The sequence below is a fragment of the Parasteatoda tepidariorum genome, chromosome 2, assembly GCF_982258835.1.
Source record: "Parasteatoda tepidariorum strain Cologne lab strain chromosome 2, Ptep-v5.0, whole genome shotgun sequence".
NCBI lineage: Eukaryota > Metazoa > Arthropoda > Arachnida > Araneae > Theridiidae > Parasteatoda > Parasteatoda tepidariorum.
In genome coordinates, this window is record NC_141756.1 from 79,845,274 (window position 1) to 79,917,362 (window position 72,089).

General features: G+C 30.5%; 4 protein-coding genes across 8 annotated transcripts; 2 read left to right on the forward strand and 2 right to left on the reverse strand.

Annotated features, from left to right (window-relative positions):
- Positions 1–2,551: 2,551 nt before the first annotated feature.
- On the forward strand, positions 2,552–11,174 carry LOC107442280 (dehydrogenase/reductase SDR family member 9). The gene is made up of 5 exons (XM_087157599.1): positions 2,552–2,846; positions 6,177–6,389; positions 8,379–8,561; positions 9,853–9,985; positions 10,771–11,174. Exons 1-5 carry the CDS (start codon positions 2,618–2,620, stop codon positions 11,123–11,125), a joined length of 1,113 nt encoding a protein of 370 aa, XP_087013725.1. The 5' UTR covers positions 2,552–2,617; the 3' UTR covers positions 11,126–11,174.
- A 746-nt stretch (positions 11,175–11,920) lies between these two features.
- LOC107442277 (short-chain dehydrogenase/reductase family 9C member 7) lies at positions 11,921–18,791 on the forward strand. The gene is made up of 6 exons (XM_016055801.4): positions 11,921–12,038; positions 13,920–13,997; positions 15,067–15,279; positions 16,500–16,682; positions 17,678–17,810; positions 18,281–18,791. Exons 1-6 carry the CDS (start codon positions 11,921–11,923, stop codon positions 18,687–18,689), a joined length of 1,134 nt encoding a protein of 377 aa, XP_015911287.4. The 3' UTR covers positions 18,690–18,791.
- Positions 18,792–21,961: 3,170 nt separating this feature from the next.
- On the reverse strand, positions 21,962–40,631 carry LOC107442284 (substance-K receptor). Of its 3 annotated transcripts, XR_011636176.1 has the most exons (8): positions 40,278–40,617; positions 38,481–38,634; positions 31,432–31,637; positions 29,002–29,184; positions 26,692–26,793; positions 26,338–26,562; positions 23,431–23,992; positions 22,820–23,195 (listed from the first exon to the last, which is right to left on the reverse strand). XR_011636176.1 is itself a non-coding variant. In XM_016055814.4 (7 exons), exons 1-7 carry the CDS (start codon positions 40,503–40,505, stop codon positions 23,888–23,890), a joined length of 1,203 nt encoding a protein of 400 aa, XP_015911300.1. In that variant the 5' UTR covers positions 40,506–40,628; the 3' UTR covers positions 21,962–23,887. The 3 variants fall into 3 exon arrangements, 2 of the variants coding, with proteins under 2 accessions (XP_015911300.1, XP_042900586.1); XM_016055814.4 differs by having other exon boundaries at positions 21,962–23,992; positions 40,278–40,628; XM_043044652.3 differs by lacking the exons at positions 22,820–23,195; positions 26,338–26,562 and having other exon boundaries at positions 23,754–23,992; positions 40,278–40,631.
- A 7,646-nt stretch (positions 40,632–48,277) lies between these two features.
- Positions 48,278–59,686, reverse strand: bwa (alkaline ceramidase). 3 transcript variants are annotated; one of them, XM_043044653.3, is made up of 7 exons: positions 59,455–59,665; positions 59,255–59,330; positions 57,168–57,286; positions 54,869–55,122; positions 53,349–53,486; positions 51,299–51,550; positions 48,278–48,619 (listed from the first exon to the last, which is right to left on the reverse strand). In XM_043044653.3, the coding sequence occupies exons 3-7, from the start codon at positions 57,264–57,266 to the stop codon at positions 48,556–48,558; spliced, it is 807 nt and encodes a 268-aa protein (XP_042900587.1). In that variant the 5' UTR covers positions 57,267–57,286; positions 59,255–59,330; positions 59,455–59,665; the 3' UTR covers positions 48,278–48,555. The 3 variants fall into 3 exon arrangements, with proteins under 3 accessions (XP_042900587.1, XP_015911297.1, XP_071033836.1); XM_016055811.4 differs by lacking the exon at positions 59,255–59,330 and having other exon boundaries at positions 59,455–59,686; XM_071177735.2 differs by having other exon boundaries at positions 59,255–59,686.
- Positions 59,687–72,089: the final 12,403 nt, after the last annotated feature.

The following is a 72,089-nucleotide window of genomic DNA, read 5'->3' on the forward strand; positions in this document are numbered from 1 at the left end:
CTGTTGTGATGGAGAGAATTTTACCGTCATAGAAGTTAAATTTATGCCGAACGTTTGAAACGATGTGCGACAATTTATCATTTATCGAATTCTTGGTAACGAATTTTAGAGCGAGTTTGGTTTATCTGAAGTAGTCAAACTTGCATTGGCATGTGGCAAATGTTAAAGCGGTTAGTAATACATATGGGATTTTAAGAAACTTAAAATAAAATTTTGTTCACTGGCCTGAAATTAATTTTAAAACTAAAACAGGATATTAGCACATTTATGGAAGGAGTAACAAGTTCATTGTAATAATTAATGGAGGGGCGTTTGGATACAAGTTAAGCAAGAGCGGGATCAACTATAGAAGGGTTAAATCTTCGCCTATAGTTCGTTCATCAGGAGTTGGCACTTGGCTCCACCTCCTCTGACGCAGAGTTCATTTCAGCGGGGGAGTTAGAAGAGAAACATTTCCACCCTTGAAATTGAGACAACCCTTAATGCGCGCCAAACACAAATAGTGGCTTCTTTTTCAGTCACTTACTTCGCTTTATCATCTGCTATTATACCTTTCGTTTCTCTAGCTAATTAAATATATTTTAAATTTAAAAACTGCTGTTTTCCCATCAAAATGTCTCAAAAAGGACAAACTATTCTCTCAAAAGAGAGAAATGCATAAAAATTGGTTCGAAATATCAAATTTATGAAATATTCAATGTTAAAAAAATGCAGATAAAGTTTGTGAAATGAATATTTTTTGTCATATGATCGCCAAATAGCAAACTTGTTCAGGATTGCTCACAATCTTCTCCCAGAAATAGCGAAATAGTATCGTCGCATACCACGTGAGGAAGGCGGAGCCAAGTGCCAACTCCTGGTGAACGCGCTATAGCAGCAAGTCCGGCATTTAAATAGGAAAAGTCAGAGCAGAGGTTAAGTGCGCGGAAAACCTTAGTAACAATTAGGGTTATTGGAATTAACATGGAAAGGAGAAGAAGCGGCTAAATTGCGATAAACAGAGGTTTGAAAATTAGTTGATGTGAATGCTGATTCTCCAATTAACGACGCGTTCCTCACAGCCTGTCTACACCGCTTGCAAACTGCGAGGATCATCTGGGGTTGAATTGCTGCACGATTTTGCACGCCCTCAAAGCTCACTAGATTTTTTGCGCTGATTCAAACAGGATATGATCACCCCTTCTACAGATCGGATCTCATTCCATCTGATTACGATCTGTTCACTAGCTGTTATGAACAAGTAGATTAGGACTAAGCTCTTTATCGACGATGTGCAGTTTCTAGCCGCTATGTGCCATGTTAGTCGAAATGGCCACGAATGCAGAAGTGATTAGTTTGTTAGTTATGTATTAAAATATAGAAGGCAGCTTTAAGCTGCAAAAAGGAAAAAAAAAATGTTCCTAAGCGTATTCTTTTTAAAAATTTGCCCCAAAATGGAGAGGTTACTTTCAGAATTTCCTGTCGTATCAGTTTATTACTATAATTTATTATCTGTAATATTATAACCATTATATTTTTGGGGAAATTTCAATGTAAAACAAATTTATTACAGATAGTTAATCCATGCATTTTCTTGCTTCTAACTTAGTGAAGCAATTCAAAATGCTCTAAAGCTATTAAAATCTAAAATTCTGTAAAATTAATATATATATGTCATGGCGAAAGACCGAAATCGGTGATTGTTGACTTTCACAGGTGTATGTCGACAATCACAGATATGCTTTAGTGAATGTCCGAAATATTTATTACATTCGATTTGATATGAATTTATTCGATATTTTAACCCAACACTGATGTTTTTTTAAGGTTAAGTGCCACTGCCCGGTATACCCTACACTGATGTTTTTTTAAGGTTAAGTGCCACTGCCCGGTATACATTTGCCCGGTATAACCTACACTGATGTTTTTTAAGGTTAAGTGCCACTGCCCGGTATACATTTGCCCGGTATACCCTACACTGATGTTTTTTAAGGTCAAGTGCCTTTGCCCGATACTCCAAACACTGATGTTTCTTATAATCTATTGTCAGTAAGTATTAAAATATAGAATAAATATAAGTATATCAAATAAATATAATAATATTAACGAATAAATTAATATAAAATTGGACATAACAAATATTTCGGACATTCACCAAAGCGACTATGTGATTGTTGACATTCACCGGTGAGAATCAGAAATGAGGGTATTTAGCAAATATTTCGGACATACAAGAAGCGACTACGTGAATGCATTCACCGGTGAAGGTCGACATTCTCCAGATTTCGGTGTTTCACCGTAACATATATATCCTATTAACTTTCATTAAATTAATTTTTGCTTAGGCCCACAAAATATAGGACTATTTTCAAGAACAAAACAAAAGAAGATGAAATATTATGAACAAAACATAAAAATAGAGAAGAAAAATTCTTTTCTGGAGTGAATGGGAACAAGAGGAAATGTAGGCAAAGAAAACAATACTATTTCGCCAATCTTGAGATAAAATCGAGACCTAAAGAATATTTTTAATATCAATATCACGATGTTTATTCAGCATAACGCAGGTGCTAAATTGTAAAGAAAAGTCTGAAAGGTAAGTTTGGTAGTGGCGCAAAATTAAAGTTCTTAAAAAACAATGTTTCCTAAGGGCAGATTTCAATATATTTGCATCGCACATTTTATAGTTATTAAATTAATATTGCTAACATTACTCTATTTTTTTCCTAATTCAAGTAAAAGATTTTACATTGCAGTCGGCGAGTGTGTTTTATTCATTGCTTTTTCGATTTTGAGTTTTACTTGGGTGAAAAGAAAATTTCTAAGTGATAAAATAAGTCCTGGAGATAAAGCAGTTCTTATAACAGGTGAGAATTGATGCTTGCTTTTCACAAATTGTTTAAATATAAGTACCTGAAAGAGTAAACTTGAGTATAATTATTATTATTTAAGACATTTTAGGAAAATCATGTATGTACCGATCAAAAGTGAAAAAAAGTGAGGTAAATTAAAATTTAACCGAATTCTAACTCTTGATTGAGATGTTTCCAATGACGTATTTTGCTATTTTGTTCTATTAAAACTTCTACTCTTTTCTGAAGCAAGAATAAAAAATAATAAAAAATATATTTTATTCTTACATTGCTTGTCATTTTTTAAATAATTTATGATAGTTTTTAAACGAAAATATTAAAATGTTCTCTTTTATACAATATAAGTATTGCTAGAGGTTAAGTGCAGTTGCTTTAATTTAAAAATGTATTTAAAGTTGTTTTCATTAAAGATATGCGAAGTAAAGTAAAAATATTGTCCAAAACAGTAACATAAATCCTATACCTATGTATTTTATTTTTCTAAGCATTTTGTCCACAAGAAGCATTTACGCAGTTATCTGAACTGTTAGAATGAATATGTGTAAAAAGAAGAGGAGAAGGGCACCCGCGCAAAAAGTTTCTCTGAGTGGTGCAAAATTTAAATAGTATTAATTTTAATATTTATTGAAAATTTAAATTATGTATTTAAATATTTATTATAATATGTAAAAAAAAAATATGCATACAAATTTAAAAAAAAAATCTGTATAATGATTTTTAAAATTTTTTTTAACTAATTTATTCAATGCTTATTAATTTATTTAATGCCTCTTTTAGTCCAACTGAACTAAAAGTTGTTAGAATAAAAATTAAATTTTTAACATAGATTAAAAAAAAAATTCGTTAAAACTTATGCTTTATTTAAAATGAAACAGTGTATGAGCAGAAACAAAAAATGGTAGGTTTATTATTTTGTTAAATTTTATATTATTATTATTATTTGTGTGACACACGACGAATACACACTAGATAATCAATGCATAAAATTTAAAAATGGAGCTTTTGCACTAGTTTCTAACTATAGGAATTATAATTCAGTGTGGCACATTTTCACAAAAGAAAAATTTCAATAAATTAAAATAAAAAAATTATTAATATTTAAAAATTAATTTTTATTTATTAATTTAATTAATGCATCAAAATTAGTTTTTCTACATAAATTTTTATTTTACTAAATTTTCAAAGGGTGCAAGTGCTCGTGACTCATTTGCGTGAGCTCTTACGGAAAGCCTTGTTCAATAGTTAATCTGATTTAGGTAATTTTTAATAAAGTTAGGTAACTTTAAATACACTCTATAACAAAAAAATCGACGCACTAAGAAGCAATCATTCGATAGTCTAAGAAGTAATCATTCGATAGTATAGTCTTTAGCGACGAATCCCGCTTCCAACTGTATCCTGACGATCATCGAAGACGTGTTTGGAGACGCACAGGGCAGAGGGGAGATCCTGCCTTCACTATTGCACGCCCCACCGGCCCTCAACAAGGCATTATGGACTGGGGTGCCATTTCCTTTGACAGCCGGACCCCTTTGGTCGTCATTAGAGGTACACTTACTGCACAGCGGTACGTCGACGACATCCTAAGACCTGTTTTGCTACTGTTCCTTTTGCAGTGCCCTGGGCTGGTTTTTCAGCAGGACAATGGCAGACCACATACGGCACGTGTTGCTATGAACTGTCTGCAAGCTTGTCAAGCTCTTCCTTGGCCTGCCAGATCACCAGATCTCTCTCCCATCGAGCATGTCTGGGATATGATAGGAAGGCGATTGCATCTGGCACGGAATGTTGATGACCTCGTTCGATAATTGGATCGAATTTGGCAGGAAATACCGCAAGTGACCATCCGGGAGCTTTATCGGTCTATGCCACGCCGTGTGGCAGCTTGTATCCAGGCTAGAGGCGGGTCAACACCTTATTGAACTTGTTACTGTAACTCTGCAATAAATTATTAAATTGCTCTGAAATTTTAATCATTTACTATTCTGTACATTGTCTTCTTATCCACCAATTTTCGTTTCAATCGGACAACTCCTTCTTGGTGCGTCGATTTTTTTGTTATAGAGTGTATAAAGGTATATAAGGGAAAAAATAGTGTCACAAAATTTTTCCACCTTGAGGACAAGGAAGGTAAAGGTTTGTGGATGCGTAGGATGCAAAAGAGGACTTAAATGTATTGTGTAATATGGCAAAACTAAAGTTCAACGACAAATGCCCCTTCATCTTCAGTCATTTTTCAAAAAATGAAAGAAACAAATGTGCTATGTGCTATGTTAAATAAAGTGCTATGTTTTTTTAATTTAATAAAGATAAATCTGCAGGCATTTTAAGTACATATATTTGAAATATTCGCGAATTTTTTTCGCAATCTAGCTAACCACAACTCCAAGAATATGCACTGATAAAATAATTTGAAGTTATGAAGTTAGCATGTTTATGAAAATTAATGTTTTGAGAATCAAAACGAAAATTACCGTTTGAAAAAGGTATTTGCAAGTAGCCTACATAATATGAAAAGTACAGTTTTTGAGTTTTAAGGAGGCCTGAAATGAATTCTGAACCAGAGACCTTAAAACATGTGCACAGGTTTGCTTAAACAACTTTAAATGACTAAATTTAAATTTTTAATGAAATCGATTATTGAGTTTTCGGGAAAAGAAACTATTATTTTAAATTTTATAATGAATTCGTTTGATGTATTGTTGTTGACGTAAGCCTGTTTAGGCAGAGGGGGTGCGATTGTTCTTGTTTTTCCAGTGGCGCCATCTATCGACAAGAATTCGACTTCTCCCACACCGTACGTCACACCTGCTTATAGGGCGAACCCATTCATACATCCATTCATTCATCCATAGATCGTAATTTTGATCTGAATCAGAGAACGATCGATCTCCAATCCAGTACCCCCAGAGATATTGATTTGTTGGAGGACTTTTGCGACTCGACAGATTTAACGTGCATTAGTCACTTTACCACACGGGGAGTCTTCAGTCGGCGAGATTCGAACCCACGAACTCTAGGACATGGGTCCATCGTCCTACCTACCAGGCTATCCCGGCCGTTTGATGTATTGTTAAGCGTAATGCAACTGATTTCGTAGCTTAACCATTAGGCAGCATTAAAAATAGTACTCATATTTAGTAAGTTATTATTGGACCATTAAAAATACAAATTGATACGTGATAATCCGATTTTATTGAGTCAAAATGCCAGGGTTATTATTTTTTTCCCTTCAAAATATTAAAGAAGAAAAAAATAAATTGTAGCACTTTTTAAAATTTGACATCGTTCTTTGTTTTAAATTTATGATGCTTAATTTCAAAGGATGTGACACTGGATTTGGATTTCATCTGGCAAAATATCTGGATTCCAAAGGGTATCACGTATTTGCCAGTGTTTTGAATCCAATTGCTCCAGATATGTCAAGACTCAAGTCAGAGTGTTCTGAGCGACTACACATTTTAGAGCTCGATGTTACGAAGGAGGAAAGTGTGCAGAAAGCATTGGAATTTGTTACAAGCAAATTGTCATGGTTAAGTAAATATTTTTTTTCTTATTTTAATTGCATTGTCTGACATGGAGGTCCTTTATTCATTTAATGCATTGTTTTGTATTTAGTTATTTGCATTAATAAATAAAATATTTCACCTTATCGCATTAATTCTCTATGTAACATAAAATTTAATTCATCTGATTTTGCAATTGGATATCTGCAAGTGACGTCATCGTGGATAAATCGTGACATTTGTCGATTCAGAAGCCAGGCTTGACACTCACAAGCGTGACGTTGCTTACAGGTAACCAATTAAATCTGATTTAAACAACATGACATTTATTTATCATTATTAATATTTATTTACCCTACTTCTCAAAATTGTCTGTGCTTTATGTGACTTTCTGGTTTTAATTATAATTTTTTTTTGTAGATAAGAAATTTAAAATTAATTTCAAAAAAAAAATATTTGTGTGATATCACTTTAAAAGTATTGGGTAAAAGTGATATTTTATGGTTAGTATATTTAACGTTTCACAATTTCCAAACTGCTAAAAATTGCTTAAGAGAACGCCATACCACAGGAAATATTGCATAAGAGAACGCCATACCACAGGAAATATTGCTCATGAGAACGCCATACCACAGGAAATATTAGTAAATTAATTTAATAAAAAGCTTCAAAAATGGCCTTATCGCCATAATATTTTATTTAAACTTAATGGAACCTGGTAGCACTGAGCAGACATAACTATTGTAAGAAACAACAGTTTTTATTCTGTTACGGGTGAAAAACAGTTGAAATGTGTATAATATCTTTTTAACATTTGAATTGTTTACGTAATTTGTTTATGAAATATGATAATTAAAATATGAAAATGTACTCGAAACTTTGGTAAAATTAGATTAAAATTTAAAGCTTTTGTACCATACGAATGACTTATTTACTTATGTATTTCTGATTATGATGCATAAAATCACATCTTTGTCGACATTCTTCCCCAAAAAAGTAAATAAAATAAAAATAATAAAAGGAAAAAAAAGCTAAAATAAAAATAAATAAATAAATAAAACAAAATAATGCCTAATGCGTCTATGTAGTTGAGAAAAATGCTTTCAGAATTAGCGATTTTAATAGAATTAGTAATTTTAATAGTTTTAGCCGTTTACTTTGACCTATCACATATTATAAGCCTAATAATTGATTGTTTCTATGATGTATTGTAACAATAGATTATAATAATAATATTATTAATAACATTTATAATGAAATATTTATAATAAAATATTTATAATAAAATATTTATAATAAAATATTTATAATAAAATATTTATAATAAAATATTTATAATAAAATATTTATAATAAAATATTTATAATAAAATATTTATAATAGTGTTAAAAATGTATGTCAGTTAAATTTTTTTATGATTTTCATGTAGAAGTAATTTAAAACTACACGTATGGAACAAATCAAATTCATTTCAAACTCTATATCATTAGCTATATATGGCCATTTTATCAGCAATGCATGTACAACAAATATGAGCTAATTATATGTTTTAAGTCATACATAAATTGTTTTAAACAAGCCTATGGAATTATTCATTTTCTCCCCATCGATAGCTCTCTTGTTCTGATATCAGCTAATAGCTACAAAAAACTGTAATCCTGCATTTTAATGCTTCCGCTTAACTGTCATATGGAGTTTTATTTTACTGATAATTTATAGTGCAAGATGATGCATCTAAAGAAATAATTAATCAATTATTTAGATTAAATTGGCTATTTCATGGACATTATTAGAAATCAATGTACCAATTAACTATCTTTTGCAAAAAAAAAACATTAAATTTATGTGATTTTGCAATTTTCTATTGTTTTATGAACTGTGGGTAAATTTTAACACTTCCTTTGACAGGTTTTCCCTCTCATCAATTCTATATAATGATGAATGCGGTCATTCGATACAATATTTTTATGAACAAATCGCAAAGGAGATAATGCTGGCGATGTTTATTTTCGTTCTTTAGATTTCTGGGCTGTAGTCAACAATGCAGGAATTCTTAAGAATAAAAGAAGTGATTTCTCTACTATTCAAGATTACCAGGAATGTCTTGATGTAAATTGCTTAGGTATGATAAGAGTCACCAAGGCATTTTTACCACTTATCAGAAGGAGCAAAGGCCGAATCATCAATGTCACTAGTTTTTCGGGTAAGTATATAGGTATATAGTCTTTAATCTGCCTAGCGAAAAAAAAGCGATTGTATTAATAATTTATACACAGTCCAGTCACATTAATGTGACCACCTGTCAAAAGCATTAACCAGGCGTCTGTTGCGGAGGCCCATGCGCAGCAACGTTCGCTGAACCGTTGTTGAGGATTCACTCTTGGTAGCCCCTTGGTTCATCTGGGAGGTCAGTTGCATGTCTATTTGCCCTAACGCATCTTCGTAGCCTTCGTTCGCCTTTGTCATCTATAGCCCGTGGTGCACCACATGTGCCACACCGATGATTTTGGATAGTGCCATTTAGCCATGCACGGTATACTTTTACCACGGCGGCACGCGAACAGTTCACAAAATTAGCCGTTTCCGAAATGCTTCCACCCTTGGCCCGAAAGCTAATAATCATGCTCTTTTGGACGTCGGGTAAATCGCTACGTTTCTGCATTACGCCAACGGTTGAAATGCTTTCCGATGCTCTAGAACAGTGTTTCCCAAACATATGACTTTCGTGTACCCTTTCTAAATTTTTCGTAACGCTATGTACCACTAATACGAAATGAATGTATTTTTTACTGTAAAAAAATTGCCCAAAAGTTAAAAATCACAATTGGCTGTTGATACCCCTAACTATTAACTGTTAACTCTGCAATAAATAGCCAATAGAAAAATACGTAATAGTGCATTTTTATGGCTAGCTTTGCTTTTAAATAAAATTTTGTGAAATTTTCGTTTGTTGCAAGATATTTCGCATAAGAACACGTACCCCCGCTAAACTGTTCCCGTACCCCTGGGGGTACGCGTACCACACTTTGGGAAACACTGCCCTAGAACATCCTTTATATACACTCCACTGTAATGTGCTGCCACCTGCCTTCTGTGATTGCTTATTTCACGTTGAAGTCGAAAGTAGGTGGTGGTCACATTAATGTGACTGGACTGTGTATATTGTGATCTGAATACTTTTATGGACGCGCTAAGAACAATATTGCAATGACACGAAAGTAAAAGAAATGTATAGGGTTCGATTCCGGGTGGTGACATGGAGTACACCTAACTTTAGATCGATTGCAATCACTCCGCCTAGAAATTAAAAGCTGGTGGTGAGCAATGCTGATCACATTGCCAACGCTAGCCATGAAATTGGGGAGATTTAACCTTCCTGACCCTTGACCCCCCTTGGCCCTCAATGGGCTGTTGCGGGAAAGATTTATTTTATGTAACAATACCGAACGTTTAAGCAAGTTATAGTTGATCAATAACGTTGAATTATTTTTTAGGAAGAATAGCATTTCCAGGAATGTCCCCATATGTGACAAGCAAGTTTGCAGCTGTTGGATTCAATGATAGCTTAAGACACGAGCTTAATGTTTGGGAAGTCCCTGTAATTTCTATTGAACCAGACTTTTTTCGGTAAGTTTTTTCAGTTATCGCAAGTTGATAGTGCAAAATGTGATATATTTGTAAATATCATTTTTAAAAAAAGCATTATAGTACTGAAGTCTGCTGAGTTCAGCGATTCATGAAAACTTAAACGCGTTATCTGAAGAAAAGTGACAGAAAATCAACGTATCGAAGTGTTTTTAACTAAGTAAATACAATAGTAGCATGGAATAAGTTTCGGGCAAATACTAAGTTTAGCCAATGGCAAATTTCAGTAAGATTAACTTTATTTTTCGAAGTTATAATTCATTAAACATTTAAGCCTGAAATCTTCATCTATACATAATTTATTTTACAGAAAAGCTACTTTTTAGATTTCGAAATTTCTATATAACTGTTTCGAAAACTCAACAAATTCTTTCAAAACCAACTATTAATCACGGTACAAGTTTATAGGGTTCAACCAGAGCACGTGATTTTTGACATGAATTGGCGATTTCTTCTAGATTTATCTGTATTAAAACACTCAGAGTTAGGACCATATAAATTTATACATGCACATATTTTTTGAAAAGAAAATAACATATTAAAGTGGTAAAAATATATAATAAGTATTATTTAATAAAGTTATTGTATTTTTTTCTGTTTAAATGTTCAACTGTTGGATGCGTTTTGACAACATTTTAAATTTACAACTAACTTTATCTAATTTTCGTTCGTAAATAATGGTTTTTAATATCTAGTGAAATAAACTGTATACATGAAATGAGTTGCTGCTATGTTTGCTATTCAAAGCTTTTTCTTTTTCATTCTAGGACTAATTTGATAAATGCGGAGCATATCGATCGCTTAGTTGATATAATGGTTGGTTCATTAGATGCGGATATTTTAGAAGATTATGGGAAGGAATACTTTGAAGCCCACAAACAAGATATGAAAGTTCTTATGCAAAAGGCATCGACTGATATCCATCTGGTCATTGAGTGTATAGACTCAGCCATTAGTTCAGTGTATCCAGACGTGGTATACAGACCTTGCGGAACGTTCTGGAATAAAATTTTAATGCATGTGTATGAGGTACTTCCGCCGAATTATCAAAATGTTCTAATGAAGATTTTGATGAGTGGTGGTATAAAACCTAAACGTGTTAATGAAAGAGATGTAAAATGAAAGTGATTGTTAAAAATATTGTGCGTTTTAAAATAAATTTGGTAGAAAATAAGAGTTTGGTGTTTTTTTTTTTAATGTTTTGCATTATTAATTATGAATAACAAATTCATATTAAGCCGAATTTATATTAATATTCTCTCTCTGAATTCATATTAATATTTTCTCAGTATGTGTACGCTATGTGTATTTTTGATTTAAAAACTAATTTTATTTTAAATATTGCGTACATGCATCTCCTAAATTAATAATTCGTGCTTTATAGTATGTCATAAAAATAATTTTACTGACTCACTTGTGCATTATATCTTACTATAATCATAAATTTTAGTGTTAATGAATAATGAAAACAAAGGCGGCTACATTACACCAAGTAGTGTAAAAGAAAATTTCTGGTTTTCCACTCTACCAGGAACTCATCCTTGGCTCTTGGCATAGTGAATCACTTAGATCTAAGAGAGTTTTGATGTAAAGTAGTTGACACCATTTTTGGCGTTGAGATACACCAGTTTATTTTAGAGTATACTAACTAGCTATCACGAGAACTCCTCCAGATTGAAAATCTAAGATTTTCCACTGTCAAGGAAACAATAGAATAACCATTTTTAACAAGGGAGAATTGAAGTACTAATTCCTATTCGAATTAACTTATTTTCGTAACCACAGGGACTGCCAGCACGCGAGTCAGGCGCTGGAGGAGTTAGGGGGAAAAAACCCGCTTTGTAATGAATTCTTATTGGTGGAATTAATTTCATAAGGCTTAGATAAGCATGACTGAAATATTTTATTAACAGGGACATGAAACAATTACTTTATTTATACGTTGCCGAAGTTCGATTGATGTTTAAAACTAAAAATATGAATATTCAAAAATATTTAGCTTTGTTAAAAGCAGCGCATATGAAAGTTAAAGATGGTAATAAAATTTATCTATTTAAAGATTTATTTTGGATGCGAAATTTATTTTTTAACTTTCCTTATAATTAATACAATTTGTATTGCTATGTAACGAATTCTAAAAGATTTAAAGAAAATTCATTTGCTTGTTGTTCAACTTTGCATTTAGTTTCTAATTAAAATTATTCAACTATTTATTTCATCGGGAATGACATATAAAAGTATTTGTAAAAGTGTTCTAGTTACAATTTCACCAATTCCCCATTTTTGGCGAGCTAATCAGTTTCACCTATCAAAAATTTCTTAGTAAAAGATTTAGTAATACAATATAGCTCCAAGTTGAATAGCTACTTTATACAGATAAGTAATCATATTAAGAAAAATAAATAAAAAAAAAGTTACTTCGTAATAAACTTTTAAAGTGCTGCTTAAATAGTAAAAATTTTAGGTACTTACGTATTATCGCAACCAGGCCAAAATTCGCATAAATCGCCAAATTTGGCGACCCTACTTACGGCAACCCTACGTGTTATATGAATAAAATATTATAAAATATATTATTTTATTATAATATATTATAATATTATATTATATTGTATTATATTATATTATATTATATTATATTATATTATATTATATTATATTATATTATATTATATTATATTATATTATATTATATTATATTATATTATATTATATTATATTATATTATATTATATTATCATAATATATTATTATAACATAATAATATATTATGTTTTGTGAATAAAATAATGTAAGAAACTGTATTAAAAATTATCTGTAATTAATAAATGTACATTTTCTTTCTATTCATACTTTCTTACTCAAACTTACAAATCGCGCCAACCTGGTTGCGATAATACGTAAGTACCAAATTTTATAAGGAAGACAAGTGATTCCTTCAATAAAGCAAACAACTGGTTAGAATTTAAAATAAATTTAATATTATATGTAATTTAATTGCAATATATAATTTTGTTTACTTAAAATGAGTATAATATATAATAATGTAAACCCTTGCATGCAAATTTTTTATAACCTAGGCACAGAAGATAAGAAAATAAAGTTTTTTTTTATCTAGATAATTTGTATACCAATTTTAATTTGTATACCATTTACTTTAAAATAAATATACTTATTAAGAGAACATCACCCATCTGAATTTCAAAGCTAAGGCGAAAGATAATGCACAAATGAGAATTCTTATTTTTTTTTTACTTTATTTCTTTTTTCTTGAAAAGTATGGTAGATGGCAGGGTGTAATTTTTCACTGAATATATTTTGCATTAAAAATGCGTTAAAAAATTGTTTTAAAGCTAATTTTTAAATAATTAAGCGAGAATTTTGCATTTTCTCGCAAACCTAGCAGTATCGACTTAATTTAAAATGAATGGTGTTGCGCCTTTTAAACATAATTTTGACAGTTAAACAAGCAGATAAGCAAACAAAATCTTATTCTTTCTTTCGTTCGTTTTTTTTGTTGTTGTTGTTCCACGTTGCTAAAATATAATTCTTTCTCTTTTTTCTTTTCAATTAAAATGTAATTCTTACAGAGCTGAAACAATTTTTGACAGGAATTTAAGACATCGAAACTCTGTTTCGTGCTTCGAAAACCCTGCTAAGAAGATTTTGAGATGCTTCCAGTTTTATCATTTTTTATTCAATGATCAACTTTTTACCTAACGTCATTGATTTCTTTTTAAATTTAATAATTTCTTATTACAATTGTTTTGATTAAGGATGTTAAGCTTTTTATTTTATTTTATATCATTATGTATAGAAATCTTTCTCAATTTTATAGAAGTACTTTAAGTTTCCTTAATTTGTGAAGAAAAAGTGCATTAATTATATGCTATTTCCATCGTTATTACAAAATTAGGATCCCATTCTTTGCTGTTAAAATGGGGATATTCAGGTAGAAAAGTAGATCCCAGTGGCAAAGCTGTTTTAATTACAGGTAAGTTTTGTTTCAATGTAATAATTTTTTAAAAGCTCAGAGCAATCTTTCATAACTTACTTTTATTACAATTAAAAATGTGATTGAGCTTTTATATAAACCAAAATCCTTGGAATAGTCAAATTGCGAACCAAAGAATGAACAATCAAAGTTTCTTTCTTTCTCTTAAAAAAATAAAAAATAAAGATGGAATTTTTAATTACATTTAAATGAAGTTCATACAAATTAGAAGTTTTATTTAGGTAGAAAATAGAAATTTCATTATTTTTTTGTGTTTAAAATATTGGAAGGATTTTAGCATTTAAAACTTTTGGTTGACTAAGCGTAACTTCAAAATTTTAAAAAAAGTTTTTGTTACTTATTATAATTTTCGGAATATTAAGCATAGGCGTTGAGTCGCTATAGGAATGACGCGTAAATAAATTTTTTTAATCTGTTGATAGCAAAGTCACAACTAAAGTAAACGCTCATCACTTATATTTCTGGAGCCCTTTCCCTTTAAAAACTTCATTTTTGCGTGCTACAAAGTGTGTAAATATATCAAAATAGCTTTTTGTTTCAATGCGTATGGATATACTGTTCGATATTGAAATGTGTTAATTCGATTAACAATATTTTGTTTTGTAATATCACGGTATTTTTTAATGAAATTCTTCCATAAATGAGTAAAAAGAGTTTTTAGCCTATGAATGATTCACAAGGAGCATTGGCCTAATTAAATCTATTGAGTTCGCTATTAATTGAGCCATTAAAGAAAATTTAAAATCTTATTGCGTTAAGATAACTATAAATTATGTTTGGCTTAAAGATTTGGTTAAACAATGGCTTTTAACAAATTTAAATTTTGAATAAAATAAATTCTGTTTGCATGTATTTACTCAGAGCTAAAATTTTTCGATAGTATTTACTTTTTAAAGTGCGTTAATAACCATTCTTTTACAACTTAAAAATTTCAAATCGAGTAATTTTTCGCATTTTATGGGATAAAATTAAATATTTTATTTGTTAAAAATGTCCTCTTTATTCTTCACTAATTTTGAATACTTTATGGCGATTTCTTGTTTCTAAGGCTGTGACAAAGGACTCGGAAACATTCTTGCAAGAAATCTAGCCACTCAAGGTTTCAAAGTTTTTGCAAGCTGTTTACATCCATCTGGGACGGGCGCAACGGAACTCAACAAAGATACTTCAAAGAATTTGCAAGTTTTCAAGTTGGATGTCAGGCAAGAAGAAAGCGTAAAAGAAGCATTGGATTTTGTTCTTAAAAACTTGGGGAAAACAAGTAATGTTTCGCATCAGTTATAATACTCGCGTTGCAATTATTTGAAACGTTTTTCCAACAGTTATACAACTGTCCAAATAAACCACCCTGTATTACGTTCAATAACATTTTACCAGGGCCTTAAAAATAGTTAAATATATTTCGAATATATTATATACTATAATCGAGCCTACTAAGGTATATTTCGAGGAATCACTTTCCAGGAAAACTATGCAATGAATTTTTTCTCTACGATGTTGACAAGAACTGACATATTTTTTTATTATTTTGAAACCCATCTCTGAATCATCATTTACCAAAATTTATTTTTAAAAAAAATGATCGCGAGTCAAATGCTTCAAATTCAGATTAAAGAAGGAGAATACGTACTTAACATAAAAACATTAAAAAATTTCATGCAACAACAACAAATTTTTAATACATGAAGATATATAGTTATCCTTCCCGATAAATAAATAAATTGTGCTCAAATTTCGTGTAACTTAACATTCCAAGGATATTTTGTCAGCCAGTTTTGAAAATGCGGTTGTGGGATTTTTGTGTTTTATTTTAAATAAGTGGATTTATTTTAATATTGCATAATATTTCCCATAAATTGGTTCACTGGTTCACAGGATTTTGTTTGAGCCAGTTTGGAATACGTGATTTTGAGATGTTTTGTTCAAAGTTTTTAGGTAATGGTTTCTTCTAGCACCAGATGATGATCATAACCGACGATATATTGTTCTGTGAGTGATTAAATATTACATTCTTTTGAAATATACAAAAATAAATAAATTAATACCAAATGTTTAAAATGTTTATACTTAAATAAATTTTAATATAATAATTTTTTTTTATAAATTTTAACATTACATAAATTCTTTCTAATATATATATTTATCTTATATATTTACCTCACATAAATTTAAAATTGAATTCATACTTCTAAATCTACAAGAAAAGGTATCTAAAACTGCTGTTTATAAATTAATGTGTATTTGTAATACCACACATAAATGAAAATCTGTAATGGATTTGTTACACCACACGATTTTTTATTCGCTTTATGCTCCAAATACTTAATTTAGGTTTATAAAGGATTAAATCTTTCTCAAAAAACACATTCACGGATTTGAAATCGCATTATATTAATATCTACATTAGGTATTGCAAAATAAAAGAAATTTTTTTTTAAAAAAAAGATTCTTACAGTTTATAATAATAATTAAATTTTTCAGAGCTGTGGGCAGTTGTCAACAACGCAGGAATTCAGAAAGGATTTTCTGTAGACTTTTCGAGTATGGATGATTACAAGGAATGCCTTGACGTGAATGCTTTGGGTGTAGTAAGAATGACCAAGACTTTTCTGCCATTGTTGAGAGAGTCCAAAGGAAGAATTGTGAACTTAACCAGTATTTTAGGTATTGTTTTTAAAAATCTTCTTTCTTAGATAATGATAATACAAATTTATAGGAAATAATACTTTTCATTAAAATTATTATACATATTATAGTTTCTTACAAAAATTGCGAATACAATGAAATAATAGTAAAACAAAAACACAAAGGTAAGTATACTGAGAGGAATGAATAGAATGAATGAATAGAATGAATGAATAGAATGAATGAATAGAATGAATGAATAGAATGAATGAATAGAATGAATGAATAGAATGAATGAATAGAATGAATGAATAGAATGAATGAATAGAATGAATGAATAGAATGAATGAATAGAATGAATGAATAGAATGAATGAATAGAATGAATGAATAGAATGAATGAATAGAATGAATGAATAGAATGAATGAATAGAATGAATGAATAGAATGAATGAATAGAATGAATGAATAGAATGAATGAATAGAATGAATAGAATGAATAAATGAATGAATAGAATGACTGAATGAATAGAATGAATGAATAGAATGTGATTCTCAGATGAGTTCACAATTTCTCGAATACACCATCATAGGACTATACACGGTTTTTTATATGGTGTATCCACAGGCAGGACTTTTTTACTTTATGCTCAAAATTTTAAATGGGATGTCAGTGCTGGCTGCTTTCTGTTTCAAAGGGTCACGCTCTGGCTCACTAAGTTTTCGCACATTGCGACAAATATTACTCAATTGTATTTTCTTTTTCATTTATCTGTGATATGGGATGCAATATGACATATGAATCAGAAAATCTGAATGTCATAGAATTAAAAAAAAATTGAACGCGTGCCAGGATATGACAAGAACAAAACAGAACATAAGTTTTCGAAAATCAGTTCAATATTCGATCCTTTTTGAAAAAGTAAATCACAATTTTGATCATTTTATTCTGAATGTGTTTCCCAATTTTTTTTTAACTTTATTTTATATGGATTTATGCAAAATAAATGAATAACGCCAACGCGTTATTTACAGGTCGAATCTCTGTACCACATGCCTCTCCTTATGTGATGAGCAAATTTGCTGTAGCTGGATTCAATGACAGCATACGGCAAGAACTGGATGAATGGGGCGTTCGAGTAATTTCAATAGAACCAGAGCTATTTGAGTAAGTATATTCCATGTAATCAAATATAATCAATACGAAAAAAGGAAGCATTTAAAAATTCAAAATAAGTTATTAATGAAAAAAACAACAACAACAGATGGTGTAAAAATGTAAATATGTTCGTCATTTCACAACAACACCCTACATATTAACTTAATTTCCTTACGTTTAGTTTCTGAATATTATTGTTTTCTTTTACGTAAAATTATTCGTTATTTTTATCGTTAATTTTATAGTGTTATTCATCCAAATCGGTGAATATATTATTCATTGTTAATGTGCTGTAACTTACTTTTCATCTTTGCGTTTTGACACCGAAGACTATGCTTCCTTAGAGCAACCGTTATGTTTGTATGTTTATTTCATGTGATATATTTGTATTTAAAAGTGGTTTTAACTTTATGAAGAACGGATTTTTATATCAATTTAATACAATTGAATAAAGTAATGCTTTTTTTTTCTTTTTGCAGTACTGAACTAACGAGTAGTAAATCAATAGGTAAAAGCATCGAATCCGCAATGGCCTCAGAGAATGACACTATCATACGCCTTTATGGAGAAAATTATTTCCCAGAATTGAAGAAATATGTGAATTGGTACACTTCGTATGCATCACCAAAAATGTACAAAATTATGGACGCATTGGAAGCAGCTCTCATGTTGGAGCGCCCTTGGCCTGCTTACAGACCTTGTCGCAACGAACTTACAAGGATATTGATTTGGGACTACGAATTAAAGATGCACATAAACAGAGATTTAATTACCAGATTCTTTTTACATGTGACTGGTTTTCCAAAACCCCGTATGGTGACTCAGAAGGAATTATCTCCCCAAGTCTTAAAGCCTTCGAACATAACAATAACTCCTAGTAATAAATAATTTATTAATTTAGGCTCATGTTTTAATGTCATTCCTTAAGTTTTGATTTAAAAGTTTTGTAAATTTACATAAGAAACAAGTTATAGCATTTAGCCTATTTATTTCATAGCGATCAATGTCTAAGATATCCTCAAACCTTAGAATAGTTACTCTTGTCTTAAATTAGTGAAATATAAATATATATCAGTGATTTTCATAAATATGAATAGATTTCCACAGAAACCACAATCAACCAACAGGAAATGTGTTAATTGTAGATTTTAACAGTGTATGCGTATCTCAAGAAAAACTGCACAAAATAGAGCAAATAAATAAACTGAACGTTACTAAAAAATATACTTCTAGTATACATTAGTCAGGACATAGGGTAATCGAATTAGTGCTTCTGAAATTCGTATTATCTCTATTTTAAATCTACTTAGCATTTTAAGAAAAGCTGAGGTGGATTTATATCATTTTGAAAAAAATATCTCCCCTCGGTGTTTAGCATGTTTTGCTTGATATTTTACAATTTATTAATAAAATGTAGGCTGAAGATTTTTAAAAAGTACCTATATAAATCAAAATTCTTAATTAAAAAATTTTAAGGCTGAGAAAATTGCTTATAAGTAAATTAGTAATAAAAATTATCAATTTAAAACAATTGTGGTGTTTTACTAGTTATATATGCGGGTATGTAACTAAATTGTTCAAAATACTGATTATTTTTGTAAATCATATCATGACAACAAAGAGTTTAGATATTTTTTGTGAAAATATTCTACGTGTGTGTAAATCAATGAAAATTTATATTTTCAAAAGTATGCCTCATTTTTATCAGTTAGGCTATGTCATTTGTCAAGTTATTAAACCACAAAGAAAATTTGATGAAAAATTTATTAAGTTCTTCACACTTCACTAAAAGTTTTAATTTGCTCTTCAGCAAATGTTATGAAAATTAATTTTTCATAAAAGAAAGTGCATTTCAATTAGGACAATTTACAATTCAATTGTAAATACTAGACTAAAACCAAAATTCGATTGATATAATTCAAGCTATATATCAACGATAGTCAAATGGAATAGTTTCTAAATTTAAAATAAATGAAAAAAACCCACTCAGTTCAGAGTACTTACTAGTCTTCCTATTATATACACCAGCATGCGTTCGGTACTTCAAAACATAACCAATTATAAGTAATAGGAGAATTTCAATTTTATTCATGACGTTGTATAGTAAGTTGATATACGCACTTGAAATAAAACACAGTTTTAAATTATTCTTCAAAGAAGAGAAGGGAAAAAAATCGTTTGGTATTTTATAATGATTGCTGGTTTTACAAGTTATGTTCTTACAAACTATTTATTTATTTATTTTTTTAATTTTCAGCTTCTTCACAAACATTTTAATAATGGTCGAATTGTTTGAGTTGAAGCTTTCGTTCGAAAACAGTCGAAAAGGTTTAAAAGATTTTAATCTTAAGAGAAAATGGAGATATTGGTGAATTGCTTAAATGGAGATTTTGCTGCGAGCTCCAAATTCCTTGAACTTTTGAAACATGAATAATCGTTTGGCTGCTGACATTTCAAACTATTTAGTTCATAATTTCAATGTAAAGCTAGTATTCTTTATTTAATAATAATTCTTTTAGCAATATTTTAAATAATTCTGTCAGATAAGCAAACAACGGGAAAAAATCATAATTTTAAAGAATAATCAAACTCAATTAACGATTCTTAGAAACTTAAGTAACATTCTTACTAGATCTGGTTTGACCTTTCTGCTTAAAAAGTACTAATAAGATTCCTAATTTCTAAATGAATATTTCATATAAATTTTTGATTTCATGAAAAAGTTACGATAAAAAATACAGTCAGTGGAATGTCGGAAAATATTTAGTATTAAATTAAATGCTTGTTTTCGCAACAATTTAATTCAACACAAAATGGTTTGTTTACAACAAAAACGGAAGTATGGAATACCTCTTACTAAACTTTTTCGTTTCCTCGAACTGCCGCGTCTGAACATTTTGGAGTGAGCTAAGATCAGCCAAAAAGCTAAGTTAGAGTACTCAAACATTCCCTTCTCTTTTTTTAATAAACAAATGATTTTGTGTTAAGTTAAATGTTTTGAAAAGAAACTTTTTATTTTTATGCTAACTTTCTGTGACTGTGTTTTCTTTTGTTACTTTTTATCAAAACAAAAATTTATATTAAGTGTGCATTAAGAAATAGAAGATCTGTTTGGTGCATTTTAGGCAGAATGGTCAAACTAGATCTAATAAGAATGTACCCTAAGTTTCTGAAAATCATTAATCGAATAAAATAATTCTTAAATTTATTTTGTTTTAATCATTTCGGTTTAAATTTTTTTTAACTAAAATGATATAAAATTTTGATGAGAAGAATTTTGACTTCTCACGGAAATGGAAATTATAAACTCAATTTTTGGATAAGTCGGTTGTCAAATGATTATTTGTTTTTGAAGAAAATCGAAGTGCACTGCATCGGCTTCTTGTCGAGGAACTAGTTATAAAATTTGGAACGTTTTATTATTTTTTTTTGAGATGTTTAGTTATGTACAGTAGTTTGGAAGCTTTCAAAATCTTAAAAAAACTTACTTACAAAGGAATCTTTTTATGTGCCTATTTCTTTGCATGAAAATTACATCTTTCTTCAAATTCTAAAAGTTTTTTTTTACACGAGTATGTATAATGCATCTTTTTATAACCTGCATCGATACAGGTCATAAAAATGTACTGAACAATTTTTGTATTCTAAATTCATTTTAGAGGAAAGGTTGTAAAATCGTAAAAACATAATCAAGGTTTCTCACTTTAACATGAGAGAACATTAAACTTAAAATGGAAATAATTAATTTTCAAATTACAAAATAATATCAATTATTGGTATTGGATAAATACGTTCATGTACTAAGAAGGCTTTTCCTTTTCCTGAAACGTTGCTTCAGCATTTAGAGTCATAATAATAAACACATTACCAAATAAGAAAATGAAATTTGTAGACGTATTTAAAAAGATAAGTGTTCATTGGGCTTAATCATGAGTGATAATGGTTTTCATGGTTTACCTCTCCACGTAGCGCAAATGTAGATCAGTTCTATTAGAAAGTCCTTCACGAATACTAGTTTATTGCTCCAACGCTTGATCCAAGAGTTCCCTCATCTTCTGGGTTGGGCTCAAAATTACAAGGCTTCGGAGTTAAACATTGATAAACGTAATTTCAAGATTGGGTAAGCTGTTCAACTCCACTTATAATAATATAATATAAAATTATTAAGCAAAATTTTTATTTATTTGTTTTTAAACAATACAAATTAAGAAAAATAATACAATGTTATAAAAAAGTAAAAAGTCATTATGCAGCTAAAATAAATTGCAAGATATAGTTACATTTGATATATGGCAAATCTATATGAGTAGGATGAAAAAAATAAAAATATTTTATGTCTTTAAATAGTAGTGCGGAAAAATTGTCAACTATTGTCATTTAGGAGTATGCAAAATCTTATAGCTAGAGTTGATATCTTCTGTCGACATGGATTGAAAACTCTAAAAGCTAGTCTAAAAATGTTTAAAAAAGAAGAATAAAAATTATATCTTTAAGTTGTAGTGCGGAAAAATTATCAACTATTTGATGGATTTTGATAGCACTTGTAATTAACAATTTATTAATGACTATGTAAAAAATTATATAATTATAAGTTAATATTTTCTACTAGATAAACATCACCGAAATTAGTGTATTAATCAATTGTACTTGGATATCATCAAAAAGAAGTAAGTGTGATATATATTATATAAAATTAGCATATAATGAACAAACTTTGGTAGCGTTAGAGTGGCTAAGATATTAACATATACAGTATTTTGTACAAATGAAGCATTTTAATGCTAATTTTTTGCAACTTTTGGGCACATAACTAGACAGTAGATATCAATTTAATTTTAAAAGGATTTTGCATACTTCTTAGTGCCGTTATAAACTTTTCTCCACTACCTCTAGAGATTAATGATGCTTTGAATTTTTCGGCATACACTACTATATAATTAAGCTCTTATACAGCATCGAACAAGAAAGAAACTGTCCATAATTCTAGACAAATCACCTTATCAAGCGCTATATTTATATTTCATTTAACCCTTGTATTAATTTAATGCTTGTCTTTTTAAAATACGCACTTTTCCTGATATTTTGAATTTTCATTTGTTATTTAATGAAAAATAGGTACGGACAGTAATTCTCACAGAGTATTTCTATAAAGAGTAATTACTGTATACATATAAATATCTAATGCAAATAGGTCTTGGAAAAGGACAGAGTGAAGACAAATTCAACAAATCATGATTTAACAAAAGTAAACATTTCTGAAGGTCTAATACATTTCCTCGACAATTGATTGCTGGACAGCTCTATTGCTCGACTTCGTTTACCCGTTTGGCACGACAGCTTATTTTCCCCACAGGTACGTTTGCCAGATAGGTTATAGTGCGGCTCTCAGGAGAACTCTTCGAGACACCCGTCTCTCGTCGTGGCGGGTACTATGGTTACGAGGTAAGGTCACTTCGAATAGGGGTGTGGGGTGAATAATTTTTTTTTAACCTTAGCGTAGGTCGTCGTGAGTAAACCAATCGACATCTTCTTTCCATTTCACCCCCTTCAGAAATGTGCTCTCGCTTGTTACCATAGCAGCAAGCAGGCTCAGACTTTCTGTCTGGAGGAGTTCTCCTCAAAGCAGCACTATACTTTGCCCAACAACTATCATTAGTTCAACAGTGCATTCTCTACCCTATAATGCTACCCAGAATTAACTATAATTCTGGAAGGTTCCAAGTATTGCTTAAAAGATTGCAAGCGTTATTTAAGAGGGTTAAAACGTTTGCCGACAAAAAAATTCTATATTTATTTCTCTTGCATGCTTGCTCTCTCGGGCAAATATACATGTAGGGAAAATAAAATGTTGAGCAAATGTAAATTTGGGAAAACGTACCTATCGGGTAAATGAGCTGTCCGAAAAATGGAATCGAGGATTTGAGCTGTCGGACAACCGAATGTAGGACATATAACCGGTTCCAATTTTTTAACAACAAAAGTAACAGAAATTTTTCAGAACTATCGAATGGAAAATTCCTAAAGAAATTTCAATATCAGTCAGTAAACTAAAACAAGTCAGGGTAATTTTGACATTGATAAAATAATTATTTGGTGTGATGATTTCTGATGAGTGTCTCGGTGGATTTGTTTGGCGTCTCCTTCAACTCAGTTTCTTGTGTGCTTGGTGCTTGCTGTTCACCCCCATTCTCCTGCAATATATAGGATACCAATCAAAATTGAACTTTAAAAAAAGAAACATTTTGTTATTTGCAGCGCTGGTACAGTATTAACTTTGCAGCGCTAACTTTCACCCAGAAATCAAACTTGTTTTGATATTTATTAATTCTTCTTCAGCATTGATTTAAGAGATTTCTGTAGCATTTGTCTTTTTTACCTATTTGAATATTAGTTTACGATGCGTAATACGCATATTTTTTTTACCACATTTTTTGCAAGGATTTTAAAAATACATATTAAGGGTAGTGATTGAAATTGATTTTTTTTGTCCCTTTACAAGTCATTCGCTTTTACAGGGACATCTAAGTGGGTATCGAAAAGTGTGGCCCGGATATACACATACACTATCTGGCCATTAATGACCGGACACCTCTCATTTCGGATGCATGAGGTGCTAGTATCAAGTCAGTAGGGCGCAGGGTCGCCACGCTCCCGAATCACAGCTTTAACCCTTCTAGGAAGGCTATCCACTAGGTGTTGGTACACGGCGGAAGGTATTGCCCGCCATTTCTCCTGTAACATGGCGAAGAGTTGAGTGGTGGTTTTGGGGCGTTGTGGTCTGGCCCTCAACCGGCGCTCCAACTCATCCCAGAGATGCTCAATTGGATTGATGTCGGTTCTTTGGGATGGCCAGTCAAGTTCTTGCACCCCCATTTCATCAAACCAGTCAGTGATGGCATGTGCTTCATGAATGGCAGCGTTATCGTATTGAAACACAAACGGGCCATTACCGAACTGTTGCCACAGGGTGGGAAGCGCCGAATTGTCCAGGATGTCTCTATACCCTTCTGCGTTCAGGGTTCCACGCACTAACACCAAGGGTTGAAGGCCAAACTATGAAAAACAGGACCACACCATAATTCCTCCACCGCCGAACTTCACAGTGGGGACAATGCACTCCGGTAGGTACCGTTCTGTGGGCATTCGCCAGGTCCACACCCGTCCATCAGAGTGCCACAACATGTAGCGTGACTCATCACTCCACATAACGCTTTTCCATTGCTCTACTGTCCACTGGCGACGTGCTCTGCAGCACTGAAATCGGTGGCGGGCGTTTGATGGAGAGATGTTTGGCTTATGTGCTGCTGCTCGTCCATGGAATCCTTTTGCAATCAGCTCCCGACGAATGGTACGTGTATTGGCAACACTGCCAGATGCAGCCCGGATGCTGGTAGCGACAGTGTCCAACGACATTTGTTGGTTTGCCTTCACTGCACGTCGAAGAGATCGTCGATCCCTGTCGGACATTATTTTGGGCTTGCCGGGTCGGGACTGCGGTTTTATCACTCCCTTTCGTTCCCATTTCAACACGACGTCACCAACTGTTGACGGATGTATCTGAAACTTGTCGGAGATGGCACGTATGGAATGACCAAATCGATGGGAGCCTATGATCATGCCCTTTTCCGCCTCATTCAGCTCTCACCGTCCACTCATTTTCACTGTTAACGCTCGTATGGCCGTCTCCTGCTTACGAATGGTCTTCCCCCCACCACAGGTTGCATATTTATTCCGCCAGGACGAGTCCACCTGCCTTTCAAGGGGTGTCCGGTCATTAATGGCTAGATAGTCTACCTATTTACGCCAATACTTAGGATTGAGGCCTCGATGGCTCCGGGGACAGAGTGTTCACCTTCCAATGAGGTGAATCGGGTTCGAATCCCATCGAGGGCTGGTCGATACGAATCCGCCTCCGGCTTACACCGCCCATAGTGCTGTCGTGAATTATCCTCATAGGTAGAAGGATCCTGGCTTAGAGTCCCTTTTCCGCCAGGCTAATCAAGGGAGGTTCTCAAGGTCTTCCTCTCCATGCAACGCAAATGCGAATTGGTTCCATAAAAAAGTCCGCCACTAAGGCAAATTTCTCTCAATACTTGATCCAGGATACAGTTCCTTTGTCTTCTGGATTGGGCTCAAAATTACAAGGCTACGGAGTTGAACATTGGTAGTCGTAAACCCAAAAAGTGTGTCGGCCGTTCAACGACAGCTATAAAATAAAAATAAAATACTTAGGATTAGTTCATAGTGTGCGCTGAATGCTGAGTCCCAGAAAATTGCTATTTCTGAGAATGCGCAGAATAGATTAATGATGTAGATTTTGACGTCGGAGTACGTTTGTCCATCAGGTGAGTTGAAACACCACTTTTGGACATGCGCACTAGAAATTATACACTGAGACATTGCCGTCAGGGACCATTGTGATCCTACCTTTATATATACAGAAAAATTTTATTTATTAAATGCCCAGCCATTGCCTGTTAGGTCATTAAGCTTGTTTTATTTATTATATTCATATTAATTTTAACAGAAAACGTACCTCAATTTGTTTATTGGCTGGTCGAATGTTTCTGTGAGGAGAATGAATATAAATAGGAGGAGTAGGAGACACTTTGTTTTTCTTGAAAAAACAGCGACGGAATGTTATGCGAAATGCTTTTCTGAAGCTTTCGTTGCATGCACCGTAGATGATGGGATTAATCGCACTTTGTGCATATGTTAGAACATGGGCGGGAAAATAGATTTTCCTATACCATGGTGCAAGCTGAAAGAGATTAATTCACAAATTATATGAGTCGTTTTCATAAACCATAAGAAACAAGAAATAAAAAAAAAATGATTTGCGCAATATTTAAATTGAAATATTATTTTTTTAAAGCTGAAATGTGCTTACTTCTTGCTGAGGTGCCTTGAAATAACGATACAATACGACAATTTGAAAGAGGACCCAGAAGGCGAGGTAATTTAGGACGTACATGAAGAGAACTTTTATCACCTATAAATTATGAATAATAAGAAAATGTTACTAAAATTATTCCGTTTGTTTAAAATTACACATTAAAATGGGAATATTTTTACTTGAAAGGTAATAAATTTTTGAGACATTCTTTTCGATTGTTTTACAAATAGCTCGCGTGATCAACTCTGTTACATGATAAAATAAAACTATAAGAACATCACCGTTTTTCTATTTCTAATTAACTACGCAATAGATGGCCTGGAGAAAGACCTTTTGGTCTTAAAAACAAAAAATTGGAGAACACTAGCAAAAAAAAGGTTAGCCTGAAAAAAAACTTCTTGAGAAGGCCAAGGCCCACCCTGGGCTGTCGAGCCATTGATGATGATGAATTAACTACATATGTTTCATGCAAGGCGTTCATAAAACGTCAAAATCTTAATTGCGGACGTAACGGTGTCAAATATTATGTGCTTATCCGTACCTTATTTTATGTTTAATAATTTTCTTATAATTAGATGCATATTAGAGGATGCTAATAAGACCTTCTATTGTGTTGTCATGAGGATAATTTTTTTAAAAGAATTGTGATGCTGTATTATTTTGTGGTTGCGCTGCTAAAAATTTTAAAGGAAACAACACAGTAAAATATTAAAAAAAAAACAAAAAAAAAACAATGAAGAAATAAAAAATTTCATTTTTCGATAGTTAGATCAAAGAAAAGAGCATGAGAGTTGGATTACCGACGTTGTCAGCCTTCATCTATCATAACGTTCCCCAAGATATAAAAGAGTTAACACATCTTATATACTAGTAATTTGGAATTGTATTTTTGTAATGGTAGTTACACTATATTATTCCCCCATCAGAATTTCATTTAGGATAGGATTCGATGAATGGATATCACTAGTTGATTCATAGCCGTTTCGCAAAAGACCGAGAGAGCTGCATTAAGCTCACCGAACTTTGAGGGCTGATCGTGAAAGTTGTATTAAGTTCACGGTGGTGAACGTGATAGCTCCTGTGTTGCTATTAGCAGTCAAGTGTTTATAAGTTCCAGTGGTGTGTGATCAAGACTGTGCTAGAAAAACAATGCCGTAGTCAAAAATATCAAGTTAACTGTTAAATATGCACCATCCATCGACGTAGGCTTGTTCATATCGAAGTGGGCGTGTTAGTCCAGGTAGCGTGTTCAAATATCGTCCACGGTCACCAATGTGGGGGCTGGATTGCCGACGTTATCAACCTTCATCTATCAAAAGGTACCCCAAGATAGAAACGAGTTAACATGTCATACATACTACTGAATTGGCGTTGTGTTATTGTAGTGTTAGTTACATTACAAGTACAATACAATACTAGACATAATATAATTATTGTAAAATCCACGAAAACATTTGACAAACTAACTCATAACATATGAAACTTCAACCTAAGTTCTATAATAATTGCCAACATTTCAATAGTTGTAACTTCCCAATAGTTATCGCGCCAACAACAGCTGCTGTATACTTGAATGCTTTTGAGAATTAGTTTAGTATCATTGGGTCTATCCTGACTCTGATTAAAATAGACAACACATTATGGGTGGGGTCTCAGTAGTTCCGTTTTCAGAACATTTGCCTCTTATAACTGTCTTGTCTCTGTGGCCATTAATTTTCTGTCAACCTTTTCTATTGCGTAATGATGTTCTTACTTGCTTCTTCACTAGAAAGAAAATCCCAGCCTTCATTCAGGGTTAGAACGCGGTATCTTTTGATGTTGAACAAAAATGCCGTAAATGTTCATGTTTTGGTTATAAGGACGGTTACAACTTGAACGATAGGAATTCTCTTTGGTTAACAGTTAACTTTATACATTACGTATTTGTCTACATAATGGGTGTTTCTTTGAAAAGCGTGAAACATTCTACCTTACATTCTATCTTAAACATTAGACTCTTCTACCTTAATTTTTTAATCTAATGAAGTTGACTACTGCTAAATCAGAGTAAACTAGACACGAATTTCAGATAACAACTAAGAATTTAAAATATCGAAAACGTAAAATGTATACCGAAAAATGTATTTTAAAATGACTTATTAAGTTATTTTGATGTATAATAGTTACACAAACACTTTTTCCATGCATCAGTGAATGGATAGAAATTTTGTGCAGAATTATCATGATTAGATACACCAAAACTAAAACAATTTCAATTCATGGTATTACATTAAAAATGATCAAGAATCAGCAATAAGCTCTTACTTTTTTCCTGTATTTCATTTTCAGGGGATGTTCTCGCAGGAAAAGCTGGTGTTCGTATTTTTCTAATTGAAGAATAATAGCTGTATACGCCACAGCCATGACGGTCAAAGGCATGTATACTAGAAGTATGAGAATCATCAACCAATAGTACTTCAGCAGAAATCCATTTTCGTTGCACCATATCTGCAAATAGAATGTTTCAAGAAATGCAAATTTTGGACCTATTTATTTTTGTGACGCAAATATTTTTCGACAAAACAGTAGACGAATATCCAGATAAGATTTTTTTGATAGAGGACATATTTGTCTTCTAAAATTTGGAATTTACATTGACAGCTTAAAGTAAAATCAACACCTTATGGCAATAACTTTTACACTGTTAAGTAATAAATGAATTACAAGAGTTATTAATACAACCTATATGTCTGTTATTAATGCAACTTATATATCAGCCATTAATGTAATTTATTAGCTAGTTAGTTATAAAAGAAACAATGTGATATGAAATAAAAGGATAAATATGACAACCGAAGCTGACGTCTTCAGGGGGTACTAGCTCCGGAAGTCATAAAAGCAAAACCTTTTCTATCGAGAGAGCACGACAAAAGTCTAAAATTGCTCTCTCTGTTCCCCAAAGGTTTTACCAAAGTCCAGGAAGAGAATACAATACAAAATATAAAATACATAAAGCAAATACAGAACAATAAAAACAAGACAAATATGTAAGAATAGTATGCACAAAAGCTTACTTGAAACAAAACTCCAATCACCAAATTACACTATTGATTGCGAGATACAATTAAATTGAATAAACATAAAAACAACGCCCCTTATTTCGAGCAGAAGTTAGTTATAGTGTTTTTAACATTCTTTTTTAAAAAAATCCAAAAAGTTTGAAAATTCAATTATACCCTTGCATTCAACAGTAAAAAAAAACTAATTCTCGAATAAATAATAATAATAAAAAAGGTGCTAAATATTTTAAAAGTATAGTAGGAGAGAATACGGTAAAAGCGGGTACGTGTATCTTGTTTTTTGGCGAAATTAGTTCTGATTTCTAACGAACAAACTCTGAATTTCATTCTACTTGTCAAGAAAAAGAACCTACCTTATTGACGTATAGTTGTTGATTAATTCACGGCTTCTGTGTAGTTAAGAATTTTGTTTTACTATGTCAACTCTTTAATGTTCTCTTGTTTTTAAGCTCTCTTTATTTATATATAGGTCATTGCAGCGATAAAAATTATTTTTAGTCAAGCTTATTAGCAATACAATAACAAACAATAAGTATTTATCCCAATAGTAAAACAATTCTGTTTCGTTTCGATAATCTCTGCTAGCGGGGTAAGACGGGACTGGGTAGCCCCTCCCTCTTGATTTGTGTCTATGCTGGGCCTACCAAAGTTGCAGTGCAGCGGAGGAGGAAGATAACTACATTCAAGGCTAAACTAAGATTTTACGGGCCCTTTTCCAAATTACAAAAAGCCTTATTTTCCTATTTTGTGGAATTTAGAAATCCCTTAATACCATTTTCTTTAAAAGAAACAAACATTAAATAAATGTGAAACATTAAATTTTTGTAAGGAATTTTGATTGGGACCCTCAGCATTCCGGGAACCCGTGACAATTGTCTTCATACCTCCGGTCCTTGAATCCAGTCTTGACTACAGTACATGAAAATTATGAATATAATTTTCTTAAATTATCATATAAAATAGAATTTCAGTTACTTTTTCACTGGATTTCCAGTATTTCTAAATTTCTCAGTGTTTACATAAGTACCTGGTTTACCCCACTAGTAAGGTAAGACCGGGTGGTTTGACTTTTTCTAGAAAAAAAAAATAATTTATTAAAAAAAGTGTTGTTTGTTATGCCACTTCCCAATGCCAGCAAGCCTGCTATGGGAAATCTAGCAAATTTAGGGTGTACGGTGCGTTTCTTGTTTTTCAGTGGCGCTATCTATGACCAAGAATGCGAATTCAGTCACACGCACGTCAGTCTGCTTTACAGGGAGGTCAAATTCATACTCCATTCATTTATTCTACAGTTCGTAATTTTTGACATGATCTAGAGCACGATCAATCTCCAATTTAGTACCCCCAGAGATATAAAAAAAGTAGTTCATTTATGACTTTTCGAGAATGATATATACACAACTCAACAATGGATATCTTGGTTATATTTAGGTCAAAAAGTTTAGCTTTCGAATCATAGTTACTCGGTGTTAACCCACCTTCCTCTAGATTTGGTGTAGATGCAATGCATACTTACAATATGTTTATTGTTTTGCTTTGTGAATGTTTATCAGTTACCCATGGAAGCGACAAATAAATTTTGGTCTTAAGTACATCAGTAACTAATTTATAAAATTAAGTGCACTGATATATTCTTGCTGATAATCTTTAGGGAATTACAAAAACACAAATTTACTTCTTCATAATCGTTCCATTTGCGTTTCTGCTGCCAACGCCAGATGGCAGTAGGCGAAGCACACAGCATAGCTGCCACCCATGCTGCCACAACAATTACAATTGCTTGTCCTTTACTCAATCGCCTGGAAAAGGGAAATACGATGCCCAGCAATCGATCTCCAGAAATGATGATGAGAGAAAACACACTGGCTAATAAAAATGTTACTGAAAGAAAACTACGATAAATTATTAAATCATTTTTAATAAAACAAAGTGTTAATATTCGATAATTCAAATAGTGTTTTTTTTTTTGAAAAAAAAATTTCTCATTATTTTTATTTCTACGCCTTTCTCAGATATAAGAAGTAACCTAAATAATAACTTAAAAGCTATGCCATTTGTTCTGGGGTATAATTTATAAAACGCAAAGCTTGATGGTGATGGGGAAGAAACAATTAAATGGCCATCCATCTACTTTCTAAAGCCTGTAGTTGAGCCGCGATGGCTCAGGGGATAGAGCGTTCGCCTCCCAATGAGGTGAACCGGGGTTCGATCCTGGCGATGACTGATTCATACGAATTCTGCATCCGGCTTGCACCGACCACAGTACTGACGTGAAATATCCTCAGTGGTAAACGGATCATGGATTAGAGTTCCCTTGCCGTCAGGCGAACCCTAAGAGGTTCTCGTGGTCTACCTCTCCATGTAACGCAAATGCGGGTTAGTTCCATCAAAAAGACCTCCACGAGACCTTTTTCCAATACTTGATCTAGGAGTTCCCTTGTCTTCTGGATTGGGTTCAAAATTACAAGGCTACGGAGTTAAAAATAAATACTTTTGTATTAATAAAAGAATTAAAACTCTTTCGGCTTCATAAAATGTCTCTCTTAAAGAGTAAGCGTAGAGATATTCTATTTTGGGAATTCAAGGCTGAAAACATACCATTGAATAATAATTAGATTTATATTTCAAAGGAGGAGTTATTTTTAGAATCTTGTTCCTCTTTCACTTCCATATTAGGAAGCATTAAATGATTTTCCATAATACGTAGAGTTACAAAGGTATGTACGACTGGAACCTAATTAAATCATTCTCTGTAGTATTTAATGCGGGACCGATGGTTTTCGCATGTCCCTTGCTGAATAACATGTTCCAATAAACATCTGCCAGAACCATCCGCAGTTTCGTCCACACCCCCTCCTTTGTGGAGTGGGGATGTGAACTGTTATAACCACCAGCCTATGTTTAAATAACCCTTTTTATAACATATTATGGCTCTTGATTGTGCAGCGGCTGCTGCGTTTGAGCCGATTTCAAGCTAAACGCCGAAATGTGGCAAACTTACGTCGCCAGTTGGCGATAAGGACAATCACGATTGCAAACCTAACTGCACCTGTTTTTTCTCCTCAGTTCGGTCTGTGACGACGCCTGTGTATATTACTGGGACAACCTGTCCGCCACGATGTTTAATCTAGAACTTAACTTGTAACCTTAATTGTTATTCTTTTATTAAATTTATTATTATTTAATTATGGCTGGCATTCTGTTAATTGTTTCTATTCTTAATCAACTTAATTACTCATTTTAGATCATCTCTCTATTTGAATATTATGTTTTTATTTTAGGAGTCGCGTTAACTTCCACGTGTCCCCTCACTGGTGACCCGGCTTTGAATCTATGCAATCTTTCTAAATTTATGCGAAGACCAGCTTTAATTTTTAATAACTTTTGCTCCTTTAGAACTAAATTTAAAATTTAGCGTTATTTTTTGAAATTTTTTATTTACAAACTTGTGATCGCAAGGAGATATGGATGGATGGACACATGGATATTTTAAGGGTATGTTATCGAATTTCTGCTGTCTTTTTGTGATTGGTCAATTCGAAATTACTGTTGCTTTAATATGTTTAAATTAATGTATTAATTTAACTTACTGCTAGTATCTTTGATTTAAACTTACTGTTAGTATTGATCTACGGCGTGTACGGAGTCTGTTATCTTAGTGCATTATTTTCCGAAATGTTTGAAAATCACTTTCATTTGCAATAATTATTTAAATCTTTTACCATTTTTAGTAAATGTATTTGCATTATTTTCGAGTTTAATTTGATCTTTGCGCTTATCACTACATCATACAAATTGTTTAATTTTATTTGCTGCCCTAACACTTTAAAATAATGCCGAATGTGGTGGAGCAGGTTAATGATGCAGATAATGCTGCACGTTCTTCAAATGCATCTCAGGTCTCCCATCTTTCAGTAAAAATTCCCCCGTTATGGAAATCAAAAATTAAACTATGGTTTATTCAGGTAGAGAGTAATTTTGAGCTAGCTAAAATCACTAATGATTTAACGAAATATAATTACCTCGTTTCATCAATAGATCCTGAAACTTTATCCTCAGTGTCCGATATTTTATTTGCGCCACCGGCTGCGGATAGATACAACACTTTGAAAGACCGGTTAATAGCCGAATTCTCTGCTTCGGAAAACGAACAAATTCGCCAATTAATTTCTGAATTGCATCTTGGAGACGTTAAGCCGTCCCATTTATTGAGAAAAATGCGCGAATTAGGGGGTAAAAGCGTCAACGATGATTTTTTGAAAACTTTATGGTTTCAGAGACTGCCTCAAGAAATTCAAACAATCTTATCAATTAGCTCTGAATCTTTGGACAATTTAGCCAAAATGGCTGACAAAATTTCAGAAGTCCGTACGATTCCGACAGAAACTGGCGTATTTGCTATTGGGCAACACACTACGGAAAGCTCACATCGCAATCCTCCGTCTGAAATAAGTGTTTTGCGAAACGAGATAGCTTCGTTGAGTGCAGAAGTTAAGAGATTATCTCGCGAGCGTAGTAGAGATCAGTCTCGATCACGATATCACAAATCTCCCCACCGACATCAAACTCCTTCAAGATCGCGAAGCGACCCAAAATTTTGCTTTTACCATAACAGATTTGGCGCTCGTGCAAAACATTGTAGAGAGCCTTGTGCTTATAATCAAACTAAAAACCCGGAAAACTAGATTCGGCTATCGAAAAACAAGTGTCTGCGACTGCAATCCCGATAGCCAAAAACTCATGTCGCCTTTATGTTTACGACAAACGTTCTCATTTAAAATTTTTAGTTGATTCTGGATCCGATGTATCTTGTATCCCCGCGCCTAAGGTATCTAAAAAATTAAGACCTGAGCCTTTGGAATTATACGCTGCAAATAACACGAAAATTAAAACTTTTGGCTCAAAATTAATCAATGTTGATCTGGGTATTCGACGAAATTTTAAATGGCATTTTTTAATTGCAACTATTCCAACACCCATTATAGGTGCTGATTTTTTAGAGAATTTTGGCCTCTTAGTTGATTTAAAACGTCGAAAACTTATTGACAGTGTAACTAAGTTAGAAATACAGGGTATGTTTGCCCAACCTAAACCTATTAGTTCAATTAAACTCATCTCCGGAGAATCGGAGTATCATAAAATGTTAAAAGAATTCCCAGATTTAACTAAATTGTCATTAAAACTAAAAGATTCTAACCATAGTACTGTGCATTATATAGAAACCACCGGACCGCCCGTTCATTGTAAGCCTAGGCGATTAAACCCTAGATTATACGAATCCGTTAAAAAAGAATTCCAATTCATGATGGAGCAGGGAATTTGTCGACCATCCAAGTCACCGTGGTCTTCTCCGCTCCACGTGGTTCCGAAAAGTTCCGGTAGTATTCGTGTTGTAGGAGATTATCGCAGATTAAATGCGTGTACAACTCCGGATCGTTACCCAATCCCGCACATACAGGACTTTTCAAACTCTCTCTATGGTGCGAAAATTTTCTCAAAACTCGATATTGTGAGAGCATATTTTCATATACCAGTGCACCCGGAACATGTACAGAAAACCGCGGTATGTACACCATTTGGCCTTTTTGAGTTTCCCTATCTGAACTTCGGTCTTTGTGGAGCAGCTCAAACGTTCCAAAGATTTATGAATGAAATTCTTGGTGATTTTTCCTTTTGCTACGTTTATCTCGACGATATTTTAATTTTTAGTGAAACTGAAGAAAAGCATAGAAAACACGTACGTTTGGTTTTTGATCGTTTGAACAAGTATGGATTAACTATACAAACTTCCAAATGTGTTTTCGGTGTACCTGAAATTTCATTTTTAGGACACCTTATTTCTCAAGATGGTACAAAACCATTACCCGACAAAATCAAACCAATTTTAAATTATCCCCAACCTCAAACCGTTAATGAACTTCAAAGATTTCTAGGAATTTTAAATTTTTTCCGTAGATTTTTACCGAATATAGCACAAAATCAAATACATTTGACGGCGTATTTAAAAGGAGCCAAAAAGAAAGACAAAACGAAACTTGAATGGACAGATCAAGCTAATAATGATTTTAAACAGTGTAAGGAATTAATTGCAAACGCTGTGCTGTTGTCGCACCCTAAACCGAATGCCAAATTAATTTTACACGTGGATGCGTCGGATTTCGCAATAGGAGGGGCTTTAGCGCAAATAGTTAACAATGATGCACAACCACTTGCTTTTTTCTCTCGAAAACTTTCCCCAGCTGAAAAGATTTATAGCGCATACGATAGAGAATTATTGGCAGCTTTTGCGGCAATCAAACATTTCAGACATATGCTTGAAGCGCGAGAATTTTCTCTTTTCACAGATCATAAGCCTCTAACTTTTGCATTCAGAAAGCGCTCTGATAATTGCTCTCCGCGACAAGCGAGACAATTAGATTACATATCTCAGTTTACGACCGATATTCATCATATAAAAGGATCAGATAATGTTTTGGCAGACGCACTATCGAGAATCGAAGCAATATCTATGCCCAACACAATCGACTATAACGAAATTGCACAGGCACAAACAACCGACGAGGAACTAAATGATTTATTGACAAATTCCGACGTCTTAAAATTTAAAGCAATAACCTTGCCTGATTGTAGTAAATCAATTTATTGTGATTTATCAACTGGCACAGCCCGGCCATACATTCCTGAAATATTTCGTAAAAAAGTTTTTACTACTTTACATAATTTATCCCATCCTGGGATTCGCGCTTCCTCAAAATTGATGCGATCTAGATTTGTTTGGCCGTCCATACGTAAAGATTGTGCAGAATGGGCTAGACAATGTGTCCCATGCCAAAGATCAAAAGTAACTCGCCACACAAAATCTGCAGTAAGTAATTTTTTAGACCAGTCACAAAGATTCGAGCATGTACACCTGGATCTTGTGGGTCCTCTTCCACCATCCAACGGGAATTACTATTGTTTAACTATGATCGACAGATTTACTCGGTGGCCAGAGGCTGTCCCTATTCCTGACATAACTGCACACACAGTTGCAAAGACCTTTTTTACTCATTGGATTTCCAGATTTGGCTGTCCTGTCCGTGTTACTACTGACCAAGGCAGGCAGTTCGAAAGCTCACTTTTCGTGGCCCTGTCACAACTCCTAGGCATCAAACGCATCAGGACTTCTCCGTATCATCCTCAGGGAAATGGCTTGATCGAGGAGTTTCATCGTCCACTAAAGGCAGCCCTGAAGGCCTATAATACCGAGCAGTGGTCTTCAGCTCTACCTACATTGCTACTAGGTTTCCGTGCAGTCTTTAAAGAGGATCTAGGAGCCACAACTGCCGAATTGGTCTATGGAAGACCTCTCAGACTACCTGGCGAACTCTTCGTTCCGTCACCGACCAGTGCTTCCCAAAATCAACTCATCCTGGACTTGCAATTCCACTTCGAAAATGTGAGACCAGCCCCGATGTCTCGTCATGGACACAGAACAATATTTGTTCATCCCCATTTAAAGGACTGCTCACATGTATTTGTCAGACACGACGCTGTTAGAAAGCCACTCCAAGCTCCGTACGATGGTCCGTATAGAGTTCTGCAAAGAAGTGACAGACTTTTCGACATCGAACTCAAGGGGAAAAAGTATACCATTTCCATAGACAGGCTTAAACCAGCTTTCCTGCCCAAAGACACTAATCAACATACTTATCCTTCTCCAGTCGAGTCGATTGAATCAACCGTTCCTGCAAAAAACTCAGAGACAGTGAAACCGATTGATCCAGCCAATACAACTCGTACCGGTAGAACAATTCGTAGACCTCAACGGTATGTCCATTTTTAACCGTTACACTGCGGAGGGAGTATGCAGCGGCTGCTGCGTTTGAGCCGATTTCAAGCTAAACGCCGAAATGTGGCAAACTTACGTCGCCAGTTGGCGATAAGGACAATCACGATTGCAAACCTAACTGCACCTGTTTTTTCTCCTCAGTTCGGTCTGTGACGACGCCTGTGTATATTACTGGGACAACCTGTCCGCCACGATGTTTAATCTAGAACTTAACTTGTAACCTTAATTGTTATTCTTTTATTAAATTTATTATTATTTAATTATGGCTGGCATTCTGTTAATTGTTTCTATTCTTAATCAACTTAATTACTCATTTTAGATCATCTCTCTATTTGAATATTATGTTTTTATTTTAGGAGTCGCGTTAACTTCCACGTGTCTCCTCAATTGCATTATTAAAGATGAATGCAACAATGATAACAGGGATGTAGCCCTGTTATTATATATATATATATATATATATATATATATATATAAAACGTCTGTAGTTAGCCACGAAGTTGCCAACTTATCTTGTGTATCAATATGTTTTATGTGCCAATGACTTATCATATGTCAACCATATGTTATGATTATGAATCAATATTGGTAATGATGCTTTCTGCTCTATGCATGGTGTGCGTCAAAATATTGCTGAATTGAATGTCGGAATTTATTCTATGTTTGCACACGATACAGTAAAATGCAAAATCGCCTCATAAGAGCTGCCCTTTTGAAAAACAGTAGTCGACCGTAATTCTTTTATATGTTTTACATTTTGTAAAGCTAAAAACTAAAATAACAAATCACTTGTTGATTTGTAAAGTTAAAAACTAAAAATCACTAACTGAAAGTCAACTAAAGTTTTATCTTGGTTTTTAAGATTTATTTTAGCTTAAAAACTTTCTTCTTACCATGGAAGAATCCATCGAGTTTGCAATATACTTCACCGAGGACAAAGTTTTGATAAGCATCAACAACGATGATAGTCCATGAACAGAATAGAATCGTCATTAGATCAGCTAGCGCCATGTTACAAATGAAAATATTAGTACACGTCCTCATGCCCTAAAAATATAATTAAATACGACAATTTAATACATCAATTGGCGAAAAGCGAAGGGAGGTAGATATGAATGCTTTGCTGCGTTTTGCTTAGGCAACTAGCAAGGGAATATGTATATTTTTCTATGTTCTGCTCAGGAAACTAGTGATTTGTTCTCACTAAGTTGCAAAATTAGTAAAAAAATGATACTTCTCAATGAGAAAACTATAAAAGAATGTCTTGAAAATAATTACTAATTGTAGAAACAACGTGGTGTTGTGTGAAGAAAAATTTAACAAACTTAAGTGCACATATTTTTAGTTATAATGGTCTGACGGATAGCAAAACGCATTTTTTAATAGTTTTGTAGATACTTTTCCCTTTAATTCCATTTTCAAACCACCGCAAAGTTTTGGGACACTTTTTTGTTAAACATGCCATCTTTTATTAGTATAAGTTTATTATTGTTCTTGTCGCAGGCCATTAAGGTAAGGGGTGCGATTGCTTTTGTTTTCCAGGGGCATCATCCATGGCCAAGAAGTAGGTTTCTGCCACACCCATACGTCACACCCAAATATATATTCAATAACTGATTTTATATAGTATAAATTTGCTGCTTAATAAGGTCTTAATCGAACATAATTGGCTGCTTAATCGAATTCTCTAACTATTCATATTTTTTTCCTTCTTATTTCTAGTGGCAGATTACAAAGACAACTGTAGACATGACATGGGAAAAACTGTAAAAGCAGTAACAAAATGGCAGCGAACAAAGGAAATAAAGTCAGCCTACAGTACAGTCCGTAGAATCTAATTTGCGTCTAGCCTCCCAATATCTCTCCCGATGAGATCAAGTATTGAGTACAGGGTAATGACTCAAGTGAAAGGCATTCCGTTTCCTCATCTGTGTTGCACAGTGACTACCGTTTGTATAACGCGAAAGGTAGTTACTGTGCAACACAGATGAGGAAACGGAATGCCTTTCACTTTCTTCGGTTCAACACGAATCGTGTTGAACCGAAGAATCATGCTGAACAATTAGGCAATTAAAATTAATAAGTATTAGTTTTTAGGATATTACTAACAGTATATATTTCAAAATAACATAACACATGAATAAAAAGGCACATAACATTTCATGTTCACTGCTTAGCTATCATGATATAACCGATTTCGGATTTATGTTAACCTTTTTTATTAAATCTGAATTGTACTAGCATGCTTTACTAGATCATCTAAAATCACAATTAATAATCATAATACATATTTTATTATTTTAAATTTGGAAAAAAGGCATTTTAAATTGTTTATTATTCATAAAGCCGCAATGGGTCAGTGGTTAAGGCACTGAAATATCGTTATGAAGAACAGGGGTTCGACCCCCCAGTGCGGCTTGAAGTCCACCTAGCTTGAGATCGATGGGTACCAACTTGTCTGAGAAGTAAAGGCGGCCTGTGCGCAATGCTGAAAACATTACCACAATCATGTCGTTGGACACTAAATTGTGGAACTTTAACTTCCATGATTCCCCTAGTTCACAACAAGCTGTAGCGCGGATGTTTTACTTTTTCATTATTTAATAAATATTATCAAATTGTTATTAATTTTATAACAACCTAATGAACAGCGAAAAAAATATAAAAATACATTGTAAACCAAGACATACCTTAATTCGCATCATAACAACAAGGATAGCTACATTTCCAAAAACTCCTAAAAACATGATAGGTAGAAGTGCTAGAACTTTCAGAGCAATTTCATGGGTAGGCAGTTTAATCCACAGTGTGGTGAAATTTGCGAAATTCCAGTTGCTAACATTAAAATCCGACACTGGGGAAGTATCATAAATAAATGGCTTCAACAGAGCCATTTTATCAGTTGAAATAGTTTTCATTTACCAATACATATTAACTGGTAAAAAAAGAAACCGTTTGGTTCATTTACTTCAAAATAAACCTATTGACATTTTATTGAAACAACTTCATATAGCGAAACAGAAGGTCTCTGAAGTAGCTTCAAAATTTGTGATTACCTTATCAGAATGGATAAGGACTTATCTTTTACGCATATAGGTAACTCGTCGAGAGCGTGGAACTTACATTGTTCAGAAAAGTACAGAAATATGAAAAGGTATTAATTTCTGAGGTCAGATTGATTCTAAAATACCGTATAGATTGCTTTTAATAATCCATATAGTATTCAGTTTGTACTTTTTTTGTTCGTAATCGTTCACTAACCACCGTACTGCTTATCGGTTTTTAACGTCGCTTCAGGATTTCAGCTCGCTTCACTTATTCGCTTCGCCTTCATTTTATCCAATAGTTTTCATGCCTCAATTTCTTCTAAACTTTATTTAAATATATAGTCCGACCTCTATTTAACAAAGTCGCTAAATCCCGATAATAAGTTCGTAATATGGAAAATTCGTTAAATAGAAAATCACCTTTTGAAATACTTAAACGACACAAAGCAGGTTTTAAATTCATAAACACTAGACATAATTAAAATAGCAATCGATACACCTTTATCTTGTAAACTAGTATCTACTATTTATTTATTTTACCGTACTGTTTGGCGCAGAATGTCCTCATTTGGATCTTGTGTCACTAAACCCTACATTCAATCAATCAATCTACTATTTATTTTATAAATCTTAGCCATAAAAGAAATCTGCTTGGAAAGTAAGAATAGAGCAAAACATTATCCTGTGTTACACAGCCATGCTATAACATTTTCAACTAAAAAAAGATGAATTTATGTATAAAATTATAGCTGCATTTATTCGCTATATAAAATTTTAATTGCAAAGTAATTTTAAACATACATTACAACGTGCGTTCTTAAGTTTAATGACTACTGATGAGACCCGTTAATTCTGTCTGAGTTTTTTGTTTGAAATGCAAACAAAAAGGGAAAAGGATTTTACTGCTTTTCTAAAAGTGAAATGGCTTCGAAAATCAATTCGAGATCATTTCCCCCATTAAATACGTTAACAAGTTTGAAACGTTCTGAAATATTTTGGGAAATAGGGAAAGTAGATCTCGAAAAAAAGTTCGTTAAATAGAAAATTCACTTCGGAAATTATATTGGTAAGTGAATAGAAAATTCCTTTACCAAAATTTGGAAGTTATTTTACGAAGAAATTTCCAAAATGTTCTTGGTTCCTTGAAAAAATTCGCAAAATGGAAGTTCGTTAAATAGAGGTCCGACTGTACTAGGATTTTCAATCCTCTGCTCGATGTTGTTTGCCGAACCCCTGAACTGGTTGCGTAATTCTTTTCTGATCGTTTCGTTTACTCAGTTCATTATAATCAAACACCCCGTTTATCATTTGTACCTAAATTTCTTACATGATCAATTAATGATATACTGTTAGGGTGTGGGTCAAACCTCTGGAACTGATTTTGCTCAATTCTTTTCAAATTGCTTTACGATCTGAAAGAGCGAATTCATACTTGAAATTCCTTCATTCTAAATTTCAAGTAATGCTGTAATATAAGAAGCTACGACTTGCTTTAGAGGATTGATATCGTTCCAGACACGCAAATTTAAAACTTATATATTAAATATTCATAAAGTTTTGGCTAATTTCGCTAATGTGGTTTGAGTTTTCATTTCAAACTGCTATAATTACACTCTCTCATTAACACAGAAATTCATTGAAGAACAGAAAAGAGAAAGAAAGGGTGAATTTCAAAAATCTCTATAGATTAGTTTATATAAATACTAACGTTGAGCCCTCTAATTAAAATAATTCATTTTTTTGAAATTAAAATATACTGTTTTTATATAAGTTTTTATAACTGTCGTTGAACAGCCGACCCAATTTCATGGGTTTACGACTACTTACGTTCAACTCCGTAGCCTTGTAATTTTGAACCAATCCAGAAGACAAGGAAACTCCTGGATCAGTACCCCCAGAGGTATTGATTAAAATATACTGTTTGGCTATTTTACTTTAAAAAACATTTAATTACTCAAAAACTAACACGAAATTCAATCCAAGTGAGATGCAATGTTGATGTTTAGACGCACGCATAAGTGGCTGCAAAAAAAAAAAATTCCTGAGAATAGTTATCGCTGAAATACACAGCTAAAAAAAACAAAAAATACTTAAATAATTCAGAAACTAAAATCGGCATCAATATCACTTTTATTTTAGAAAATTTCTTATCATTTCTCTGAAAGATATGTAAAATTTCATTTCTTATGTTATGTGTACACAATGTCATGTATATTTTTGAGTTATGAAAGGCAAGAGTGTTCGAAACGAAATCATTTTAAAAGCGCGGTGCTGATAGCAGTAAGTTTCTTTTCTTTTTGATAATGACGGAAAGGTTAAAAGAACACTGATGCGATTGGACAATTTATTCTTTCTAAACAACAATACTTTAGATTTCAGCATGGTCAGGTAAAGTTTTTTAACAATCTGAGCAGGATTTAAGCTCTATTGAAGATAGTGAGGCCTTTATCCGTCCAATTCAATTCCATTCAGTAAGAGTAAACTGGCGTTATTTTTTAATTGTCAATTATTAAACATCAAACTGTCTTATTTAATAAAGCATTTGATAATATTACTTGGTTGTCGAAAATATTATTTCTCAATTAAAAATCTTAAGGGCCTTCGCCGTTATTTGAGTGTTCAAGTTCGCATTCAACTAACAATTTTGTTTTGCTGCGGAACAACTATAAGACTTGGAAATTTCAACCATATGTTCTGATATACTACCCGCTGAAACGCATCTACAGAGTTGAAATCGGATTTATTAAAAAGAGCCATTTTCATTTATGAACTTAATAAAAGATTTTAATAAATTCTAATTTTCTCGAAAACTCTTGCAAAGAAAATGCTGTTTTCCCCTGTATATATATATATTTATCCATTGTTGTTGAAAAATATAATTTCTTTTTCTCAAGATCTACATTTCAAAAACTCCAGCTTGACTTGATGGAATAAAATAAAAATAGAGGAAGAAATTAGATGTTGTCGCATATAAATCTGAACGTTTAAAGAGTTAAATGGAAGAACCAAGTAAGTTATGTTTTAAGAGTGTCTATAATCAGGATACGAAGAAAAAAGTGTATCCGACATATTTCATTATAGATATTTTAGTAGGCGGAGCTAGTAATCCTTAGCTTGATTTTATTTATTACTACCCAATTTGAAATAAAAAATCATGCATACTTAAAACTAATACGGGTTAGTTATTTTAGAATTGAAGTGAAAACAAAAAAATTTTGTTATAAACATAATTATAGTCATGCGAGCACTTTATATTATGTTCCAGAAATTGTCACTTACCAGCTTCTTCCACTTTATTTATTTCAAAATTTTTAAAAATGTAGGAAACACAACAGAGAAAAAAACCGTTTCCAATTTAATATAAGGTTATACTATAAAGTTATTTTTAACAATTTAATCTTTCATAATTTAAGGTTATCAGTACATATTAACAAGTAAATTTTTCTCATATAAACTACAAAATAATAAAAATGTTTTTTGTCTGACAATGTTAACAAGTAAACATTAAAAAATCTTTTACACGCAAATTTTAAGAAATTCTAATTTACAGCAAGTTAGATGGCCAGCTCATTTAATATTTTGTACAGGGTTTTTCTTGCTCAGTAGTTAAAAGTATTTGACTGTTCTTAAAGTACAATTCTGGATTACAATACACCGAAGAGCCATTACATTATGACCACCCTCCATCTATAACAATAGGCTCACCCAAGTTTTCTCGTCAAGGAACAATGTTTTCATGGGGCACATTAGGACCTATAATCCTCATAGAACAATCCCTGACGTCTGTAAACTACTAGAACATAGTTGCAGACCAGGTTCACCCATTCATGGCAACAGTTTTTCCTGCGGGGGATGGTGTTTACCAACAGGATAATGCGCCATGTCATAAGGGTCGAATCGTCATGGATTAGTTCGAGGAACATTCCAGTGACTTTCAAGTCATGTCTTGACCCCCTAATTCACCTGACCTTAATCTAATAGAACATTTGTGGTCCTACTTGGAAAACCAAATTCGTGCTGCCAAGCTACCCCCTCGCAATGTGAGGGAATTGCAGGACCAGTTGGTGAGAGCTTGGTACCAGATACCTCAGACTACCTATCAGCACCTTGTGGAATCAATGCCATGGCGGGTGCTAGCAGTTTTGAGGGCTAAAGGTGGTCCTACATGTTATTAGCAGGATGGTCATAATGTAAGGGCTCTTAGGTGTAAGTACAAAAAAAAAAAAAATACAATTAGGAACATATGGTGATTACTACCATATTGACTTGGAAAAGGGGAATTCTCTGATGTCCCTGGGGAAGCTAAAAGGAAGTTGGCATACATACCATAAATCTTGCCTTTGCTAAAATATCAAATTATTTTAATTTAGTATGTTCAATTCTTGCACAGAGTACAGGGAAGAGAGGCCTAAATCTAATTTGAACAATACTGTTGTTGGCCAATGCGCCTCTTCAAAAATTATATTATTTAAATTTCCTTATTTTGAATAATTAAAAGAAATTTTTACTGACCATTACTTATCAGAAAAGCAATATTTTACTCTGGATGTCAAAAATTAAGACAACATTACTATAAGACATTCATAAAAATATTTAAGAAGAGGTTTAATATCATTACTTTGTTTTGATGGTACATAATTTGAATATTTTGTTTTGTCAACTGCATTATCTCAAATACATTTTTTTAATATTCTTTTTAAAAAAACTTTCTGGTTAACATCTTGTGAATAGAAAAATAAAAATAAATGTATAAAATAAAATAAGAGAAATATTGAAAGCAAGATATAAATATATTTTATTCACATAAGCAAAGAATGAACAGAAAAAAAAAAACACATCACAGATTTTATAATATTAGTTCTTAGTTAAATCAAGAAGACAAAAAAAAAATATTTTAAAAGTGCATTTCAAATTTTTATTTTGGATGCATTAATTGTAGAATAAAAAAGGGTGCTTATTACAAAAAAAAAAAAAAAGAATAAAAAAAGGGGGAAATCACAAATTCATAAGAACTCTTATTTATGGTAAAAAATATTTTTGAATCTCTCGCAATAAAGTAAGTGGCTTTGGGGTCAATTTACGAATAGATATATATTTTCGAGTTTAAATTAAAAAAGAACTAAACAGCAATAAATTGAATAAAAAAAATTACTTATCATATTTATTGTTCTTAGCAAATTGTGCTGTAACATTTAATGTTACAGCGCAAAGGTTTGGTTTCTTCTGTATTGAAAGTATTGCAGAAAGAAACTGCAACAACTTGCAAATTGAGGTGAATTAATAACATAATTTATGTCTTAAAATAAGAAAAAAGATGATTCCTTTATAAGTTATTTGATTTAACATTTTACTTACCAAACTATTAAAACATAATAAAAAATGTGCAGAACTTTTTTGTTCCATTAAATATGTTCCATATAATTTTTTGTCCCATTAATTTGTTCCATTTGCCCATTTTACACTTTCACAAATATTTTTTCAATATTATATTCAAATTTTTCATGAAATTTTTAATTTGGGACTACCAGCACATTATAAGTTTAAATGAAAGTTAAATATCTAATACTTTTTTGGTACATAAAAGGGTTAAATTGTCAAAGTCAAATTTTATCAAGCAAGGAAACTGGCAATGATTCATAATTGCCTCTTCTTTAAACAGATAAACTGTAATACCAAAATAATTATTCAATAACACACTGATTAAAAAACTTAATTTTTTTACTTATATTTTAACAAACAAATTTTTCAAATTCTCTAGAAGAAACCTTTTAACAATTTAGGCAGTAGATTTCAGTTCGTATAGTTAATTTTTTTAAAAATCTAATAGTAAGCTACAAGACTCACTAAAAGTTATCTTTTGATTCAACATCAATAGTTAGCAATAATAAAAGGTTTTATAATAACGATTCAGGGGAGCAAGCTATGAATCTTTTCAACTTTAAACATTAGATGGATTAAGAACTTATCAAGCAATACAGATCATAATTTCTATATGACATCATAATACTTTTTTCTAGAAATTTTGTTTACAAACACATAAAATAATTATGTAAAAAATTATCTATAGTAGTACACATTAAAAACTTATAGATTATAACAGTCAATTCTGGTTTAGAAAATTGTGGCCCATTCTTACTGATCAGAACAAACCAATCTACTTAAATTGCAGATTCTTAATTTTTATTCCATATTTCTTACAAATTTAATTTTTAAGAAAAAGTTGTAATAAAATATACAACTGGTGCAGTATTATGTAATATTTTTTTATTACAAATAAAAGTTCATCAAAAAGTTAATTTTTTTTTATTTAACTTTTAACGATTTGTTAATATAAAGAGAGCAAATGGAGAAATACCTCCACTCTCTAGTATTTTAACAAGCTAAAGTAAATTTCAACTCTTTGGCAATTTGACTAAGTGCTCCATTGGCTCTGGGTCAGGGAGCTTGCCTCATCATACACAATTTAATATTTATTAAACTTTTGGCATAAAATTTCCCCCAACTTAATTAATAATAAGATAGAATAACGCTAAAAAAAAAAACACAAGCAGGCATCTATCTATAAGAAGAAAGCTGCTTGTTATAAAGCAAAAGGTGAAATGTTACCACTAAAGTTTAGAAATTAGTTATTCTACAAATTACCTAACTAATGTGCAGATAACTAAGGTGACTCATTAAAGTACCAAAAATTTTTTATTTTTCAAATTAGCACATAACCTATTGACACATAACCTATTAAGCACTCACATAACCTATTAAGCACTCACTAAAGTGAAAATAAAATTTTTACATGCTTAATAAGCAGCATGTATGCTTAAATAAACATAACATTATGTATTTATTTCTCATTATCTAAAAAAAAAAAAAAAATTCAAATATAACAGTTAAACAACTAGTTGATCAAATCAATAATCACTTTAAAAATACCAAGAATCACACAGTTTAAAGTATTATTCCAATTAAGAAAATTAACAATGTCATTTAATTTTCAATTTCTAAAGAATTAAGTCAAGACAATCAAGAAATTAGTTGACAGAATGATAGAAACAAACTTTTAAATACTGAAGCCCTTAACGTGCTTATTTCCTAGGTAAGGTGGGCAGCATAATTGGCTCATAACTTATTAAGCAGTACTAAAGTGAAAATAAAATCTTTGTATGCTTAATAAACAGCATGTATGCTTAAATAAACACAATGCTATGCATTTATTTTTTGCTTTTTTTAAAAAAAAATCAAACTACAACAGATAAACAACTAGTTGATAGAATCAATCATCAATTACTTTAAAAATACCAAGAATCACACAGTTTAAAGTATTATTCCAATTAAGAAAATTAACAATGTCATTTAATTTTCAATTTCTAAAGAATTAAGTCAAGACAATTAAGAAATTAGTTGACAGAATGATCAAAACAAACTGTTAAATATTGAAGCCCTTAATGTGCTTATTTCCAAGGAAAGGTGGGAAAAATTCGTGATTTGGTATTTCAACGGACCAAATCAATACCTGCAGGTTAGTTAGATAACGGCTTTTGGACGCTTTAGCGGTAACATACAAACACCTAAAAAACAAGTTATAAATCACAGGTATTATATATATAAAAAAATAGTTATAACTAAAAAACGTGAGGTTAATACATTAATGAAAGCCACATATAAATATATTTTATTCACAGTCAGGTAGCAAATGGGAATAAAAATATACAGCTGCACCAGTCAGCTTATTGATTTATCTGTACCATACCAGATGATAACATATCTTGAGATTTCTACCTAACACTAACAGTCAAGCTCTCACAGAATTGAATCATTAAATGCTATACAGTCTTTTTATGTAATACTAAAATTGAGGCTGGTATTGAAATAAATATTATAATACATAAGGATAGTGGAAGACTAAGGGTTAGGAAACAATGTTCAATCAGATCTTTTGGTGGTCTTTGTGTACTCTGCGCAGGATTATGTACGGGACTCCCAGCTCAAATCTGAAACAGAAAAACGCAATTAAATATCTAGGAAAATAAGATTTCAGTTTTTTTTTGTTGATAATGTCATTAAAATAAATAATGAATTTTAAACCAGAATTAAATAAAGATACATTTTTATTGCACTTTTTCTTATGTCACAAGCAGAGTTTGTTGGATTAAATTATTGAGTTACTCTTTAAAAAAAAAAAAAAATGATTTTTATGATTTTAAAATGTATCGGTATGTTAAATGAATTTCAATTAGTGAAATTAACCACCTATCCTTAGTTTTAAAACACATTATACAAAACCACAACTAATTTCAATATAGCAAATATATGTCTGTATCTTAAAGATTGCCTTTTCTTAAAGGAAGACATTTTTTTTCTTCTTCTTTCAGATAAATGGGCTAGTGAAGTTATTCTATATAAAATTATTTGTAAACCTATGATAAAAGAAAGATTATTTTTCTTATTTCAAACATTAAAAAGTAGACAAATAAAAGTGAAATAAATTCTTTGATTTGTTTATTAGACTGTTTCTCAATTTTAAATTATAATGCATTTCTTTCTCCATTAATGTGCATTACACATTTGCATGTATTATGTACTATAAACCAATCTTTAAAGCATAATCATATTCATAAAATGTAAGTAACTATAATCTTCAGTTTATTAAAATTTTTTAAAAAGATCTGGCCCTAAGCTTCTGTTTTAAACTATATAATTCTGAAATATTTTTATGGCATACATACAACAAAAGTTAGGACTTTCTAAATAAGGAAAATAAGATTTTTTAAAAAAAGAAGAAAATGAAGAGAAAATTATGCAAAATAATAATTTAATAAACCATATTTTGTATGCAGAAAATTTAATAAATAACAAAGGTTTGAACATTGCTTAATGGGGTAAAAAACATAATTTTTTTTAAAGCTTTTAACAAGAGAATAATTTATTGATGGTTGAACACTTCAGATAAAATAAAACGTGAAAAATGTTCAATTACCCATTCATAACTCTAATTATTTTTTTAAGATTAAATTACAATATAAAAATTAAACTATTAATATAAACATGAAAGGCAGAGATGGGAAAACTTACTACAGAAATCCCAAACCAAACCCAATTGACAAAACATATAACTTTACAAAAAATTATTAGTGAATAACCCCTATTAAACCACATTTAGATATACAAATTGTTGAGACCTTATCATCTTTAGCAATCTGTAGTTTTAGATAGATTTTGATCAGTATTTAAATTTTAAAAATGATAGAAATTTTTTTGAAGTTTGGCTATTTTTCAACTTTGTTAAAGATAAAGCAAAAATTTGGAAAATTGATAAAATAAAATTTAGAAACAAGAGAGAAAAATGTCAAAAAAAGAGAAAAAATATGGATATTGTAAATAGCATATTTAATGAGACATTAGTTTGCATTCAGTATTCCAATAAATCAATACTTAACAAATAACATTAAACTAATGGTCGAATATATTTCATTTTATAATAAGATCTTTTAATGGAGAACAATAGCACAGCTATAAAAGGCATTTAAAACTGAAAATTCATTTCATGTTTTCATGCTATTTTGAAAGTAAAACGGATATTTCTTTCATGGATAACTTAAGACCTTACAACTAAGTATCTGGCAAGGTTATAAATGCAATTTCCTTGATATTTTAGAACAACTGCCTGAAAATTTGTACTTAATCTATCATACTAATTTAGGAATCACAGAGTGGCAAGTTGTGCGCAATTTCTATTCTTCTGATATGCACCATGGATTCAGCCAATTTACGGCAGCCAGTGGTAGTACAAAAGCCTGAAGGGTTGAGTTTGTTTATAGGGAAGAATTGAATGTTGCACGTTGATAATACTGAATAAATCTACTAACTTTACAATAGCAAGAAAAAAAAAAATCATTGATTCAAGAGATATGAAAAAAAAATATTTACAGATATTAATCAAAATTTTTGAATATATCATATCAATTACTTATAAATGAACAATTCTAAAAATAGATATTAAATTTTGATACATCTCAACAATATACCCTTTACTAAGTTGGGTTTTAACCAAGTATGAAATTCAATTAATTTTAATGAAAAAACACAGTTATGTAAATTGGTCAGCCTCTTTTTAGTTACTGATGAGTTCACACATGCATAAGCTTTTGCCTTCATATTAGTTTTTTTTTTAATGGGTCAAAAAAAAAAACCCCTAATGAATTGAGAAAAAATAAAAAAAAATCACGACTGATTTTAACTATAATGGCACCCTTTTGGCAGCATCACTAATAAATAAAATATTTTATTACTTTATAAAACTTGCAGACTATTGTTAGTTGCTAACATTAGCTAGCATTTAACGACTCAAAGTAATTAAACAAATTAATTATGAAAGGCAGACTGTTTTTACTAATATAATAATGCATAGCTGAAATTAAATCCATAATTTAGATACACAAATGTGAGTTCTATCTAAAAGTTTGAAGAATATACTACAATAATTTTCGAAGAATAACAGTCAAATTCACATTATCACAAAATGCATAGATGGTAGGTTTTTTATTATAGTAATTGGTGTTGATAAAATTCAAGATGAGAAAGGTGCTAATGCTTTGGAGTACATGTTTAAAAGTATAGATTTAATTTTTCATAGGAATATTAATAACTTAAATAATTGTTTTATAACTTACCTATCTGATGGCCAAAATTTCATTGCTGGTAACTGCTCTGGTACTGTATCCCAAGCATCAAAATATGCAAACAACACACAAGCACTGTAAGACGTAATAGCAATCAGTATGTGCCAGGCACCATGCAAATATGGGAAATTTAACTTGGACCAAACTTCACAAAACAAACGGTCGTTTATCCAACACACCAATGCAGCCAACCAAAGTAAAGCACATCGATATCCTAGTTTGACAACTCTGGGATTATTACATCTGTATTAGAAAAATTTATTATTAGATTTGAATTTTGAACATATCACAAGCTGAAGTTGACAATAATAACAAATTAAACACAAATTATTAAATAAACGAGATTGTTACCAAGATTGCAAAATAACTTTGAACAAAACATAAAGCACATTGCCTTAGCATATTCTGTATGAAAATTAAAGTTACACATTTATACATAATAGTTTGGTAAGAAGCAAAAATTTACATTTAATAAAAAACTTAATGTAGAAAATCATAGAATATTCTGTTGATTAAAATAATTCAAAATTTAATTAAATTAAATTGAACTGATATTACTAGAGTAAAAGTGAAAAGTTTAAATTTCAAGGAAGTATATCAAGTATCAAGGAAGAATTTCATACTTTTTTACTTTGTATGCATAGGTATAGTATTGAATCTTTATATTGTACACCTAAGAATAATATTTGTACATATTGTACATCTAAGGATAATATTTTGATTAAAAAAAAACAACAAAAAAACAAACAAACAGAAAGATGGACGTAAATGAATTAAGTTTTGTTTTCGGCTGACGCTTCTTCCATTCATTATTCGCCCAAAATGAATATTCTGCATTCAGGAGTATAGGTTAAATACTAAATATTTGTATGTTGCATCTCTAATTTAGAAGCAACAATTGATGTTTATTTCTGACAATTAAATTTTTTTTAATTAAAATTTTACAGTGCCGAGCACAATCTTGCATCTATTTACAATTTAAAAACTCCTTGAAAAAGCTTTTTGAAATAACCGGACCCTATTTGCACAAATTCATAAAAGCAGGATCCTGGTTGAAAGAATGTGACTGAATGATTATTTTATATTCACAAATTACGAGTAATTTTTCCACAATTTTATAAAAACAGGACCTTTCACAAAATGTCTGGAGAGACCCTTGATTTTACAAACATTATAAGCCATTGACATGTATTGTTTTTGTACAAAAACACAAATATACTCTGCGAAGTATAGAAATACAATCTACAATGTGCAATAGTATTAAAATCTATAATAAAATAATTATATCACGAGACAAATCTACAAACAAAACAAGTTAAGGTAAATTAAGGTTTAAACCTTTAATTTATATACAACTGCTTTTCTATTTACATTGAAAGTATAAATACATAAAAATAATTCAATTTAGAATGCAGTACAAAATGCTTCACAATAACTAAGTACACATTGAAAATGATTTAACATTACACAATTCAAGGTTCAACTTTCAAACAAACCTAATGAATATTAGCACTGTATACATTTTTTAAATGAAGGTGAGTATACTAACAAATAAGTTTTAATGCTAATTCCACAGTATTAAAAATGAATGGTTTGAGCATATATCTTTTCTTAAATTAAGGGGACAAAATAAAGAAATATCAAAAGTAAAAGTAAGTTGGTAAGGAAATGTATCCAGATTTTTCATATGGGAAAATTTATTAAAAAAAACTATCAAATTGTAATTAAAAGATATTTTTTAAAATTTATTTTAAAATCATATACATTTGCTTGTGGCGTTTGATGTAGTATCTCAATTTGAAACTAAGTGTTATTTTTTCACAATAGTTTAAATTTTTTTTTTGTTTTAAACTTTAGGTTAGTTGCTTTTGTAGGGGAACAGTTATTCAGAAACTAATAGTACACTTATCAGCACATTTAAACAAAATAGCACATTAAAAAAGAAGCATACACTATACATTTAATTAACAATTTGACTTATTTATAAAAACACCACTGTAATTAATTATAATTTAATTGTATTTATAAGCTACTATAATACCTCCGAATCTCAATAACCAATAAAGCAGTCGCAGGAACACCAAGACCCATCAAAGCAAAAGCATTTAACACAGGATGAATGCATGTCAATAATGTAGCTGCACAACATACAATAGCCATGTAAAGCTGGAAAGTTTTTCTGCAAAAAAATTTCATTTATTAGAAATAAATTTTATTTCACCTGCAACTGCCTAAATATATATATATATATATATATATATATATATATATATATATATATATATATATATATATATATATATATATATATATATATATATATATATATATGTATATATATATATATATATATATATATATACATATATACATATATATATATATATTTAAATAGCTTTCAATGGCAGCTGAAACTGACAAAGTAATTTCATAATTATTTACATTATCAAACATCATAATTCTTTTTGAATAAAAAAAAAAAAAGGATTTTTTTTAACATTAACCAAAAAAATTAAAGTTTTGATAAAATATAATATAATACTTAACATTATTTAAAAATAATATTATATCTAAAATACTAAACTAAATCAGCTTAACCAACTAAAATGGTTAAAATTACTAATTAATCACTAAAAACTAACCACTGAATAAATAAAATCATAGTAATTTTTATTTGGATGAAATACCACCCCCATGAATTCTAGCTAAATTTTCTGATACACTAACAATGCATATAATTAATAAACTTTAAAAGCATTTGTATTTAAATAAACATGAAACTAAAAGGATATAATTGAAAACGTGTTCATGAAACATTAACATCATCATAAAAGTTCTGTGATGAAAGTTTTATATTTTTTTATTAGTCTATTTTTAACATCAAATAATTTACACCTTTAGCTAAAACCTTAATTATCAATGAAACCAGATAATGTATTTAAAAAAAAAATCATTACTGATTTAAATTATTTCTGCCAAGTAGAGCTTCCACACCCCCTTTTTTTTACACAGGGATAAACATTACTAAATAATCCCATAAAACAAAAGGCTTTCCTCAAAGAAATTATATATTAGAAGGATAATAATATAACACTTAATCACATTATAAATATTATTTTTCTTAAAAATAATAGCAATAACTTGAGGTAACAGTAATAACTTAAATATTCAATAACTGAATGAAACAATCAAATCTGAACGGAAGAAACATATTAGCACATAGGATATCAATGAATTGTATTAATGTCATATTGCCAATAGAGTTTGATAATAATTTTATATGAATATCTTTTAAAAATGTGAACTGTATACTAAGATACGAATATTACTTATACACAATTAAATTAAAATAAAACATCATAAGTTTAACGATCATAATTTATATTTTTTAAATTGTAACGGAAAATATAGAAAACTTGCAGAATTGAATGAAAATATGTTAAAAAGTTTTTTGAGCAGAGACACCATTAAGTATTGATCAATAACTTCAAGGATAAAATAAATAAATAAATTAATTATTATATTAAACATTAATTACTCATACATAGAAACATCCATTACCTGTCTTTGATTCCAAACATAAAATAACGTTTAGGTAACCACATAGCAAATGCAGCAAGGAGCAACCAAAGTATAGCAACTTCATCCAACAACTGCCCAACAAGACTCAGTGTAGCATGAAAATAGGCTGATGTTAATCCAATGGTCAAAAGCAATGCCCATATCAAATACACACCACGATTGACATATAAGGCATATTCTCTAAAAAGTCCAGTTAACAATGGCGGAAACACAATAAACAGTACATTGCTCATCTGTAACATACAAAAATCTTAAAATTAATGAATAGAAAAAAAAAACTCAATAACAAAGGGAAATAAAAAATAAAAATAATACTCTTGACCAATGATTTTATTTAAATTACATTATAGTGATGCATTTTATTTCAGATACCCAGATGCAAAATCTACTAACAGCATTTTAGATGAAATACGAAAAATGAGGAAAATTTGTATACAAATCAAATTACTAAGCCTGTTAACTAAGATTCTTTAAGTAAATTAGAATATTAAGCATTGCAACAAGACTACATTAATATTAAGGTTGGTAATTAGGCTGACATGACATACTTAACCAAACAGACTGACACATGATATATTTTTTCCAAAATTGATGCTGGCAAGTTTTGCATTTGACAATTTTTTAACTAAACTGATCTGTTGTGACACACTAGTGAATGATAAGTTGTTGTTCGACAATAAGTGAAATTAAGAGAATATTCTGCTTATGCAAATTACCTTCAACAGTATCAGGGGTCTGTCCAGGCCGAGTTTACTACCGTTTAGCGGTACCTTCAAAATTCAATTTTAGGAAAAACGGTAGTTTCACAAAATACTTTTTCTTAAAATTTTATTTCTGTATCCTTAAGAAACGATAAATCTCTATTTTTATTATTTTTTTGTGTTAATTTTTCAATATAATTTTTAATTTTTCACAAATTATGTCTAAATTTTCACGAAATAGGTACCCCTCAGAAAAACCTAGACAGACCCCTGAGTATAAATTTACACTTTGACAGTATGAAAGAGTATTTAACAGAAAGATTTTAGCTCAGAAACTGTTGAGCAGAATACAGTTTAAAAATAAATTAAAAATAAGCTGAAGCAGTACTGGATGTCAGCCTAATTTCCAGAGACCATTTGACAGCACTAGCTCTTTTTTCATACCAAGCCAGTTTTAAGAGGAAAGGAAATTTGCAAGCGCCTCTCGTAATAATCAAAATGTTTTCATGTCAATGTGGACAGTAGTGACTAATATAAATTCTAGCACAAAAATAGTTTTTTGTGAATGCAAGATAATGCTCGATCAGAATTTCTAATGCAAATTGTATGTACATTATTATATTAACAAAAAATTATATGCATGAAAACTAGAAAAGAAAGTCATAATAAATTTAATTAAGATATATGAGAAATTTTTTAATGCTTGTTTTTCAGTATGTAAGAAGACAAAGTAATAAATATTTTAAACAATCTTAAACATTACTCTATGAATTTTATTCGTCCTTTAATAATAATTTCCTTATTATATTAAAATAATTTAAAATTTTGACTTTTTTCAAAAAAGTATGGGCACTTATAGCTTTTTTGAAAATTGCTATGTGTTAGAAATCAAGTGGGTCACATTCAAATTGAATTAGTTTCCAAAAACTGAATGACATTTTCAAAAAGTATTATTTTATGGGCAATGTTAACTTTTAGAATAAATTATTTGAAATGCATTTCATACATTAATCTTAATTTCAATCTAGATTAAATATCCATGGCCAATCACTTCTATGTTACAGTACCCTGTTGAAAGAACGTAGCCTCTACTAAAGGGCCTGCTCAAGTTAATTCTGGTATGTAATAAAAAAAATTTAAAAACAGAGATAACTGCCTGAAAAGAAACAGTATGGTAATAATAAAAAGTTAGATATAAATAACACACAAAGCAAAATAATTTAAGTTGATAATTTTTCTTAAATGTGTATAAAAGTCCTAAAGAAGTAGTATTTTATTCTCCCATATTTTTAATTATTGTAATTTATTTTGTGGTGTTTCGAGTCAAATTTTAATGGTCTCGTATCAACAGACTACAGGTAATTTTGAGTCCAAGGATTGTATTCGAAAACAAAATTCTAAAATCTGTATAAAGATAAAATAAAGATACAACTAAATTGATAGAATAACCTAAATCAAGAAATAATCTTAAAATCACTTTAAAATGTAACAGACAGAAACCCTTAAAAAAAAAGAATCATTTGTTCATAGGCAAAGTTAACAGTATGATATAAAATTACAAGTAATAAGTTACTAACCGTGTTTACAAATTCAGCAATAACTGGTGATACTAAATAATTTCCTTCACACCAATCAACAGGAGAAGTACCTCGATGTAATGGCCACGGAGACAACATTTTTATTTTCTCAAATAAATCTAAAAAAGATATTTAAAATAAAAAACAATTGCATTTTTTTTAAATACATGACGATATTTAAAAATGTAATAAATATTATGCAGTTGATATTAAGTTAATTTGAAATAGAAAAATACACAGTTCACAACAACATTTCAGAATAAAAAGAATATCTTTAGCTCATTTATTTCGCTGAGTATCTCAAGAAGTTCAGCTTAAAGCTACCACACTTAAATAAAATCTACTCCCTGATAGTCTGCTTGTAAAGCTTTCACACTTTTTTTTTGTTGCTTTTATATAAAATCAAGAATCACAGTGAAAATGTCTAGATTTTCTCACTTATTGCTTGGCTACCTTTTTTTGAAATTAAAGGGTGCAATTATTATATGGTGAAAAAGAATACCAATAATAAGTATATAGTTTATAATTTTAACATAAAAAATATTTTTCTTTGATAAATGTGTTTTTTTTCTTACAATTTTTTTTAATACGTCTTAAGTTTTGCAGTTTAAAGTGCTGTAGAAAATTGTGTACAACTCCAAAAATAGGTACTAACATTGAGAGAAAGAGGCATAAAATTTTATTACCACAGTACCTACAATATTACTATATTAGGTAACTATAACAAAAATTTGTTAAGCAACATAAACAATTTAGCGACTTTATAGTATAAAAACCCACCTCCCTCAAAATGGAGTAATACCAAAAGATTTATTACATTAAAAATATAAATAAATAAACAATATAAAAGAAAAAACTTTATGAACTGCTCAAACATAAACAAATGAGTTATTATACACATTTAAAATTTTTTTATACTGAAGTTAATAAGCCCATATAATTTTATTAATTGAAATTCAAGCTGCATAATTTGAAATTTTCATTAAAAATAAATAAAATTATGGAGAAAAAAAAAGAAAATATATGCTAGATATAGATTTTTAATCAATAACATGAAATAATAATTTTCCTTAAAATATATTGTAAAATGTGAGAGATATAAACTGATATTGTAATGTAGTTAATTAATTACAAGGATAAAGGATAATAAATATATCATTTATCAATTATAAATAGAAAATTATTCTTATATTTTTAAAATATCTCACATGGAATGATTTTTTTAAGAATTATAAATAATGAATTTTTTTGCAGCTACAGTATTTCATAGAAATGGGTATTCAAGAACACACATAACTCATTTATCTATATCAAATGGATATGATATATTTAGTGGATACCATGCATTTTGGTTTGTAGGTAAATAAGTTTGAAAATGGATTACATGTAAGAGAAACTTCAGGCAAACTAATCACAATATTATCAAGTTATATTATTCTAAAATTTCAAACCATAAGCTGGAATTAAAATCAATATATTTCAAAAATAACTAGACAGTAATCAGTCTTTATTATACTCAGCTATAAAACGCTTTTAAACTAATGCTCGCAACACAAGAACATTTGACTGACACAAAGGCTCATATATCATAACTTTTAAAAGTTAGATTATGAGCTGCTTCTTTAAAGAAAAAGAAAAACTATCTAAATATTTTATGCCTTCAGTAAATATAAATAATGCGCAAATCATTCCATTGACAAATAAAATAATCATTAAGATTTTTATGATATAAGATAAGGATAATGAGAATAAGCAATAAAATTCGTTTACATGTTTAATATTATGAGTTTAATACCTGAATTTACTATAGTTCAATCGGCAATAAATAGACATTAATCGAAAGATAATTTCACACAATAAACGATTCATTAGAATAATTTATTAAATATAATAATTTTTTATTACACTAGGAAAGCAATTTAGAACAGTCAAAACGTGTTTTTATTTTTTCTAATTATTGAGCAAGTATATTATTATTTCGATGTGAACTAAATTTAAAAAAATCAACAGAAAAAAATAACAATTATTATTTTACGAAAATAATTAGAATAAATTTGATTTAATAATATTTTTAATACACTACTTACCCAGCTTAAGAAATTCGAAATGAGTTTAAAATATAAAATTACGGGAAATTACTGACATATTTGGATCAAATGATTTCTAGAGCAAACGAACAAGGAAGATAATCAGTTAAAGCTATTGAAACAGCTAACGAGCTTTGTCAGGGAAAAAACAAAATTAAGACGTATGATTCATTCTTTGAAGATAGGATATTCATATTTACCATCAACAAAGTCACGCGTTTTTTAATCTTCTTGCAATCGATTGAAGAATTTTTTTTCCCAAAATAGATTTTACGTAACACTAAAATTTTTCATATCTCCCAAACAATTCTAATTAACTGAAAAAACAAATCGAAGGTTATTAAATTTCAAAACAAAAGCACGCATGAAAACAGTACACAAATAAACCTTTGTTGCCAAGCGAATGAAGACAACGTTAGAATAGTAAAATCTGATTGGCTAAGAAAATGAGTTAATGCAAACAAAGAACGATAGTGCTCTATATTTTTTAATCAGGTGCTTTGTGCTTGCAAATAAATCAAGTTTCTTGATTCTGTTAATTAAAATCAGCTTTGTTGCTGTTAGAATAATTTTAAAATAAGCATTGTTTAGTAGAAATGTAATGCACCGTTTTCACGTTTCTCAAAGAAGTTGGCAATGGATATTGGATCTGCGTCAAGAGAAAGGGGACTGAGAATACACGGCTGAGCTACCGAATCCAGTTCACTCATCATATTTCAGTGCATGAGTTGTTTAATTTCTACGCAGTTCTTTTGCATATGTACCTGCAGATATTTTATACTTTTGTACATACTATATAATACGATACGTCATTGTGTTGTTATGACGACAAGCTGAAAGCTAGTGCTCTTTATACTGCGGAAACTACACATTTCCTCGATTCTTCTTATAAATAAGAGAATTTTTTCTTCCTCTATTTATGGCCCCGGAAACTGATAAATATTCAAGCATGACAGTTGAAATTATCATGCTGGAATAAATTTGCATGATTGCCTGCATAATAATTTAAATTATCATGCAGGCACAGATGACAGAATAACATACCTCACAACACTATATATATCCAGTGATTTACTTCATTTGCGTTAATGAGTTTATTAAAATTAAATACTGAAATGTGAGTTCAGACTTAATTATCTCTCCTGAGCCACTCTCGAGAGTCATTCAGCAAAAAAATGTATTTAAGTTATAAACAAGATGGTTAGATATCCTCATCCGCATCTTTTGACACAAAAATAAGCAACGACAGGGATTTCTTTTTCATCTCTCACTGTGGTGACAAAACATTTCTTTATTCTTAAGAAATAAATAAAAAATAAAACAAATATCTAATTATTATTTTTTTTAATAAATTCTCGTATCAACTTTCATTTTGTATACTTTATATTGGTCATAGAATTAGGGACATGTTGTCACAATAACAAATTAAAGAATTTGATAAAGGCAAATGGGAAGACATCACCATGTTTCAGGAAATCACAGTCTGCACGTGACATCATAATGTCATTATAGTGTTTCGTGGATGTGGAGCAGGTTTTTGCAAAAATATTATACAAACCAATAAATGTCATCGAGAGGTGCGAAAAATCATAGTTCAACGGTACGAGCAAAAAGTTGAACCGGTGAATCGTAAAATGCTGTCCCGGAAGTTGGTTTAACGCTAAAACACCTTCACAAATATGTTATTGCCTGTCAAACAATGCGTCAACGCTTGCTGTACCAAAGATTTCTTTTCGAAGGATTCTATTCACGCCTTATAACCGATATTTGTTATTACAATTATGAGACATTATGAAAGTTTATTTTAAGCCTCCTACTACGGATTGTTTTTACAAACGTGATGCTCAATAACCTAGTGATAAAGTTTAGGAGGGTACTTTACAGAATAAATGATACCTGAACATCCTCTACAATGAACAGTCTGTCAAAAAATTGTAGTCTGAGTTTCTACCCATAATACAAATAATTTCTTTGGCTATTTTTGCATTATAATGATTCTCGGGTTAAATTTGTAATATAACATCTTAAGAAATAGTAGTATTAAAATTCCCTTAAACATTAAGCTCAAACTGGATAAATAAGTGAAAAATTTTCAAAGATTTTTCATCATTAACATTAAATAGAAATTAACGCGATGCCTTTCGTCTCCAACACCGGATTGAAAACAAAAAGTAATTCAACTAATTTTTTAATTTGCAAAATATTAGGATTAAATAATTTTTTGCATTAATTATAATTTTAATAAATAATATAAAAATAAATAATATAAAGATAAATAATTAGTACAGACTAAGATTTAAGGGAAATGATTCAACATTCAGATAATGATTAATAAAATTGCATAAAGATTTGGATTTAATATACAGAATTAAATTTTGATACATTAGTTTTATATATTTCAAAAGCTTCTATATCAATATTGCGAAAATTTATATAAAAAGTTTCGATTGCTTTAAATATCGTTTACACTTTTCATTGTGCATTTGCTCTGAAATATTTCAAATATTTAAAAATTTTAACTTTTCATTTTTATTTTCATTTTTTGTTCCACATGAATCAAAAGCTTCTTCTTTATTAATACTGTTAAATATGAATAAAATTTTTTGAGTATTTTAAAAATCGTCAGCACTTTTCAATCTGAAATTTAAAAAAGCACATAAATTAAAAATTTTGAACGCTCTTTTTTAGTTTTTTCCCCTCTCAGGGAGTGTATCTACCTTAGGCAAATACGAGACCTACTATCCTGAGGTTTCCGAGTTATAAATAATTTTCTTTATATCACATCAGATTTTACTTATAGCACCATTTACTCAGATTGAAAATACAAATATTTTGATCTTTTGGGAGAGTCGCTGAGAATAGGTCTCATTATATACCCTCATTGATAACTGAATCATTTCATGCAAATGTTAAAAGTAAAAATCACTTATGAGGAAATTAAAGATTTTAACATTTAACAATTTTAACATTTAACATTTTAACATATAACATTTTAACATATAACATTTTAACATATATCATTTTAACATTTAACATTTTAACATTTAACATATAACATGTAAAATTTTAACATTTAACAATTAACATTTTAACATTTAACAGATTTTAACATTTGTATAAAAATAACATAGCATCAACATCTAGTTTAAAAATAACATATCTCTAGTTAGAGCTACTAGGGATACTTTTTAACTTGGGCTACTTTCTTTTTCATATAAATATATCAACTCAAATGAAAATGTAAATGCTTCCAAAGGCAGCAGGGTCAATGTGGAGCTGTGAAGAGGTGAGTTCGCGTAAATGAATATAAAGTGGAAGCCGCAAGACGACGAATATATGCACGATTTTTACCACATGACTTTAACTTGTTTCTGAAATACCAATGTCATGTATTAAGAGCAATGCTGTTGAATGCAGCAAAATCAATATTGAGCCGTAGAGACGATTTCATGAAGGCGGAAGACAATGTGGAACGGCGAATCAGCAAGTTCATGTAAGTGAAATAAGCTGGTCGCCTCAGGCGGCTGAAAAGGCATATAATTTTTGAGAGAAATGTCGTTATAAGTTCTACGTGTCAAAGTTCAATAAAAGTAAAAAAAAAAAATCTTTACTTACTCCTTATTCATATGCTACCTATTTATCAGTTTCCTTCATTTTGAAAAATTTCAACACTTTATGTAAATAACTCATAATAATTTACATCTGTTTATGATCACGTGGAAGTTTATACATGAATAAACGTCTAAGTCACAATCTTTATTAGGAGAAAAGAATGCTTAAACTCTATGAATTGCATTATTTTAAATTTTTTTTATTATATGCTCATTGAAGCAGATATTACGATAAAAATAATTCTCTAATTAAGAACATTTCGTCAGCAGTTCATGTAATTTCGAATATTTGGAAACAAGGTTCGTATTCTTAATTGGTGTGCATAATTTAATTTCAAATTAATATTTGTGTTTTTATATTTGGAAAGAAACGTAAAATTACAGATAAATTTAAAAATAAATTTTACGCACGACGTCGTAATAAGTTCTTAACTAAACATTTTTCTATAATTGTAAAAAGCACAACATCAAGGTGTAGAAGAATTAAAAAAAAAAAAAAATCGTGATGCAGGGACAAAAGTTTCTATATTTTGTATATTTTTCGACACTTGAAGATTCAAACAGTTTTTGAAATTGGCTTCGTGCGATTCTTAATTTTTCAAATAAAATACACGAATTGTAAACGAATAAGTAAATGAATAATAAATGAATGAATGAAAAAAATAAATGAATAAATAAATGAATAAATAAATAACCATCGAATATAGTTTCTTAAATATTTCCTCCGCAGAATGATTAGTCTTTTGAAACTAAACAACAATTAAAAATTAAAATATGTAATGCTACATATTAAAATTTATTTGCTTTCATTTCGTTAATAATTATATTCTTTTTATAGGTAATCAATAGATTTATAGTCTATCATAATAAAGTAAATCCTATTTCTTTTTCTATGTATTATCGATATCTTATTTAGACATTTATAGCAGTTATATAAATGTTATAACTTCTAAAATATTAATTTTAGCATATTAATTATAATATTTATAATGCTTTAAAAAATCTTCAACGACTTTTGGGAGAGCCTTTCCTCTGAACGATTAATTAAAAGAATTCTAATGAATGATTTTCGATATAATTATCTCAAAATTATGGATAGAATCTTGTAACATAAAGAATAGATATTCGCCTCTAAATAAGTATTCAGAAATAATTAAAATATAGTTTTAATTTTCACCAAACTGAAAGAAGAGCACGAAAATACTTTGAAATCACAATTAATATTCATTAAAAAATGGGGGAGAAGAAGTTAGAAACAATTAACTGCTGTGTAAAATTTTAAATGGGGAAAAATTTCTTTTTTTATCTTTCTACTAAGCATAATTAGGTTCTTGCACTTCAAGAAGAAGAAGATCGCAGATACAAACACATGTGACCTGAGACGTCAGAGCGAGTTGATCGCTTATTAGCAAAATGGCGTGTTGAAGTTGTGCTAAGTTTCTCCACATGAGTTAGAATGTTAATTAACGTGAAATTAATGAAATACCGCTCCGTATCGCATATCGATTTTTTCTCGTCTATGTCTTTTACTTAGATTTATTTTTATTTATGCATTTTATTGTAACCATGATATATTTCTATTTCGACCTGGCAAATTTGATGCGTTATAAGTTTGTTTATGTTCTACATGGCTTTGAGTCTGTCGTTGTGTTAAATAAGAAATATGTACTGAAATAACTGAAATCTTTGAGAAAGAATATAGAATGTACTTAGACTTATTTCTTAGCACTTATAGTTTAGTATAAGTGTTATATAAAGTATAAGTGTTATATAAAGTATAAGTGTTATATAAAGTATAAGTATAAGTGTTATAGTTTCGTAACACTTATACTTAAGAGAAATGAATATTGATTGACTTCACTTACTTGAAATGGAATGGAAAGAACAGTTGCTAACGAAAACAAATGCCGCGTTTTAACAACCAATCAGGATCAAGATACCCACACTTCGTTACTTGCAGGTATCCCATTGTACACATTGTTGTTTTTATGGCTTGTATCATAATGGTAGGGCTCCTATACTATCAGAGCTGACCTATCAAGGAAAAATGGAGCAAAAAAGTTCACAAGATAACGTTATGTTAGTATTGTGCTTATGTTAGCTCTTTGGAGCAAAAACAGATGATGAGTCGGCCTGTCTAATTTAGGGGCTCTATATAATGGGATACCTGCAAGTGACGTAGTGTAGGTATCTCAATCCTGATTGGTTGTTGAACGTGGCATTTGTTTATGTTAGCAACTATTCTTTCAGTTCTATTTTGAGTGAGTCAAGCCAGTCAATATTCATTTCTCGTCAGTGACTTATTCTATAATTCTTTTACAAAGATTTCAATTCCTTCACTATACTTAACATAAAACCATGCACGAGGCCATGCATGCACGAAGTTAGGCATAGCATAAACAAACTAATTATGCATCTCAAAGTTGTCAGGTCCACAAAACAAAAATATACCACGGTATCAATAAAATACATAAATAAATAATAAATCTAAGTTAAGTAAAAGACTTAGGCGAGGACGAATTATATTTCAACAAATTCGATGCGCGATACAGAGTTGTAGTTAATCAATTTCACGTTAATTACCATTCTAACTTTTGTTGAGTAACTTAGCTGAACTTTAACAAGCCATTTTGCTTATAAGCGATCAGCTAGCACTGACGTGATAGGTCACATGTGTGGGTATGCGTAATCTTCTTCTTCTTGTAGTGCAAGTATCCAATTCCAACGATGATCAAAATGATTTTGCACACATATTATTATTAATTTTGCTTCATTTAAAATTTAGTGAATGACTCGATGAATAACAACAACTTTTATGGTTCATTGATCAAACTGATATTTTTTTAAAAATTTTATTTGAAATTATTAACTTAATAAAATATGCTTAAATAGACTGTTAAAAAACTACCACAGAATAAAATTCGAGTGATTGATAGTTCCGTTCTTTCAAGTCGATTGCTTTCAGAGCCCGATTATGGTGAACTAAGTTAAATTCGACTAAGTTCTCCCTTTTAAAATGGGCCATTTTTAATTAAGTTAAGAAGTCTGAATTAAAAATACCACGCTGTATAAAAAGGTACAAAATGAAACATTCAAAATTCTAAAATGTGAATAAATTTTTAAAACATATCTCTTTTTGCAATGAAAAAATTCTAGATTATAAATAAAATACTGATAGTATTTTTTGTAAATTAGTAAAAACTTCGAATTCTTCGTGTATTATTGATATAAATCTATCATAAGCATGGAAACGGAAATATTTCTATTTGAATTAAAGTATTTAATTAATAAAAAATCAAATTAATAATCTTTTACGAAGCGTAGAAGAATGCATATAATCTATAATAATAAAATAAAGAGTTTGTCTGTGTGTCTGTTTCGCTTATAACTCCATAAATGTTGGAGCTTCTTAAAATTTGGATAGTGAATGAAAGATGAAAACTTAGTACCCAATCATAAAATTCATTCAAAAATTATCAAAATCATTCAAAAATTATCAAAATTTATTCAAAAATTCATTCAAAAATTTGTTAGATCGTTCCTGATAGACGTTTAAAAAGGGGAATTTTCTCATTGGTTTTTAAAACTCGAAATTCATATAAATTAAATGTGCAGATCAATCTTTTTTTTCCAAATACTTTAATGAAAACTGCACATTTACAGTGATGATTACTAGCTTATAGTTCTCATTAATAAAAAAAAAAGTTTTTTGAACATTGTTTAATGTCTAATTATTTTTTATCCTGTATTTTATTCTCAATGTTTGAAGTGAAGGTGGTGACATAAACGGAACTACGTCAACAAATTAGTATTTCTAACGTTATATAAAACCACGTGTTTATTTTGTTTAAAGTTATGCTTTAAAAAGATGACTCTATACAACTTCAAAAAAAATAAATAAATAAATGCGTTATGTACTGATAAGTAAAACTAGTTGATAAATAATACAAATTTGCAAAGAAGAAACGTAAAAAAAGTATCATACTATTATTGACACCAATGATGCTTGATTGATTTTGGGAATAGGTATTACTTGCAATGAAAAAATAAACAATGCATTAAAAAGCAAAATTAATGGGGAAAGGTCCAAGCAATTTAGGAGAAGATAAAAAATCTCCAGATTAGTATTGACATTAATGAATAATATTTAATTAAGTTTGGTAATGAGTTGTAGTTACAAAAAATGATCTACGTACAAAAAAAAAAAAACGAAATTAGTGAAGAAAATGTATTTATTCACATAGGAGGACCATTAACAATAAAATAGCCTTTCCATTATGTAATTACTGTTATTATAATTACCATACTATTATTGTATCGCTTGTGTAATAGTTATTAATTTTTATTTTATTTTATAACAGTCGTTGAACCGGCGACCAAATTTTGAGTTTACGACTACTAATTTTTAACTCCGTAGCCTTGTAATTTTGGACTCAATCCAGAAGACAAGGGAACTCCTGAATCAAGTATTGGGAGAAATTTGCCTTCGTGGAGGACTTTTTGGTGAAACTAACTCGTACTTGCGTTACACGAGGAAAAAAAAACAAGAATACCTCCGCAGTTAGTTTGGCCGCGAAGGGACTTTAATTCATGACCAGTGAGGATATTTTACGGCACTGTGGTCGGCGCGAGCCGGGGGTGGAATTTGTACTGACCAGTAATCGCCGGGATTCGAACCGGGTCACTTCATCGGGAGGTGAACGTCCCTGAGCCACCGCGACTCTAATTGATACGAATTGAAGTGAAGGAAATTGCCATATTTCTATTGACGCCAACAATGCTTAATTAGTTTTGGCAATAGGTACTACTGATATTATGATAAGTGGTACAGTTTTAATAGGTTCCAACTGTACTAATATATGGACATATGCATTATTATATTAGTTTATTTGATACCTGCTAAAACTGAATCAACACTGTGCAGTTTAAATATAGATTACGGTTTTAACATAGATATGGAGAGAAATTTCTGACGGTTCCTCGGAAGGGATACGTATTGGAGAAAATTGCTTAATGGTGGTAAATTCATGAGTTGACCTCGAGCGACAGCATCATACCAAATGAATATGGTTAAATTTTCTTTTATTTTTAGATGGGATGAACTACTGAAAACGTGTTATGCTTAATCTAATAAAGTAAAGAATGATGGAAAAAATATGATATTAAATAAAAAAAAACAGTATGGAATTATTTTAGCTTTATTAATTGTGTTGGTTCAGCCGACCGGTCTGTTTAGGGGTTAGGGAAGTGCCCTTGCATCAGAAAGGTTCTGGGTTGGTTCGAATCCCGGTCAAGGCATGGATGTTCCTTCCTTCTCTGTACTATCTGTCCTTACAGTTAGAGCACCTAATATGGTGCCCGTGAAAGAGTGGCCAACAAATCTGTCCTTCAGGTGCCTGTATGACCTAGGTCATTATCCAGGTGGGCATTAAAAAAAAAAAAAAAAAAAAAAAAAAAAAAAAAAAAAAAAAAGCGAAATTTTTTTTTTTTTGGTTCATATCTTTCAATTTTGTGCCTGATTTCTTAGTGTACTGATTTACTGATTGTTTTCGTTTTTTACTTCATGCGAAGGACAAGTATTCACCTAGAACATAGAATTAGATAATAATAACGGATATCTAATACCCCTTAAGATCTTTGACCTAGGGTCCAGGATCCCAAGGCACATGCGATCAAAAAGCCCTGATTGCTTTTACTAGTTAAGTTTAATAAATGAAATAACGGTAACATAAAAACACTTAGAAATTAAATAAATTTTTATTTTCGTTTGAAATTATCGATATAATAAAATTTTAGGGACATTTAAATTCTTCAAACCTTTGGTCTAGGATCCCTAGACATGCGATAAAAAAGCCCTGATTGCTTTTATTAGTTAAGTTTAGTAAATGAAACAGCGGTAACATAAAAATACTTAGAAATTCAAAATTTTTTTAATTTGGTTTGAAATTATCGATATAATAAAATTCGAGGGACATTTAGGAATACACAAGCTCAATACATAAGAACAATTAAGAATAAATTAGCCCACGGAGAAAATTCAAATTTTTATTATTGATTCTTTAAGTAAAAAACAAGGATAACATGGATTTATTCAGTAAATAGGGAAGAGGAGCTAGTGCAGACATGGAAATATAGTGAAAAGAATATTTCTGTGACTTATGACTCAAAATTTCTCAGAAAATTTTGGCACATTGGCTTAAATAACACACTTTCTTGCTAAATGGTAATAGTAAAATAAAAAAAGCTTTTTTTCCCTTTTTTTTTCAAATGGAGGAAAAGTTAATTCCTAATTCACATTAAAGTTGACACTTTAGACTACCTTTTACTCATCAATTACATAAGATATTATTCTTTAAAATTTTAATACTCATCACATAGATTGGTTTTCACTTTTAAAATGATTTTTTATTACTTTTCTATAAACCAATAATGAACTGAAGCTTACATACGATTCCATGATGCAATTGCGGACCTGGCAAGTTTTCTGTAATAATAATGTGAGTTCATTTATAAGATTTCATTTATTAGAGTATTTATTCACTAAAATAGATTATATTGCAAAGTTTTTAATTTCTTTACGAATTGTTTCTAAATTATAGGCTTTCATTCATTGAATTCGATGTGCAATAGTGAAACTTTTTGAATAGTGGAAAATTTCGGAAAAACGTATGCTTAAACACATATTTAAAGTTCCCTTTTTTAAAATAAAAACGTTGATTGCATATTGAATTTTATTATCATTTTCATATGTAATTTTCTCAGTTGCGAAATGATTACATCTGATATTCTATTAATGCTTTTATCTCACCGCAGTAGTTTAATAATGTGTAACTCTGTTACAAAATAAAAAAAATTTAACTTAATAGAATAAATATTTTTTATGCTAAATAAATATTGAATACTCTTATAATTGAAAGTAATTTTATACACATAAATAAAAATAATTAATAATATATTAGCATTTATTAGGCTTAGATGATAAAAAGAACATTGTTAAGATTATTTATTTAGACTAGTATTTTATTAGACTAATATTTTATCAGACTATTTTATTAGGCTAATTTCAGGTTAAATTTGATGACATTTTTTACTTTGCACCCTTTTTTAAAGGTAATAGATTATATAACCAATTTTATGACTTGCCCACACTCATTATGGGCCAGAATGGACGAGGAACTCAATTTTTTTCTTCCAAGATAAGAATAATAAAAAGTAAATACGCAAATTCATTTATGTATGATGATTCAAAATGAAGATAAATGTTCAAAATTAAATAGAAAATTTCAAAATATGCCTTAAATGCTGATTACCAAACTTTTTGCTCTTTTTTTTGCAAACTTATATTAATTGTTCACACTAGTCCTCCTGTCTTCTATAGAAAATATAGTGATGGTAAATATGATGATAAAACAAATATAGCATTTATCTAATTATTAAAACTAGTTTTTTCAAAATTTCATTTGTATGATTGATTTAGGAGATTTTTTTTTTAATGAAAGGAGAAAAAAACTAGAAAACCACAAAAAGAAAGATATATTTTCAATAGTCATTGTTTCTTAAATAAAAATCCACCTGTTTTTATTAGATAAGGATAATCAATAATAAAGATAAGAAAACAATTGGACTTGATTGTTTCATTAGTGTTACATGTTAATTATTTGCGTTATTATTATTACTTTTTTAATAAAAATCCCCTAAGAATTTTATGAAAGAAATTCACATGCTAACTGTTCTAGAAAGGATTAATTTATTCTTTGTAGTAACGCAAAATCTCGATAATTATAATAAACTGCGACAATAGTAAATATTTTATACTGAACTAAAATAACTTACATAAAAACTCTCTTTTGCTTTAGTTATGACGTAAAAAAGCATTTTTTGTTCCTTCGATAATGATTAATAAAAAAAAACTTTATCTTCTCTCTTTATGAACATTAATTTCTTTCTTTCTTCCTTACTGCGAAATTTTTTTTATCATGCTACAAAAAACGACTTTCAGTTTTTATAAATTGTATATTGTTATGAAAGAAAAATTTTTTCAAGTAGATTTACTTAGCTTAAAAAAATAATTGCAAATTCAATGACATTGACTTTTTTGCTACTAACTGTGAAACAAGAAGACAATTCATTGGGGAATATTTAAGGGAAATTTGTTTTAGTGTCTAGAAATTATAATAATGAATATGTTTCAATATACGAATTATTTGGAACTGTATTTTGAAACAATAACGGTGTTTTTATTTTTTACGATTCTATTTATTCGCTTTCATGTCTGAGAGTGTAAAATCGTGAAAAATTTCAGACATTTTCAACGTAGCTAGATCCCTAAAATCTCTTCTGTACCTCTGTGCTTATCGACAATGTAAATTACAATCGTTGTCTGACAGCTGCAAGTGGAATTTATTGTCAATCGAAATTCCTTACACTTTCCGAGTAAATAGATAATCAGATAATCCAAATAGATTACAGATAATCCAAATTGCAACTACATTTCTGATCACCACGATTTTAATTACTTATCAGATGATTTCGGAAAATTCCGGAAAATTAATATACATTTTCAAAAGTGGTCATTAAGAACTCCATGTATGGGACCTTGTTTGCATTTTATCTCAGGCATTGATACCAAACATAAAATAAATTAAAATTATAAAACTACTTTAATTTTAGAAATTAGGAAATGAAAATCTAATATTTTCGAAATTTAAGTTTAAAATACTTAAGATTAGCCATCATTAATTTTAAGGAATACAACAAAGGATTAAGTCTAAAAAAAGAAAACTAATAAGCTATTGGTCCTTCCTTTTTCTAATAAATTCGAAGAGTCACTAAAATGATCAAACGATAAAGCTTAATTTTTGAAATATTCTGAAGATTCTGAAATATTTATTTTTACGTACGATTAGTGCTTACGTTTTATTGGAAGATGAAAATGTTTCTTTAAATCACAGACTTTGTGATCTAATATGCTTCAAATTTTCTATGAAACATGGCAAAGGTAATGCTTTTTTTCCTTTTCGTATCATTTTTTGATGCAAGCTTTATCTTGTTGGACTATAATATGAACGGAAACTAAATAAGACCGAACCAAAAGAAGGCTATGTTTCAGGCCTTTTAGTCAAAGTATGTACGAGAAAATGTGATCATTAATTTGTAATTTAATAAAGACGGTTTTAATTAAATTTTTTTTTATAATCAAGGGTAGACGCAAAATATTTTTATGC

Coding starts and splice junctions, on each gene's coding strand:
- LOC107442277 (XM_016055801.4), top strand. CDS start 11,921: ATGAAACAATTACTTTATTTATACGTTGCCGAAGTTCGATTGATGTTT. Junction 13,998..15,066: donor CAAAGCTGTTTTAATTACAG/GTAAGTTTTGTT, acceptor CTTGTTTCTAAG/GCTGTGACAAAGGACTCGGA. Junction 15,280..16,499: donor TAAAAACTTGGGGAAAACAA/GTAATGTTTCGC, acceptor TAAATTTTTCAG/AGCTGTGGGCAGTTGTCAAC.
- LOC107442280 (XM_087157599.1), top strand. CDS start 2,618: ATGTTTCCTAAGGGCAGATTTCAATATATTTGCATCGCACATTTTATA. Junction 8,562..9,852: donor CAATGTCACTAGTTTTTCGG/GTAAGTATATAG, acceptor ATTATTTTTTAG/GAAGAATAGCATTTCCAGGA. Junction 9,986..10,770: donor ATTGAACCAGACTTTTTTCG/GTAAGTTTTTTC, acceptor TTTTCATTCTAG/GACTAATTTGATAAATGCGG.
- bwa (XM_016055811.4), bottom strand. CDS start 57,266: ATGTTGTCTCCGTGGCCATTACATCGAGGTACTTCTCCTGTTGATTGG. Junction 55,123..57,167: donor TTGCTGAATTTGTAAACACG/GTTAGTAACTTA, acceptor TGTATGTTACAG/ATGAGCAATGTACTGTTTAT. Junction 51,551..53,348: donor TTGGTTATTGAGATTCGGAG/GTATTATAGTAG, acceptor TTTCTAATACAG/ATGTAATAATCCCAGAGTTG.
- LOC107442284 (XM_016055814.4), bottom strand. CDS start 40,505: ATGAAAACTATTTCAACTGATAAAATGGCTCTGTTGAAGCCATTTATT. Junction 38,635..40,277: donor TTGTTATGATGCGAATTAAG/GTATGTCTTGGT, acceptor TTATATTTTTAG/GGCATGAGGACGTGTACTAA. Junction 23,993..26,337: donor CAGCCAATAAACAAATTGAG/GTACGTTTTCTG, acceptor TATATATTGCAG/GAGAATGGGGGTGAACAGCA.